Here is a 72,089-nt window from a genome sequence, read left to right as displayed (position 1 = left end):
TTTAAATAACAATAACTTACTAGATAAAATTTTAACTACTAATTAAGGAATTTTAAACCCTTACATAGTCAAGTCCAACAACAAAATAAAATTACAAGTTCACATATAACGTCACAACATTGTTAAATACTAATACAAGAGATAATAGAATTTTATTTGGATTAAATCTTGACTCTAAGTTAGTCCAGGTTCGATATTAGCAGCAGCTCCAAATTCAGCCTCAGTCCCTTCTTCGACATAATCTGGTATGAAACACCAGGGCAACAAAATATATGCCATGAGTTTTGCAACATAGTAAAAAAACATAACCAACCTACCATCTTTTTTAGGGGAAAATAATGAGATTATAAACACGAGATAATAATATAATCGTAAACATAAATTACAACTATTAAAATAATTCAAATAATTTTAATAAATTAGGTGACCCTTGAAACCTCACCAAAGAGGTTTAACTTACCAACCACTAAGTCATGGCCACAGTTAATTTGGAAACCCCCCTTGGTCAAATATTCAAGAACTACCAAAAATGCCCACGCTCGGAGTTATATACCCAAGCCGTGACATCCGTGGTCCGCCCCAAGGGAACGGTCTGCCAAGGGTACGTAACTTCCCTGCGTGCCACCCGCACATCCACCCTTATTCCAAAACCAAATACCGATAAGGGTTCAAATAATCCACGTGCCACTTAGGGTTTCGCGACACAATTTACTTAAAAATTATTAAAAACCAGGGCTCACCCTGAATACCCGGTATTAACCCTCTATCAGTAACTTTATATATACCTTTAATCATTTCGGTTAATTTATATATTAAACACAAATTATTCAAATCTCAATCACCAATAATGTTATACCAACTCAAAAAAAAAAAAAAAAAACTCCCAACATAAAACATTATATATGTCACACAATAATAATTCAATGTATAAAATTTAATAGACAATTAATTTAAACCATGGTATGAACATAATAACTTAGATACAAGAAATAACCCATAATCACACACATGCACAAATTTTTTATTTACAAAATTAGACTAGCACAATATTAAATAAATCACAACACACCCATACATGGATTACTAATTTATAATAGTTGATGGATTAGACCAACACAATATTGAAGTGATGATTTTATCCTGTCTAAAAAATTCCAAATTGTAACTTAGGTATTAAAAATTATAAATAAATTATTTACACAATCCTAAAATTCGTGAAATTGAACAGAATACTCAATAGGGATGTTTAGGTCATTTTTTCAGAAAGAATTTCAAAAAAAGAAGATGTAAATAATCCTGTAAAATTTCCAGCAATTTTTATGACACAGATTTGTCACATTTCCTTACATTAGTTCCATGCTTAAATTTATAGATCAAATCCATAATCTAAAAATTTATCATGAAACCAGAATTCTCAAATTTCATCATTTAGTTAGAAATTACCAGATTTGGCTTAGTATAGAATTTTAAATAAATTTTCAAACACATAGTAAAATCTGTCTCACAGTTTCAGATTTAGTTAAAAATTTGTATAAATTCGTAGAAAGCTCAAAAATTGTTGCCAAAATTCCTGGATGAACTAGACATCATTCTCAACAACTTTGTAGAATAAATCATCTCTAAATTTTGAGTATAAAATTGTCTAAAAATTCATGCAAACATTCTGGCAGATTCAAGGACAAACAGATTATTTTCAATCTTCTCTTTAAAGGTATAAACTACACATGCAAGCTTATTTTTACAATAATAAGATGATTTTAAGACTATCAATATCTTCAAACATTTGCTATACACATCACAAAATTCCTACACATATATATAAAATTTCTATTTAGGAGTAGTCATTTTAATCACAAGAACATAACCTGAAAACTTCATTAATAAAAAGAAATGAGAGGGTTGAGAGGATTTTCTTACTTAATAGTAGGATTGAAATGGGTGATGAAATGATAGAAAATTTTTGCTTCCTAAACCTTGCTCTCTTCTTCTCCTTCTGCTGAATTCTTCTTCCTTATTTCCTTCTAACCTGTCCAAAGAAGCAGGCATGCATGTATACTAAGCTAAGCCTTCTTTTTTCTTTTTTTTTTTGTATATCTCTCAGATTATGCTCAGCCTTCCTTGTATATATATATAAAATCATGCTGAGCATTCCCCTCCCACTCCCTCTCTCTCTCTTTCTCATCATACTCTCCACTACGAATCTCCTCAACCCAAGAACTATGATGAGGAGAAGGTTTCTATCGTTACATGCAAATTAGCAGGTGGCACTACTCTGCCACCGAGAATTTGATTCTTCTTCTTTTTTTTTTCTTTTTTTTCTTTTTACTAAGGTTTTTAGTATGATGTTAAATCCTAATTAAAATAATTTATAAACAATAAAGATTGAACATCCACAAAATTATTATTCTTAATAAGGTTTTTGTTAGTGATTGAATTGGGTTAATTTAAAACTAATTTTTACACTATTATATATTTTAGGTAGATTCTGAATAAAATTAACTAATTTATTTATTTATTTATTTTCTTTTAAGAATAATTAAATATGGGTTTTCACAAATCTTCCTCCTGGTAGGCTCAAAAGTGAATTTTGAGCAACTTGATTTCTGGGCAGATTCGAAAAACATCCTCTATTTTTCTGAAAAGCAACCGACGAGGCTCTGATACCACTTGTTAGGGATCGGGAATCTCTCCCAAGACCTCCTAGAAATTATACCAAGCAGGAAAAACACACGCACACCCAAGGAGACACCATATTTAACGTGGTTTGGCTTTAATGCCTACGTCCACGGAGAGTAATCGAGTTATCACTATAACAATGGAGAGATTACAAAGAGATTACAATAGAGGAGGAGCTCACACTATCTTAACACACCCACTCACCCGTCTCCCTCTCTCACACCAAGAGAGACGGTCTCTCTACCTCGCATCTCTCACTCTCTATTATAATGTATTACACCAAAACATACCAGCCCACAGATTCATAAACCACCACCCACATCCCTTTTCTTATATTCCTTTTTCATTCAAAAAAAAAAAAAACCCAATCACAAAACTACATTCATTCCAATTGATTTTTCTGCTCAGTATTGTGTCATTCATGCCATACGGATTTGCATAACAAGCTCATTTTATTCATGTCGGGGATCAACCCCAATCAACGTTCTACACTAGTGTGACAACCCTCACCACTAATTAGTGCTAATCCATTATTAAGCATGTTAATTGACTGACTGACTGAATTACTAAACTGATTGATTGATTGTGCTAGTTGGAATGCAATTCTATCTGTTGACTGTTAAATTATATGTTCATGTTTTATGCTTTAAACTGCAAATTGAAGGCCTTATCGGCGGCCGAATCTGAAATTGATTGATGTTTTGTGCTAATTAAGATTTATATGATTTTATGGTATATTTAATTGGAATGTGATTTGGCATGATTAAATTAGATTAAATATTGATAAATTACAAGAGTTGGACTTAATTGCCATTTTGCCACTTAGTGGACTTTCATAAGCCTCTTAGTTGATCTCTAATGCTAGCATTACAACACTTCATCAGCCCATTTTTCTTAGACTTAGTCGACTAGAGAGAGAGAGCTAGGAGAAGAACTTGATTTCAACCAAATTGCTTGGAAACTTGGTAGAATTGAAGAGAGAATTAGCAAATTGAGCCTCTAGACTTGTAATTGAGGAACCTAAGTAAGGATTTCAACCTCTCATTGATGTATTTATGTATTGTCTTGCATGGTTCTTGGGAGTTTAGTGATCTAAGTCAAGTTTTGGTCTAAAAATGTTGAATTGAAGCTTGTCTCATGCATGCATGTGCATCTCTTGACGTTTGAGGTTGTTTTCAAAGAAATTCTTGCATGCATGTCCATATTATTGTTATAGTCCATGAATTCAACTTGTTATAGAAAGAATTGGCTCATTTGTTCATGTTTTGGAAGCTTGAAGCTGATTTAATTCATACATGTTATGTTTTACATCATGTTCATGGAATTTGTTTGAATTTGTGTTCAATTGAACTACCTTTGGGCCTTGATTTTACAAATTGAGCTTTGAATCATGTTAAAGTATGAATTTACAAGTGTTTTCCAGAAAATTGGCCCAAGGAGATCGAATTTGATGCATTAAAACTTGATTTTGAGCTTGAGGTTCAAATCTGAAAATTCCAGATTTTGGACTCCCGCTCGAGCGGGGTAAGTGGCGCTCGAGCGGGAAATTCGTGTATCCAGCACTTTTGTTGTGTTTACAGTCCGCTCGAGCGGAGTTTTGCACACTCGAGCGAGGGCTTATGTCACACGCTCGAGCGGGTGTCGAGCGCCCATCTAGCGTGATTTTCACACATCCAGTACTTTTGCAGTCCGCTCGAGCGGGAAAGTTTACGCTCGAGCGGATACTTTTGTCTGCATGTCCGCTCGAGCGTAGAAAGCCACGCTCGAGCGAGACCCCTGTTTTCTGAAAATTCTGAAAATATTTTTAAAGTGCATCTTTACATCCTCATTCCATCATAGGCATTCCTAGGCCTAGTTTAAGGCATCTTAATGAGGATATTGATATAGAACCACACCGAGTCAAGATAGGGATTAAGTTATTATTTCCCAACTGTGTAGTTTAGTGTGTGTTCACTCTGTAACTGTGTAGGGTTGGCATCCGAGGACGCGTACTAGCTTATCTGTAGCCCAGAACTCTGTGAGTAACAATGTTGTAAAGATATGTTCAATAATGATTATCTTCTGAACAATTAAACTGTACTGTTTTCTGAAATGATACTGTTACTGAATGAATGATGTCCTATTTGTGAACTGTACTCGTGGCATCCATAGCAATTTACTGTTACTGAACTGCTACTGCTACTGTTACAGAGATCTCTGTCGGTTCCCACGTTTGGAACCATTACTGATGGCCATCATTGACTGCTCGGTCTGTTAAGACCTACTGTACTGTTTTGCTATTGGGTGTACCACATATGACTATTATAGTTTCTGAATTACTGTGTGGCATGATTTATGAGCCACAAACTGAATGATTGATATACTGTTTAAATGACTGTTTTCAATACTGAAAGGACATTTATTCTTAACCTCTTTACGCATATGTCATTCACTGGGCTTTAGCTCACTGCTCATATATATATGTAGGTGTTCAGGCACCGGACCGTTGCTAGGGGCGTCAAGCTTAACTCCTGTTTTGTCAAGCCAACCTTTGTGCCTCACTTTGAGGTTCCAGAACTATTCAAGCTGAGGCTGCTTGGGGTGTTTTAGTTTTCCCCCTCTTTGTTTATGTTCTGTATAGACTGAATGATGTTGTATTGTACTGTTCTAATAGGGATTAAATCCCTGTCCTAAATGATTGTATATATTGTACATACTGTTTTGGTACTGATTGTATATATATATATGAAAAGTCTTTTTGCATACAGACTGGCACAGCTCATTGGACATCTTTTAATTACTGTTTTGGCTTCCGCCAGCCCCTGTACTCTGTATTACTGTGTTACTGTTAAGCAAGCCTTCGGTAATCTCGGATTACTGGCCGGTTACGGTGCTAAACCCATAGGGGCGGGTTTGGGTCGTGACAACTAGAGAGTTACCAGGAAAAAAAAACACAATCCAACCACAACAACAACAACGGCTACCTGCCGACCTCACTTACTCGACTCTGCCGCCGATCTTTTCCTCTTGCTTTCGTCTTGGGCTACCCCAGACGGCCCTGCCTCAGTGCTTCCAAGACCGCCGAGCGAGTTGACACCCCACTACCCATCAAATATAGAGTACGGCGGAACTCTGAATCGGACCACAACGGTGGCCTTCCATTTCAACTCCTTATTTTCCGTCTTCAGTGCGCTAATCTCTGCTCATGCATCCTTGTACATGCGCTGAAGTAGCGAGAGTTGGGCTGTAACGCCCTCAAAATAACAACAATAAACCCATCAGATAAGACATGCATTTACATATAAACTAACCACACTCTTTTATTCATTAGAGCTCCATTACATAAGTATTACATGTTAATATCATAACAAAATGCCCTACAGGCTTACAGCTTTCCAAGTTAACACTTGGTTACAACAAAAGAGTACTAACTCGTTTACACATTAAGCCCTAGGCTTGAAGTTACATGTAATACATCAAAAGTTAAGCGACAAAAGTATGTCCGCCACTAGCCTCCCAGCTATGTCCTTGGAGGTGGCATGCTTCCTGCACCTGAAAATGATGTTCCCATATAGGGTGAGCCACAGCCCAGTAGAAATACACTAAACCAACCATGGACAATGACTAAAATATTAGCAATTGATAGATGGTCAACACTGATACAATCGCATAAATCACATCTTTATGTCTTACAACTTATGAGTCTAAGTTACCTTTCATTTTCCCTTTTTCAACAGATAAGCATGTTAGCTCTATCATCATTTCCACAGATATGTATAAAAACTATATCTCACATTCAGATAAGCATAAAAGCTATATCCACATTCTCAACAGATATGTATAACAACAATATCCCACATTCACAGATAAGCATATAAGCTGTATCCACACTTCACAAAGATAAGCATATGAGCTCTATCTTCACTTCTCTAGACAAGCATATGAGCTGTGTCTACGGAGTTCATCCCCTATCTCCTCCCAATACCTATCCGGTTTAGAGGTACATCCCCTATCTTCCCCTAAACCGCGGAGTACATCCCCTATCTCCTCCTCTACACATAACGTATATAAACACATTGGTTCTATATACAATCACACAATACATACAATTAATGTATTCTATCAACAGTCAAATTCCATGACACATTTCATTGATTAGTTTTAGTTTACCTAATCATCATGCATTGTCTACAACAATCACGACTATCCTCCACCGATAGCCCAAAGCAGTTACTTCTAAACAGAAAATAAATGCACAAATGGATATTCAATCAACATTTCATTTCCTCATTTCTCACAATTAATTATCCCAATTAATTAAACAATGTAATTAGGCCATTTTCCATAATTACCATTTCAACCCTTAGGTCCCATTTTCATCAATGATTCAACATCAATTCCATTTCTCCATGCCAAACATGCATCTAGGTTTATTATGAATAAAACCCCAACTTTTGTAAAATTACACAAAAGCCCCAAACTTTCACAAAATTACCAAACCAAGCCCAACATCTCAAAATACCAAAATTTAAAGACAAAACCCATAGAGAGGAGTAGGATATCCTTACCTCAAATTCGGAGTCCCAAAGGAGAAGACGACAAAACCCAACGTGCTCCAAAACCCGAGATTTTCAGATTAAAATGAAGCCCTCGACAAATCAACAACTTTTTTGTAAAGGCCAAAGGTGAGTAAATCACTCCTACTAGATCAAAACCTAGAGAGAAGGTAGAGTCTAGAGTGAGAGGCTCAACAATGGTGATTTTGGAAAAGTAAAAGAGAGAAGAGAAAGTGAAAAAGTGATTTGAAAAGTCACAATTTTGGGACTTTAACCTAGGTCTCCGCTCGAGCGTAAAACACCCCGCTCGAGCGTCCACTCACAGACTTCCGCTCGAGCGGCCAACCGCCCGCTCGAGCGCAGAATGCACTCGCCCAGCACTTTTGCAGAACCAGGACTCCGCTCGAGCTCCCAACCATACGCTCGAGCGGCCACTCACACAGATCCGCTCGAGCGGCCAACTCCACGCTCGAGCGTACAACACTGCACAACAAATACTGGATGGGTGTATTACCCGCTCGAGCGCCAACACCTCCGCTCGAGCGTACAGGCCAAAAATCTGGGCAACTAGTTTTGGTTTCTAAACTCAACCAACCTGAAACAAATCCGCCCAACACATCCTATAACTCAAATACGAAGTAAAAGGATGTAAACAAAATAATAAACAACTACCAACATCCACGGACACATGTCCGGATCACGGTATAACAAGGGTAAACCCGGAATCGCTATAACCTCCCCCCCTTAAAGAATTTCGCCCCCGAAATTAAGCACAAGTTTTCAAAACAAGTTTTCCTTCATTTTAGACAATGTTACAATTTAACATTCAACAATTCGACCCATTACCGGTCATCATATCCCTTTAACAAGAGACATATCACAATATGTAAACAACATATGTACTTTCAACATGCATTAACATTATGCACTATCTTTCCAATTTCAACAATATATTCAACACATATAGTGTCACATTCAACTTCCATATGAGGCAAGTTCCAAACCTACTTCCAATAATCAAAACATTTTCAATGTTTCACAACTTAAGACATATATAAAAGTTCTTAAGTTCAACAAAATGTAAAATTTAAATACAAGATTACATATCAACAAACAAGTCCGGATATTTCTCACGGACTCCCAACTCACGTTCCCAAGTGGCTTCCTCCACTCCGTGATGTTTCCACAAGACTTTTACCAAAGGAATGGTCTTGCCACGCAGGATCTGATCCCGCCTATCCAAGACCCGAACCGGTCTCTCCTCATACGAGGTATCCTCATCTACCTCTAAATCGGTCCAATCCAACACATGTGATGGATCTGGCTCATACTTCCGAAGCATACTCACATGAAACACGTCATGCACTCCAGACAACTGCGGTGGTAAGGCTAATCGATAAGCAACCTCACCAATCCTCTCAAGGATCTCAAAAGGACCAATAAACCGAGGGGATAACTTCCCACTCTTCCCAAATCTCATCAAGCCTCGCCTAGGTGATATCTTCAGAAAGACATGATCACCTACCTCAAATGCCAAAGGCCTCCTCTTCCTCCTACGGTCAGCATAAGATTTCTGCCGACTCTGGGCTGTAACAAGCCTCCTACGGATAAGCTCAACTTTCTCCGTCGTCTCCCTAACCAATTCCGGACCCAACAAAGGTGCATCACCCACCTCGGCCCAACACACTGGAGACCTACACGGTCGGCCATACAAGGCCTTAAACGGTGCCATACCGATGCTAGACTGAACCACAACCTAGCAGTAAAACGAGGATCTCTATCCGAGACGATCGTCACTGGGACCCCGTGCAATCTCACTACGTCCCGAATATACAAGTCGGCAAGATGATCTACCGAATCTCTCACGCGTATAGGAATAAAGTGCACCGACTTAGTCAACCGGTCTACAACCACCCAAATAGCATCACTACCCCGCTGAGTCCTCGGAAGACCTACAACGAAGTCCATAGTGACATGCTCCCACTTCCACTCGGCAATAGGCAAGGGTTGCAACAAACCCGCTGGCCTCTGATGCTCGGCCTTCACTTGCTGGCAAGTAAGACATTTCGATACGAAAACAGCCACATCTCTCTTCATACCCCGCCACCAAAATTGGCGACCCAAATCCTGATACATCTTAGTACCTCCTGGATGCACCGCAAGGCGCGAATGGTGAAACTCTCGGAGTACTTCCTCTCGGCAAGACTCCGGTACAAACAAACGGTCTCGGTATCTCACACTCAGGTCGGGATACACCGTCAAACCCTTCTCAACTTTCCCACTGGAGATCTTCTCTCGGAGGGATTCTACCTCAAGGTCACCTCTCTGTGCCTCTAACACTCTAATCACAAGTGTAGGCTGCGCAACAACAGAAAACAAGGCCGCAGCCTCGACAGATTCGCCCAGTAGCAAATCAAACTCGCCAAGTGCTCCCAACATCTCCCATTCCCGGATGGCTATACAAGCTACATCACTAATGGTTTTCCTACTAAGGGCATCGGCCACAACATTGGCCTTTCCCGGATGATAATGCAACTCAAAATCATAATCCTCGATGAACTCCATCCATCTCCTCTGCCTCAAATTCAAGTCTCTCTGTGTAAACAGATACTTCAAACTCTTATGATCCGAGAATACCTCGAACCTCTCACCATAAAGGTAGTGCCTCCAGATTTTCAAGGCAAAGATCACAGCTGCTAACTCTAGGTCGTGTGTGGGGTAATTCTTCTCGTGTATTTTCAACTGACGTGAGCCATAAGCTACCACTTTCCCCTCTTGCATCAACACACAACCCAAACCCTCTCGTGAGGCATCACAATAAACCGCATAACCCAACCCTCTCTCCGGAATAATCAATACCGGAGCGGTGGTCAATCTAACTTTCAGCTCTTGGAACGACTTTTCACAAGTCTCACTCCACACAAACTTGACTCCCTTCCAAGTCAGCCTAGTCAACGGTGACGCTAACCTGGAGAAATCTTTCACAAACCGACGGTAATACCCAGCTAATCCCAGAAAACTGCGGATCTCAAACACACTCTTAGGCTGTGCCCAATCTTGCACTGCCTCAACCTTGGATGTATCAACAAACACCCCTTCCCCAGATACCACGTGGCCTAAGAATTTGACTTCCCTCAGCCAGAACTCACACTTCCCAAACTTGGCATACAGCCTATGGGCTCTAAGTAACTCAAGCACCACTCTCAAGTGTGCCTCGTGCTCCTCCTCAGAAGGCGAATAGATAAGAATGTCGTCCACGAAGACGACCACAAATCGGTCTAAGAACTCCCGGAAAATCCGGTTCATCAAGTCCATAAAGACTGTCGGTGCATTGGTAAGCCCAAATGGCATCACCAGAAACTCATAATGGCCATACCGCGTACGGAATGCCGTTTTCGGAATATCCTCTTCCCTGACCCTCAACTGGTGGTAACCCGATCTCAAGTCTATCTTAGATAAACAACGGGAACCCTTCAATTGGTCAAACAAATCATCTATACGGGGCATAGGATACTTATTCTTAACCGTAGCCCAATTCAACTTCCGATAGTCAATACACAATCTCAAGGCACCATCTTTCTTTTTAACAAAGAGTGTCGGTGCTCCCCACGGTGAAACACTAGGGCGAACAAAGCCCTTATCTAGCAATTCCTGGAGTTGAACTTTGAACTCAACCAACTCTGCTGGAGCAAAACGGTAAGGTGCCATAGAAATCGGCGCCGTGCCAGGCACTAAATCAATAGAGAACTCTATCTCTCGGTGAGGTGGCAAACTAACAAGATCTTCGGGAAAGACATCCGAATACTCACAAACCACCCTCGGCAATACATGTTGGGTCTCACCACTCTCACCACTCTCAAAGCTAGCAAGTAGACTACTAAGTTCACTTCGCCCTCGCGAATCATACCCCGGTGGCAAAACACTACCAACCCGGTCTCCCAAGAAATGGAACCACTCCCCGCTCAAGGTACATAACGTGACCCTCTGGCGGTAGCAATCGATAACAGCCCGGTATGACGATAACCAGTCCATACCCAAAATAACATCAAAACCCTTCATGGGCATGACAACAAACGGAAAAGGAAGCCTATAGTCGGCAACCTCTATATCACATCCTCTAACACCCTGTTTCAGGATCAACTCACCACCCAAAGGCGATACCACACAAATAGGAGATGCTAACTGTGCTAACTCCAATTCCAAAACCGATGCAAATGCAGCAGATACAAAAGAATGAGATGCACCCGTGTCTATCAACACATTAGCAACTGAGTTGCAAAACAGAAAAGTACCTCTCACTACTGATGGAGCCGGTACTAAATCCTGCGCGGTAACAGCATACACGCGCCCCGTAGGCCCCTGGTCTACCTGCTCACCTCTCGGAGCAAAAGACTGCTGCACAGACTGGGATGACGAAACTCCCGGATTGGCCCTCGAGGCCTGCACAGACTGAGCTGGCTGAAAACCCTGCGTCTGCCTAGAACCAGACGCTCCCGAAGTGGCACTCAACTGTGGGCAAAACTTCTTCATGTGCCCAGGTTGTCCACACTGATAACAAGTCAAGAGCTGCCCCCTGCCCAAACTCTGACTCTGCGGTCTAGCTGAAGAAGAAGCAGCTTTCTGACCCCCACCCTTCTGCGGGCAAACCGAAACCTTGTGACCCAGCTGGCCACACTTGTAACAAGTGAATTCCCCCTGACTGCCTCTCCCCGAGCCTATACTCGGCACTGGAAAGGTCGATCTAGAGACTGCACCCTGAGACTGCTGAGGGTTATAACCCTTCTGTCTCCTGCCATCACTCTGACTATCCTGACTCCTCTTGGAGCCCCTCTGTTCTTCCTTCTCCTCTTGCATCATAATCTCCATATGAGCAGCAGCATCAACCAGGTGTCTATACTCTCGGATGTAAGACCCACCAACTCTCAACTTGAGGCCCCGCCTCAACTTCCGCTCAAACTCATAGCAACGGCGTTCCTCAGACGCCACCAGCTCCGGTGCAAACCTGGACAGACTGGTAAAAGTAGCCTCAAACTCGGCCACTGACAAGCCCTGCTGTTTAAGCCGGCTAAACTGATCCCTCAGCTTCTCCATAGCTGCTGCAGACAAAAACCTCTCCTGAAAAGCATTTATAAACGCCTCCCAAGTACTGCCCACACGAGCCTTCTCGTACTTCCACCATTGACCCGCATCTCCCTTCAGCTGGAAGGATGCCAAGGTCACTTTCAGTGCTCCGTCCTCAATGCCAAGCATCTCGAACGTCTTACTCATCTGTTCTAACCACTCATCAGCCTTCAGTGGCTCCTTCGGATCCCCGATAAACTCATCCGGATTAGACCGGAAGAACTCCCTCTTCAAGAAAGAAGGCCCTGTCTCAGCTGGCTGATTCCCAGCTCTAAGAATACCCAAAGCTCCTGCTATCTCTCTGGCCAAGGCACCCATAGCCTGCTGACCTACTGGCTCGGCCACATTGGCCTGACCAACTCCCTCTTGCACTGCCGGGACCTCACCCGGTAACGGTACTTCCTGCCTCGCAGGTCTACCACGCCTAGCTCCTCTTCCTCGTCCTGACATCCTATTAAAGGTAACACAGAACGTTAGCACATTCACAAATGTGCCGGAACTAAACACTCACGTCCTAATGCATGGACAACTGTAATTCACTCCACATAAGCACATAAACACATAAGCACTTATGAATTTCATTTCCGGATAATGATAGTCCCGAGGCGTTACTAGAGTTCCGGTTAGAAACAGCATTGATCAAGTGCTTTTCCAACAAGACTCCCAGAAACCCAAGGATCCAATCAACATCCTAGAAATTAAATCCCATACCCACATAGTCACATAAGCATGTTATCAAATAAGCACATAGCATATGGTACTACATCTAAGTCTCTATCAAGCGAGACAAACCCATTGTGATACTAATCACTTCCCACGTACCCAAAGTATTCGAACCCGGTACGCTCTGATACCAAGTTGTAACGCCCTCAAAATAACAACAATAAACCCATCAGATAAGACATGCATTTACATATAAACTAACCACACTCTTTTATTCATTAGAGCTCCATTACATAAGTATTACATGTTAACATCATAACAAAATGCCCTACAGGCTTACAGCTTTCCAAGTTAACACTTGGTTACAACAAAAGAGTACTAACTCGTTTACACATTAAGCCCTAGGCTTGAAGTTACATGTAATACATCAAAAGTTAAGCGACAAAAGTATGTCCGCCACTAGCCTCCCAGCTATGTCCTTGGAGGTGGCATGCTTCCTGCACCTGAAAATGATGTTCCCATATAGGGTGAGCCACAGCCCAGTAGAAATACACTAAACCAACCATGGACAATGACTAAAATATTAGCAATTGATAGATGGTCAACACTGATACAATCGCATAAATCACATCTTTATGTCTTACAACTTATGAGTCTAAGTTACCTTTCATTTTCCCTTTTTCAACAGATAAGCATGTTAGCTCTATCATCATTTCCACAGATATGTATAAAAACTATATCTCACATTCAGATAAGCATAAAAGCTATATCCACATTCTCAACAGATATGTATAACAACAATATCCCACATTCACAGATAAGCATATAAGCTGTATCCACACTTCACAAAGATAAGCATATGAGCTCTATCTTCACTTCTCTAGACAAGCATATGAGCTGTGTCTACGGAGTTCATCCCCTATCTCCTCCCAATACCTATCCGGTTTAGAGGTACATCCCCTATCTTCCCCTAAACCGCGGAGTACATCCCCTATCTCCTCCTCTACACATAACGTATATAAACACATTGGTTCTATATACAATCACACAATACATACAATTAATGTATTCTATCAACAGTCAAATTCCATGACACATTTCATTGATTAGTTTTAGTTTACCTAATCATCATGCATTGTCTACAACAATCACGACTATCCTCCACCGATAGCCCAAAGCAGTTACTTCTAAACAGAAAATAAATGCACAAATGGATATTCAATCAACATTTCATTTCCTCATTTCTCACAATTAATTATCCCAATTAATTAAACAATGTAATTAGGCCATTTTCCATAATTACCATTTCAACCCTTAGGTCCCATTTTCATCAATGATTCAACATCAATTCCATTTCTCCATGCCAAACATGCATCTAGGTTTATTATGAATAAAACCCCAACTTTTGTAAAATTACACAAAAGCCCCAAACTTTCACAAAATTACCAAACCAAGCCCAACATCTCAAAATACCAAAATTTAAAGACAAAACCCATAGAGAGGAGTAGGATATCCCTACCTCAAATTCGGAGTCCCAAAGGAGAAGACGACAAAACCCAACGTGCTCCAAAACTCGAGATTTTCAGATTAAAATGAAGCCCTCGACGATCAACAACTTTTTTGTAAAGGCCAAAGGTGAGTAAATCACTCCTACTAGATCAAAACCTAGAGAGAAGGTAGAGTCTAGAGTGAGAGGCTCAACAATGGTGATTTTGGAAAAGTAAAAGAGAGAAGAGAAAGTGAAAAAGTGATTTGAAAAGTCACAATTTTGGGACTTTAACCCAGGTCTCCGCTCGAGCGTAAAACACCCCGCTCGAGCGTCCACTCACAGACTTCCGCTCGAGCGGCCAACCGCCCGCTCGAGCGCAGAATGCACTCGCCCAGCACTTTTGCAGAACCAGGACTCCGCTCGAGCTCCCAACCATACGCTCGAGCGGCCACTCACACAGATCCGCTCGAGCGGCCAACTCCACGCTCGAGCGTACAACACTGCACAACAAATATTGGATGGGTGTATTACCCGCTCGAGCGCCAACACCTCCGCTCGAGCGTACAGGCCAAAAATCTGGGCAACTAGTTTTGGTTTCTAAACTCAACCAACCTGAAACAAATCCGCCCAACACATCCTATAACTCAAATACGAAGTAAAAGGATGTAAACAAAATAATAAACAACTACCAACATCCACGGACACATGTCCGGATCACGGTATAACAAGGGTAAACCCGGAATCACTATATGGGCATTTAACTAGTGTACCTTACTAGTTCTATTCTGCTATCGGTGCGACAACTTGGAGGCCGCAGTCACTGTCTCCATACAAGACTTCAGCGTATAGTGGTTTGCTTTAATGTCAGTTTGAGCTACCATTATTTGCTCAACTGACAATGTTGGAAAGTTTAATGGAGCAGGGGCACGGGCACTTTGTCCCGGGGCGTTTATAGGATCATTGAGGTCTGGAAAATATGGGTGTAATAATGGCCCGGCCTGGGCCCGGGCCGGCCCATTTAGGCTTTGTGGGCTCGCATTTTTTTAGCGGGTCAGGCCGGCCCATGGGCCAAAAGGTGGGGCCCATGCCCAAACCCAAGCCCACTCATAATAGGGCCTAGGGCCTGGGCTCGGGCCTTGGCCCGCAGGCCGGGCCTAGTCGGGCTTTTTTTTTTAATATTAGAAATAAAAAATTTTAAAAAAAATTATACTAGAGTATTTTAATTACGGTTAATGAGATATTTTGTTTGGTTATGTAATGTTTTATGGTGATATTTAAATTTAATTATATATGACTTATGTTTTTTTAATTGTGAACTTATAACTAAAAAAGTATGTAATTATGTAATTTTTTTTCTTTCGAAATGAATAATTTTATATATATGAAATTGAAACTTTCAATATTACAATATTAAATTATTTATATAACATTTATTGAATGAATAATTTTTATTTCAAAATGAAATAAAATATTACAAAATTGATATTATTAAATAAATTAGGTGTAGATTGCTGATGATGGTATAACAATTGCATCACTATAGGTCAAGTACATCCCAATCATTTGCATTATACTCCACCTCAATAATCTAATACAAAAAAAAAAAACAAAAATCAAGAAAAAAATGAAATGAAATGAAATAGTAAAAAATAAATTGTTGATCAATCATCGGAGGAGACAAACATTTCAGTCGCATTGCCCGATGATATATCATCCAAATCATATTGAATTCGCTCATTTTCACTAAAATTTTGTCTTCTTGTAAGTGCGTGCATATGATCTCTGGATATCATCAGTGCCTCAACCATTTCGAGTGAAAGCCTGCTCATGCAGTCACTCAGCACCCGTCCACCTGCACTAAAAGTTGTTTCCGAAGCAACTGTAAAAATAGGAACAATTAGTATATCACGGGTCATCTGTGAAAGCATAGGCTACATAGATTTATTTTGTTTCCACCATTCCAAAATGTCAAAATTATCGGAATCATCCGTTGACGGACTTTCCAAATAACGTTGTAGTTCAAAACTACTTACACTTGTATGTTGAGATTTTCATCTACTTTTTATTGCTGTGAAAATACTTAATTTCCCACCTCGAGATTGAACTGCTAGTGTAGTGTGTGTAGGTGTATTTACAGATGCAGATGCAGATGCAGCTGCAGCTGCAGCTGCCCTGTATTCTTAAAATAATTTGTTGCATGTTTGCATAATAGGGGCAAACTGTATTTGATCAGTGAAAATACGCTCTAAATTTTTTTATAAACCAACTTCTTTACACCTAGGATCGATTATTATAGCTAAACCTAATAGATGAGGCAAATGATGAAAATATTTATTAAATTTTTCTTTCATTGAAGTAATAATGGTTACATAAAGTTTATTACCCATATATTTTATGAAAACTTTAATTATTTCTGCTAGCATATGTAAAACAAATGGTGAAGTAGGAATATATATATATAACAAAATAATTTTGTTAAAGTATCAAAAATTTTAAAAAATCTTTATACAAGGCTACTTGGCGACAATTAAGTTCAGTGGGTGTCATTACTCCTCCTATTGATGTTGTTGCAAAAAATAAATCTATTGCTCTTCCTTGTTTACAAGCTATTTTTAACATATTATATGTTAAATTCCACCTACTATCTACATCTAAAATTAATTTTTTAAATGACATATTTTCTCGTTGAAATTTTTTTCGATATTCTGAAATTTGATTACCAGAAGACATAATAGTAACAACTACATTTTTTATTACAAGTACAGAAGTTTCGTACACATGCATAGCTTCTTTAACATTCAAATTTAAAATATGGGCACAACAACGAACATGAAATAAATCACCATCAACAAGTAATTGTAAAGTTGATTTTAAATGGGCTACAGTTTGATTATAATATGATGCATTATCTAAACTAATCGTAAATATTTTATTTTGTAAAGTCCACTCATATAATACAATTCTTATTTGTACACCAAGCGAATGACCAGTGTATGGAAGTTCAACTAATTTAAATGAAATAATTCTTTTATTTAATTTTCAATCATTATCAATAAAATGTGTAGTGATACATTGATATTCAAAACCATTATTTGACCGCATATCAGATGTTAAACAAATTCTTCCATTCAAAATTTTAAAGATATCAAATAATTCACTTTTAATATCCTCAAATTTCTTTAAAATCTTGTTTCTAGTAGTATTTATTGAAAAACTTTGATATTGCGGTGCAAAACTTTCGTGTATCATTTCGGTAAAATCAAGACATTCACTAGTACTAAAAGGTTGTTCTTTTTTAATAATATAATCAACTACAGAATTTTGTACACGTATAGGATCATATAAAAATGTTTGCAAATTACTAGTTGATGCAGCCCCTAATTGCATTTGACTTCAAATATCAAGTTGTTTACTTTGTAAATGTTTGTCAGAAGGCCTTTTTAAATGACTAGTACCCCCTGCAGATGCAGCACTAAGTAAATGTGCACAATATTTACATTTTTCTTTAAATGTAATTGTGCCATCAGAATTATTTATACATATTTTTTCAAAATATTCCCAAACACTACTACTTCTGCTCCTAGATGATGATCCAACTGTTGGAAGAGGGATATTAGAAGGAGAATCAACAATTCATGTGGTGTAGTATATGTATCAACATCGACATAAACATTAGGCATATTAGGATCCATAGTAATGCAAGTAAAACAATATATAAGAATTAACAATTAATTTAAATAATGTGTAAATACAATTAGTAAAAAATAATAATTAATATATGTGCGTAAATAATTAATGGAAAAAATGAGTAGCTAATAAATTTAATTAAACTAATTAATATTATCGACTGGTGAATGCGATACAGAAATTTGTTTCTTCTGATAATTGAGAGTTGAGAGAGATTGAGAGAGTTTAAGAGAGAGAGAAAGAGAATTATTTGTTGTGAGATTTTATTTTGAAAAATGAAAGATATTTATAGTAATTTTAATTATGACCATTTGTATATTACCGTTTCAAACTTGAATTGAGTGATTGATGAGGCTAGGCTAGGTAAAAGCTAGGCTAGTACCAGCCACTTACCCGTTGTGTGTCAGTGACACAATGTCACATTAGTCCATTTCTTTCTTTTTATCTCTTTAAGACTATTTCCTTCTTCTACGGATTCCTATCAAAATGGTGTATGTTGATAACTTAACATATATCATATGAATATAGGATGAGGCTTCATAGATATTGTTGGGCCTTTGGAGGCCCACTACGGGTCCCGTTTTGATAATCGAAACCGTTGAATGTGTAGAATTCATCTAGTATTATATGTCTGTAAAAAATCACATTGATCAAATATCGATAGCTATCTAATTGGATTAGTTTTTTGTCAACTATTAATTTGTTCACTGCCCATTTTTTTGATACAAAACTGATATGATCATATAGTTGTCGATATCCAATCAACATGATTTTTACAGTCATATAATATACGACGGGTTCTACACATTGAACGGTTCGAATTATTAGAACAGGACCCGTGATAGGCCTCCACAAACCCAACAGCATTGTCCTAAATGTCATGCACATCCACCGGATTATTTGTACCATGCACATGGTCCATCATCACTACTGCAGTGCAGTTAGCGGATTTGATTGAGAATGCATATATATATATATATATATATCAAACTAAGAGCATGTATATATATATATATCACTCCATACTAACTAAACAAGTATACATTTTTTTTTTTAAAAAAATCTGTGTTTAAAAAATCATAACCCAACACAGTTTAGTTTTGATTTTATTTTAATAAATTATTATTATTTTTTGTTTTTATTTTTAAATTATTAATGTTATTTATTTAATTATATAATTTTTTTACTTTTACAAGATTACTATTTTTTCTATAAGATCAATCTTTTTATTTATTTTATTTATTAATTATTTAACCATTACAAGTTTTTTATTTTTTAAAATTTGATCATTGAATATTGATATAAAGAGGGCCGGCTGGGTGGGCCGGGTCGGGCGCCCGAAATTTTTTTTGGCCAGGCCCCAAAGTGGACAGCCCAAGCCCAGGCCCAATATACTGGGCTGGGCTCAGGCCCGAGCCTAACCTGGCCGTAACGGGCTAGACCCACCACGGGCTTTGGGCCGCCCATGGGCCTCGGGCTATTTTTACACCCCTATGGAAAGAGGGTAAGAGAACTACGGGAAGAGGCCATATCAGAGGTGTAAACAGAAAGGGGTTGTAGTGTGGTTTAGAGGATACAAAGAAAAGGGTTACAGTAGGGGTGGGCAACGGTTTATCCGATCCGCAAAAATCGCCCAACCCGCATAAAAATAGGCGGTTTGGCAAATACAATGCGGGCGGATGCGGTTTGAAATCTGACATCTTTGCGGGTTGCGGGTTTAACCCGCACCTGCAAAAAATCGCCCGCACTTTATTTATTTATTTATTTATTTTTAATCTTAACTATTGATTTCATTTCTATATCCCACCTAGATATTTTTGTCCAAAACAAAACACCCTCTATTTTTTTAACTTACTCTAGCATTATATTTGCTAATAGTATTATATTAACTGAAACTGAATAAATACTGATCATATTATTATTCTTACATAACTGACTTGTCCCAGATGAAGTGTGATTTGGAATTTTAAATTCTTTAATTAATATGGAGATATAGTTTAGGATTTTGAAATATATGCTTATGTTAGTTTATGATTTGATTTAAGATTATGAATGATTTATTTATGTTACGAATTGATTTTATTGTATTTTTAATTTTATAAGTTTTAATTTATTAATTATTAATGTTGGAGCATTTTAGAAAATGGGGAGAAAAGGGCCCAAAATAAATATTTACAAAATGGGAAAAAAATAAGGCTCAAAAATAATTTTTTGAAGAAAAAAGTCCAATCCGCAAACCGCCCGCACATCTGCAAACCCTATCCGCACAAACCACAAACCGCACTGCAGGCGGTTCAAGTTGTCTTTTCCCCAAACCGCATAGATGTAGGCGGGTCCAAACCGATCCGCAAACCATCCAAATCCAAACCGCGAACACCCCTAGGTTGCAGAGTGGTTTGTAGTCTTCGTGCTATGCCTCTCTCAACGGCCTCGGTTTAAAAAGAGAGCGAAGAGATAAAGACGACAAAGAGGGAGCGTCTATCTCTGTCAGTTACGACGCTCAAACCATAGTGTCAAGCGTGACTTTCGAAGGCAAGGCGCGACTTTGGAAGGCAAGATACATATATATATATATATATATATATGTATATCTTTGTATGTATATATACACGACCACACAGTGTCTTCTACAATGGTCCGACACCACCATACAGTTTCTGCTACACCGATCTACAACGATCTGACACGACCATACAGTGTCTTCTACACCGATCTCCACAACCATACAGTATTTTCTACAATGGTCCCACACGACCGTACATTGTCTTCTACAAACGGTCCAATACAACCACACAGTGTCTTCTACAACAGTCCGACACGACCACACAGTGTCTTCTACAACGGTTCGCCACAACCACACAGTGTCTTCTCCAACAATCCGACACGACCACACAGAGTTTTCTACAACAGTCCGACACGACCACACAATGTCTTCTAAAACTGTTCGACACGACCATACAGTGTCTTCTACAACGGTCCGACACGACCATACAATATCTTCCACAACGGCCTGCCACAACCATATAGTGTATTCTACAACGGCCTGCCACAACCATACAGTGTCTTCTATAATGGTCTGACACGGCCATACAGTGTCTCCTATTTTATTTTATTTTCAATTTATTTTCCCGTTTTGTTACTCTCTCCAAACTCAAGTTGGTTTGTACCTATCCTCCTTGAGTTTGAGGGGGGATGTTAATGTGATAGTGTTGTAAAGATGAGTGTTAGTGTGGGTTAGTGTTGTAAAGTAGTGTGTTAGTGTGTTAGTGTGCTGGAAATATTCCTCTTACTCTCCTATATATAGGAGAGCCATTGTACACATTGAGATATAACATACAATACATACATACATATTTCTTTCATATTTCTCTCTCAACCATTAATGCTAACGTGGCAGATGACGTAGCGCCGACCGATCTGCCACGTGTCGACGACGTGGCACCGAGGATGCCACGTGGCGCAAAGCTGGCGGTGACGTGGCGATGATGTCATGGGCACACACGCGTCACTCGCCTTCTTCTTTCCGCCGCGCGTCCAACGCGTGTTCGTGACTGGGATAACGTGTCGGAGCCTTCAATGGCGCGTGCCTGAGAGTGAGCCTCACGCTCTTTCTTCAAGATGCGCGTGTGGACTTCTTTGGGGCTCTGCTTTGCAGTTTTGGACTCCTCTCATCGAGATCTTCCTCCTGGTATGCTCAAAAGTGAATTTCGAGCAACTTGATTTTTGGGCAAATTCGAAAAACACCCTCTGTTTTTTCGCAAAACAACCGACGAGGCTCTGATACCACTTGTTAGGGATCGAGGATCTCACCCAAGACCTTCCAAAAATTATATCAAGGAGGAAAAACACACACACCCAAGGAAACACCATATTTAACATGGTTCGGCCTTCATGCCTATGTCCACGGGAGAGTAGCTAAGTTATCACTATAACAATGGAGAGATTACAAAAAGATTACAATAGATGAGGAGGTCACGTTATTTTCACTCACCCACTCACCCATCTCCCTCTCTCACATCGAGAGAAACGGTCTCTCTACCTCACATCTCTCACTCTCTATTATAATATATTACACCAAAACATACCAGTCCACAGATTCGGAGACCACCACCCACATCCCCTTTCTTATATTCCTTTTCCCATTCAAAAAAAAAAAAAAACCCAATCACAGAACTACATTCATTCCCATTGATTTTTCTGCTCAGTATTGTGCCATTCAAGCCATACAAATTTGCCTAACAAACTCATTTTATTCATGTCTAGGATCAACCTTTATCAATGTTTTAGCCCAGAGATTTACCCAAAAATAAAAACACACAATCCAACCACAACAACAACAACGGCCACCCGCCGATCTCACTTACTTAACTCCGTCGCTGATCTTGTGATGACCCAGATTTTTTTTTTTTAAATAGACAATGCATAATTTAATTTAGCAAATTTTCAGATTTGACCGCTGTGTAAATTCTGTACGAAAACAGTTCGGTTTTGTATTTTTTTAAAATAGTTTCCGATCTCAGAAAATTATGAAATTTTTATATGTTGTTCACATACAAGTCTAGCACGTTGGGTAAAAATTTCAGAATTTATTGATGAATATTTGTTTTATAAAAATTCACAGATTGATTGGTGTTCAGTTTAATTTATAGCAGAATTTTGTTATTTAATTTTGAATGTTTAGATCATGATTTTGATAAATTTGTTAGGTCTGTTTTGGTATATAATTAGACCGTGTTTGGGTTATGGGTGGGACCCATGGCTTAGATTTAACTTAATTTGAGTTTGTTTAGTGACTTATGTTTAATTGTTTAGTCATTTTTAATTATGTGATTTGTAGTAACTACCTTAGGAGTTGATATTATTTATTATATAAGAGTTATAATAAATATTAAATAGTTCATTTTATGATGTGTACCATATAGTGAAAAATTATGTATTTTATAAAGAATGAAAATGTTTATATTTCGTAGTGAAAAAATATTATATTTTATGGTATACAAAAATATTATATTTTGTAGTGAGAAAAATTATGTCATTTTATAATTTATATTATAAAATTTTGAGGTATGATTACAAAAATTATATTTTTGGGGAATTTAAACTTTGGGAAGCAAACTCATGTGGGTTGCCTCCCCACTTTTTCCTTCCATCTTTTCATTTCCTTTTTTTATGCATTTCATTTGGTGTGTGGAGCAGAGAACTCCTGCTCTCTCTCTCTCTCTTGGTCTCTCTCTCTCTATCTCTCTCTTTTCTTCCTCCATTGTTGGCTTAAACTTTAAGCTTAGAGTGGGAGTCTTTAGAGTGAGATTTTCCAAAAGTGTTGTAAATGAAAGTCGGAGAGCTCGTCATGATTTTCGCAATGGTAGTCTCGGATTCATGATTGAGCAAGATTTGCCTTCCAAATCTACTCTTCTTCATTATTTGAGGTAGGAACTTTTTTCATATTTTTACATTAAAGTTACGTTAGGGTTATTTTGAGAAAATATGTCATTTTAAGAAGTATTGCATATATATATAATTTTCAGATTTTTGTTTGATAATTTTTGGAAGAAAAATTATGTTGAAATGTTAAGAATGTTAGCATTTTGATATTGATTTTGGAAAAATCATTTTGTGTTGTTAATTTTGTAAAAAAAATCTGAAAATAAAATTTAAAGGTTGTATGGTTGTATTTACATCATATTATAATTAGATGATTTATTTTGAGAAATATAAAGTTGAATTATTTTTTTATCTTTGATTTTGAAATTTATTTTTGAGAAAAATAAATTGATATTGAGGAATATTGTGTAAATTGTTAAGTTGAGATTATAGAGTTGTTTTAGGATTAAAAACTCTAAAAGTGTTATATTTATGATATTTTATGAAAGGTGATATATGTTGATGATAAAGTTGTGTTTATTTTTGTGAAAATAAAAAAAAATATGAAATGTGGACTTTTGAACTCACTACCTTGAAAATGTTACTCTTGAGCATACTTCATAATTTTTTATATAAAGATCATGTGATTAATTAATTTTAGAAAAGTTGTGAAAATTGTTATTGGTAGAGAATTTGGGAAAAATATTATCCCTTTAAGTAGCTTGGTACAAAAAAATGGTTATTTTGAAATATGGTTATATTTGAGGGATAAGGCATGTGAAGTTAGGTTTGGTATTATAAATTTGAAAATTCTTTAATATAATAAACTTACTAATTTAGTGGATTAAATTAGTTTTGATTAAAAGGTTATATCTGTTATGGTTAAAAGTATGTTATTGGCATTACACTATAATTTTTGATATAGTAGGATGGAAATGGTAATATTTAATAAGTATGAGATTTGGTGAAAATCGTATTAGTTATCTTGGTTGAGGTGAAACAAAAATTGATTGAAGGTTTTGTGTGAGTCAAAACAATTGGGAAATTAATAAATAGTTTTAATATTTGGTGTATGCTAATAGGTTATAGATTTGTCTTGAAATGACTAAGTTAAAAGTTTGTTAGTTTACATGCATAAACATTTACATTATTATACTATCTCTTGTGATTGTATCATGGTATTGTATTGATAGAGATATGGAATTTGATCACAATAGAGCATTGTGTAGTGGAATTAAAATTTGAACTATTCTAATGCATTGTTACATATTGCATTGCCATTTCATTTCATTTCATTGTTATCATGGATTTCGAATTCAATTGAAACTATTGTTTTGAGAAATGAATTGTTTTTGGTAAAACAAGATCATTTTGAATTGTTTTGGGTAAATATGTTGGTAAGTCCGACTAGGGGGTGTAGTTTGATATTGGTTAAGTTGGCTTGAGTGTCCATAGTGAAAGACCAAAAACCGCGTGGATAGGTGTCGAGCCTTCTAGTTAACACTGGTAAAAAATAACAGATTACAGGTGTCGAGCCTTCCAGTTAATACTGGTAAAAATGACAAATTGGTAGTACTTGTATAATCTACTTGCAGACACCAACCTAGGAATTACCTGAGTTATATTTACCATCTTGAAATTTTATTGAAATTGTTGGATCAATGTGTTTTCAAATTGGCATTGTGTATAAGATTTTCAAAAGATGATAAAAATATTGAGCATGACATGGCATATGCATTCATTTCATAAGACTGTATAAAATAGATTTGATGAATTGTTTAATTATTTGATTTAATTGATAATGAGATAATTGAATGAATTGAAAATGATGTCCTGTTGCTATCAAAACATATTTATTTATTTAAGTTAACTTGTTGTGATTAATTAAATAAATTGGATTTAAGAGATTATGTAACAAAATCATATGGTTTTGATATGATATGATTTTACGTATACGTATGAGTATTTTGGTACCTGCATTATCTTCTAATGTTTTAATATGAGATTGTTTGGTGAGCTAGTAGTTGGTCACCCCCTGCCTGTACATGTGTACAGGGAATGTTTTTCGAATTTGAAGATCAAACAATAGGTTTTACCATTTCATAAGTGTAATGTAGTGATGGATTGTACTACTTCATTTATTGTTTGGCTAAGTGCTATTTTTTTTATAAAAAGTAGTGTTCTCTCTTTTATTGTAAGTCTCAAGGCATTTCTTTTATTTGTATGTAAATGTCATTGTTGTATAACGAGAGGGAATAAGTATATTTAATTATTCATCATTTCAACCAATGATGAAATGTTATTTGTAAACGGACTTGATTAATGAATATTGGTAATGTTATCCAAGTAATAAAATATGGGGCGTGACAGATCTCTTCCTTTTGCTTTCGTCTTGGGCGACCCTCGACGGCCCTACCTTAGTGCTTCCAAGACCGCCGAACGAGTTGACACCCCGCTGCTCATCAAAAATAGAGTATGACAGAACTTTGAATTGGACCATGACGGTGACCTTCCGTTTCAACTTTTTATTTTCCGTCTTCAGTGCGCGAATCTCTACTCGCGCATCCTTGTACATGCTCTGGAGTAGCGAGAGTTGGACATTTAACTGGTGTACCTTACTACTTCTATTCTGTAGCCGGTGCGACAACTTGGAGACCGAAGTCATTGTCTCCACACAAGACTTCAGTGTATAGTGGTTGGCTTCAATGTCAATTTGAGCTGCCATTATTTGCTCAACTAACAATGTTGGAAAGTTTAACAAAACAGGGGCAGGGGCAGGGGCACTCTGTCCCGGGGAGCTTCTGGAAATAGGGTAAGAGAACCATGGGAAGAGGCCATATCAGAGGTGTAAACAGAAAGGGGTTGTAGAGTGGTTCAAAGGATACAAAGAAAAGGGTTGCAGAGTGGTTTGTAGTCTTTGTGCTCTACCTCTCTCAACGGCCTCGGTTTAGAAAGAGAACGAAGAGACGAAGACGACAAAGATGGAGCGTCTAGCTCTATCGGTCACGTGAATCGCGCGCCGACACAACGCTCGAAGCCATGGTATCAAGCGCGACTTTCGAAAGTGAGGCGCGACTTTTGAAGGCAAGATACATATATATATATGTATATCTTTGTATGTATGTATACACGATCACAAAGTGTCTTCTACAACGGTCCGACACCACCGTATAGTTTCTGCTACACCGGTCTACAACGGTCTGACACGATCATACAGTGTCTTCTATATCGATCCACCACAACCATACAGTGTCTTCTACAATGGTCCGACATGACTATACAGTATCTTCTACAAACGGCCCAACACGACCACACAATGTCTTCTACAATGGTCTGACACAACCACACGGTGTTTTCTACAGTGGTCCAACACGACCACACAGTGTCTTCTCCAACAGTCCGACACGAACACACAGTGTTTTCTACAACGGTCCGACACGACCACACAATGTCTTTTACAACGGTTCGACACAACCATATAGTATTCTTCTATAATGGTTCGACACGACCATACAGTGTCTTCCATAACGGTCCGACACGACCATACAGTGTCTTCTACAACGGCCTGCCACAACCATACAGTGTCTTTTACAACGGCATGCCACAACCATACAGTGTCTTCCACAATGGTCTGACACGACCATATAGTGTCTCCTATTTTATTTTATTTTTAGTTTATTTTTCCGTTTAGTTGCTCTCTCCAAACTCAAGTTGGTTTGTACCTATCCTCCTTGAGTTTGAGGGGAGATATTAGTGTGATAGTGCTGTAAAGATGAGTGTTAGTGTTGTAAAGTAGTGTGTTAGTGTGTTGTGAGTGTGTTAGTGTGCTGAAAATATTCCTCTTACTCTCGTATGTATAGGAGAGTCATTGTACACATTGAGATATAACATCTAATACATACATACATATTTCTTTTATATTTCTCTCTCAACCATTAGTGCTGACGTGGCAGATGATGTAGCGCCGACCTATCTGCCACGTGGCGCCAAAGATGCCACGTGGTGCTGAGCTGGTGGTGACGTGGTGATGGCGTCATGGACACGCGCACGCCACTCGCCTTCTTCTTTCTGCCACGCGTCTGGCACGTGTGCATGACTGGGATGACACGCCGAAGCCTTCAATGGCGCGTGTGGCACGTGCTTGAGAGTGGGCCTCACGCGCTTTCTTTAGGAGGCGTGTGAGGGCGCGTGTGGGCTTCTCTGCAGCTTTACTTTGCAGTTCTGGACTCCTCTCGTTGAGATCTTCCTCCTGGAATTCTCAAAAGTGAATTTCGAGCAACTTGATTTCTGGGTAGATTCGAAAAACACTCTCTGTTTTTCCGAAAAGCAACTGACGAGGCTTTGATACCACTTGTTGGAGATCGGGGATCTCGCCCAAGACCTCCTAGAAATTATACCAAGCAGGAAAAACACACACACACCCAAGGAGACACCATATTTAACGTGGTTCGGCCTTAATGCCTACGTCCACAAGAGAGTAGCCGGGTTATCACTATAACAATTAAAAGATTACAAAGAGATTACAATAGAGGAAGAGCTCACACTATCCACACTTACCCACTCACCCATCTCCCTCTCTTGCACCGAGAGAGACACTCTCTCTACTTCACATCTCTCACTCTCTATTATAATATATTACACCAAAACATACCAGCCCACAGATTCATAAACCACCACCCACATCCCCTTTCTTATCTTCCTTTTTCCATTCAAAAAAAAGAACCCAAACACAAAACTACATTCATTACAATTGATTATTTTGCTCAGTATTGTGCCATTCATGCCATATGGATTTGCACAACAAGCTCATTTTATTCAAGTCAGGGATCAACCTCGATCAATGTTCTACACCAGAGAGTTACCAGGAAAAAAAAAACGCAATCCAACCACAACAACCACAACGGCCACCTGTCGACCTCACTTACTCAACTCTGCCACCGATCTCTTCCTCTTGCTTTCGCCTTGGGCGACCCTGCCTTAGTGCTTCTAAGACTGCCAAGCGAGTAAACACCCCGCTGCTCATTAAAAGCAGAGTACGGCGGAACTTCGAATCAGACCATGACGGTGGCCTTCTGTTTCAACTCTTTATTTTCCGCCTTCAGTGCGCTAATCTCTACTCGCGCATCCTTGTACATGCGCTGGAGTAGCGAGAGTTGGGCATTTAACTGGTGTACCTTACTAGTTCTATTTTTCGGCCGGGGCGATAACTTGGAGACCGCAGTCACTGTCTCCATACCAGACTTCAGCGTATAGTGGTTGGCTTCAATGTCAGTTTGAGCTGCCATTATTTCCTCAACTAACAGTGTTGGAATGTTTAATAGAGCAGTGTCGGGGGCACTCTGTCCCGGGGCACTTATATGATCATTGAGGTTTGGAAAGAGTGTAAGAGAACCAAGGGAAGAGGCTACATCAGAGGTGTAAACAAAAAGGGGTTGCAGAGTGGTTCAGAGGATGCAGAGAAAAGGGTTGTAGAGTGGTTTGTAGTCTTCGTGCTCTGCCTCTCTCAACGGCCTCAATTTAAAAAGAGAGCGAAGAGACAAAGACGACAAAGAGAGAGCATCTATCTCTGTCAATCACGTAAATAGCGCGCCAAACACAACGCTCGAAGCCATAGTGTCAAGCGCGGCTTTCGAAGGCGAGATACATATATATATATATATATATGTATGTATATATACACGACCACACAGTGTCTTTTACAACGGTCCAACACCACCATACAGTTTTTGTTGCACCAGTCTACAACGGTCTGACACGACCATACAGTGTCTTCTACACCGGTCTGCCACAACCATACAGTGTCTTCTACAATGATCCGACACGACCATACAATGTTTTCTACAAATGATCCGATACAACCACACAGTGTCTTCTACAACGGTCCAACACGACCACGCATTGTCTTCTCTAACGGTTCGACACGATCATACAGTGTCTTCTACAACGGTCCGACACAACCATACAGTGTCTTCTACAACGGCTTACCACAACCATACAGTGTCTTCTACAACGGCCTGCCACAACCATCCATTATCTTCTACAACGGTCTGACACGATCATACAGTGTCTCTTATTTTATTTTATTTTTAGTTTATTTTTTCATTTTGTTACTCTCTCCAAACTCAAGTTGGTTTGTACCCATCCTCATTGAGTTTGAGGGGGGATGTTAGTGTGATAGTATTGTAAAGATGAGTGTTAGTGTGGGTTAGTGTTGTAAAGTAGTGTGTTAGTGTGTTGTGAGTGTGTTAGTGTGCTGGAAATATTCCTCTTACTCTCCTATATATAGGAGAGTCATTGTACACATTGAGATATAACATATAATACTTACATACATATTTCTTTCATATTTCTCTCTCAACCATTAGTGTTGACGTGGCAGATGACGTAGCGCCGACCTGTTTGCCACGTGTCGATGACGTAGCGTCGAGGATGCCACGTGGCGATGACGTCATGGACACGTGTACGCCACTCGCCTTCTTATTTCCGCCGCGCGTCCGGCGTGTGTACGTGACTAGGATGACATGCCGGAGCCTTCAATGGCGCATGCCTGAGAGTGGGTCTCACGCACTTTCTTTAGGAGAGGCGTGTGGGCTTCTTTGGGGCTCTGCTTTGCAGTTCTGGACTCCTCTCGTCGAAATCTTCCTCGTAGTATGCTCAAAAGTGAATTTCGAGTAACTTGATTTCTGGGTAGATTCGAAAAACACCCTCTGTTTTTCTGAAAAACAACCGACGAGGCTCTGATACCATTTGTTAGGGATCGGGGATCTCGCCCAAGACCTCCCAGAAATTATACCAAACAGGAAAAACATACACACACCCAAGGAGACACCATATTTAATGTGGTTCAGCCTCAATGCCTAAGTCCACGGGAGAGTAGCCGGGTTATCACTATAACAATTGAGAGATTACAAAGAGATTACAATAGAGGAGGAGCTCACACTATCCTCACTCACCCACTCACTCGTCTCCCTCTCTCACACCGAGAAAGACGGTCTCTCTGCCTCACAACTGCCACTCTCTCTTGGTTTGCTCCATTTTTCTCTTTGTTTGCTCTCTCTCTCTCTCTCTCTCTCTCTTAACTCTCCTCTCAGCCTCTCCATTTATACACCAAGATAGAGGAAGCTGGAGAGCACAGTTGGCACAACACATGGCCAGCTGTGTACTTACCTTTCGATGGCCATCTACCTTTGAGAGTTGGCACATCACATGGCCAGCTTAGGATTTACATAGAGGAAATAATCACCCATCACATGGGGTGATAGATATCCAACATATAATAGTATATCAAAACCATTAAAACTAGTACGAAGACATAGATCTACGAATATATAAACATATAAACATGGCATAAATTTTGACAGAGTTGATTTATGAAGGTGATTGTTAAACAAACAAGCAAATACATCAAATCGAGTAAAATCAAATACATACAACCATGGAAGCAAGAATCGTGAAGCATGGATTTGTGGAAACAGCAAAAACCCTCATTGATTCTCGAAACTAAACAAATTGCAAAAATGAAAAAAATAAATGGTGAAGGTGATGATGATCTCATCGGTAATAGGAGGTCTTCGGTGCCGGCGGTGAAGTTTTCCGATGAACGGAGGTTGAAATCGGCGTGCAGAGGTGAAAAGTTGTTTTTTTTTTTTTTCAACTTACTCACCAAAACGACGTCGTTTTGGTGAGTTTTAATTTCAGTCATTGGATTATGTACTCTAGGAGATCACTCTAGACTTTTTTGTAACAACCCGAGAATTTAAGTTGTCCCTTAAATTTTATATTAGTATTATGATTATATGTGATAATATATTATTAAAAATAAATAAATATAACAATGGTAATAATAATAATAAGAAATAAATAAATATATGAAATAAGAATAATAATGATAATTAATAATAAGCATACCAAAGTGATAAGGCCAACAGCAAGTGATAAGGCTAACATTAATTAACCAACAATTAATTAAGGGATTTGTAAATCTCTCCAGGGAAAAGAGGTTACGCCACCTGTGTTATCTAGGCCTTAGGGGAGGTAAGTCACCATGGCTAAGCATCTTGTGCTTGTGTATATATAAGAGGATGGGAGGCTACCAATTGAGTGAAAGGAATGAGGGAAAAGGAAGCGAAGAAAAGGGAAAGAAAATAATGAAAGTCGAAAGAGTCTTTGGTAGTGGAAAGAAAGAGTAAGGTACTACTTTTAAGGTGAGTTATATTATACCTTGAGTCACCATAATATATTTTACGTATGTTTTGACTTACCATATTTATTTTATACAAGTTATGTTTTATAAATTATTATAAATTGTATTAATATTTCAATTACGTTGATTAATTTCTGAACTTTATTTGTTAAAATGAAACCCATGGATATTTTTGTTTATATTTTAAAGAATATTTGACAATGACCTTATAAACAATTATGTTTTGTAAGTACCACCACGGGAGTCCCACGCCTTGGGGGACTTAAATAACCATTGGCCTCTGTTTGGTCACTTTGCGGCCCTCTATTGTCATGGATCTATTGACCTCTGTTCTATGCGGAACAAAGTGTTGTGCGGAGATAAGTGCTACACTATTGTGGGAGCCATCTTTATAATCCGTACGAGCCACCTCTTGAATTCGTACCTCTGTTCTGACTGTCACTCATGTGACCTCTGTTCTGTTCAGTTCGGTGCCATGGTTATGGTTATTTATTTACATAATCTCAGTTTTGCTATTTAAATGATTATTTGTTCAGACTAAGTTATTTTAAATATTTTAGTTATATAACTATCCATGGTTATTTTGTGTCCCTTAAACTCTTGGCATAATATTTTTCATTCTACCATGTGTTTATAGCTGTTTACCAATTTTCAGGAAACAATGCAATTCAGAAATAGGTTTTGCAAAAGTCCTAAACGCGGGGCTGCGGAATAGACACACACAGCACTTTTATGATAATTTTATATGTAAATATCGGCCTTTTTGGTCAATAAATTTTGTAATAAAAATAGAAACTCCAATGATTAATTTGGTACCCTCACTTAAATATTATTTCCGCTCGCGTTTATTAATTTGTTCAAGAATTGACCGGAGGTAACTTCAGTTACTGGCCATCACGATGCTTAACCCTTGGGTACGGGAAGCGGATTGTGACACTTTTTACTCTAGAGGATCCTGACGCATGTAGTTTAACTCTTAAAATTTGGATCTGAAGCGGGAATTTGAAATTTTACTGAAAGCTGAAGTGATCTTTCAACAGTAACATTAACGTTGTTAACATTGAGGGGTCATTTGGTAATGACATTTTTAATTGGTTTTTTGGTTTTTTTGGTTTTTTTAACCTGGGACTTTTTTGTTTGTTTGGTATTCTTGTTTGGCTTTTTTGACTTTTTGGTATTGGAAAGACAAAATTGCCCTCCACTTGAAAATGATGCTTTTTTGATTTTTTGTTTGTATATGAGTCAGTTTGGTAATTTTGTAACTTTTTTTTGTCTTTTTGTGATTATTTAGCCCAAATGATTTGCCAAACTAAGGCTCATTCAAGATTGCTTTTGTGGCATTTTATGAATGGCGTGGAGCACCACATGGGATGGATGACGTGGTGTTTCGAAAATATTGAATAATTTTTTCATCGGAACACTCTCACCTCACGGGAAATTATTCAATAATTCCGGAACATCACATGACCATACTCTAAGCCAATCATTAATTACTTAACCCTATGTTGTTCCCCCATTCTCCAACATAAATCGTAGGCCCCTACCTCTCTGTACTAATCAAAATCTTATGGAGCACTACGTGTCCATATTCCCAGAATACTAAATAATCACCTCTCATCTCACATGTCATTTTTATAGTAAAAAAGTTCATATTTCACTTTCATGTCCTATTAAAAAAATCCTTTTACTAAAATTAAAAAGATATGAATTCCAAAATCAAGTAATTCTGAAACTAACATTCACAGATACAAAAAGATTTGACTATCACAATCGAATACTTGATTTGTTTTGCAAGTACTTCAAGGTGAAATTCGGTACAGAAAATGTTACTTGGACAGTGAATGTTCAAACTATATGACTAGATTCACCACATATTCTCACATGGACAATAAGTATGCAATATTTGGTAACTACGATAAAAATTGGTATAAGTTTCGATAAAAATTTGTTTATAAATCTGAAAATATTTTATTTGATGATATCATTATTGTTCTCATACTTACTTGCAATCATCATTCTCTTGGATATATGAATATATTATTGTTATATATATATATATATATATGTTTGCCATACCATGCTTACATGATATTACTTAGGCAACGTGAATGATATGGATAATAAAAGATAAAAATAAAAAAACATGATTAAATCTTGATTATCTACATTGAATCACCTTATTAAAGAGTTGATTTTGATGATACAACATGTGCTAAATTTGCTTGATTGAATTGTTAGGGAAAATATATGATTCCCCACAAGTAAATCAATCAATGGGAATAAAAACTAATGCGAAAAAATTAAATCAAAAGCAACACAAGAATTTTACGTGGTTCCCTCAATGTGAGGTACGTCCACGGGATCGAAGTCCGATTCCACTATCAACCAAATAGTTTCTAAACGATTACAAACGAGACACGAATGGTCTCACAAAACTACCCTTAGGTGAATTTCAAATAAACAAGAGGAAAGACCTCACTAAATAGATGAACAAAAATCTTCAGAACCAGAATTGTAGAAGACCACCAAACTGTATCAAATCTGCGATCCAAACAATCCTTTGAAACACACTCCACGTGAGACAAAAAACACTCACCCAAGCAAAAGACCACCTCACAAATTAATTGAGCAATCAATCTTCTAAACAGTGCACCAGGTTTTCTTTTACTCCATGTTGCACCCACCGAATTGATGTATGTAATCTATTACTCTCTTTCACCGAGAAAAGTTTCGCTGCTGCCCACTTTCTCAAGGCAAACAAAAACAATATATATATATATATATATTATTAAATCTTGAGTTTTGTAATCAAACCCTAATTGTTACTAAACTGAATTAGGTCTCTAAAAATTAGATATAATATATTAAAATATATTATACCTAAACCAAACCAAATTAAAATTCTTTTTCCAAAACCAATTGGGTCTCACACTCCAATAAAGAGGTATATCCCAACAATTCTCCCCCTACCGACTTAGGTGGAGACATCAACCATACCCGCCAAAGTTCAACACTTTAAATGTTTGTCCCTCGACAAAGTCTTAGTCAACATATCTGAAATATTATCATCTGTGTGAACCTTTTCGAGTTGCAATAATTTCAAATCTAACACATCACGAATCCAATGGTATCTCACATCAATGTGTTTCGATCTCGAATGAAAAGTAAAATTTTTACTCAAGTGAATGGCACTTTGACTATCACAATAAAGCACATACCTTTCTTGCTTTAAACCCAACTCTTGCAAAAATTTCTTCAACCATAACTCTTCTTTGCAAGCTTCCGTAATGGCAATAAATTCAGCTTCGGTAGTTGAGAGAGCAACACATTTTTGTAATTTAGATTGTCATGCCACAGCTCCCCCTGCAAAAGTCATCAAATACCCCGAAGTAGATTTCCTAGAATCAATATCACCGACCATGTCAGAATCTGTGAACCCATCAAGCATCGGCTTACCATCCCCAAAACACAAAAACACCTTCGAAGTCTCTCGAAAATACCTTAGAATCCATTTTACCGCTGCCCAATGTTCTTTACCCGGATTAGAGAGAAACTGACTCACCACACCAACGGCGTGAGCAATATCCGGCCTTGTACAAACCATGGCGTACATCAAAGAACCAACTGCTAAAGCATAAGGAACTTTTAACATCTCTTCCTTGTCTTTCTCACTTGTAGGACATTGATTCGAACTAAGCTTGAAGTGACCTATAAGTGGACAACCAACCGACTTTGCTTTATTCATGTTGAACCTCTCAAGAACCTTCTCAATGTAGCTTTCTTGAGACAACCAAATCAATCCCTCTTTGCGATCACGAACAATTTTCATACCAAGTATTTGCTTTTTTGGTCCCAAATCTTTCATAGCAAAAGATTTACTCAACTCTAACTTCAACTTGTTAATCATGGTAGAATCTTGACCCACAATTAACATGTCATCAACATAAAGCAAAAGAATAATAAATTTACCATCTGGGAAATTTTTCACAAACACATAATGGTCCGAAGTGGTTTTAGAAAAATCATTATTCATCATGAAAGAGTCAAATTTTTTGTACCATTGCCGCGGAGCTTGCTTGAGACCATACAAACTTTTCTTCAATTTGCAAACAAATTTCTCTTTCCCTTTTTCCACAAAACCTTCTGGTTGCTCCATGTAAATTTCTTCTTCAAGGTCACCATGAAGAAATGCGGTCTTCACATCAAGTTGCTCAACTTCAAGGTTCATGCTTGCAGCCGTGCCAAGTAAAACCCGAATAGAAGACATCTTCACAACCGGCGAGAAAATCTCATCAAAGCCAATACCTTTATTTTGCCCAAAGCCTTTCACAACAAGACGTGCTTTGTACCTTAGATTCTTACTATCATTCTTCAATTTGAAAACCCACTTATTTTTCAAAATTTTCCTCCTTTTAGGCAACCTCACTAAATCATAAGTGTGATTTTCAATTAAGGAATTCATCTCCTCTTCCATTGCCTTTTTCCAATCATCTTTCTTTGCATGCTCAATTGCCTCTTGGTAGCTCTCAGGCTCCCCATGATCAGAAATCAACACAAATTCATTGGGAGGATACTTTCTTGAAGGTTGTCGGTCCCTTATAGATTTCCTCAACTCAAGTTGTGGTGGCGGTTCTTGAGTTGGATGTTCTTCTTCAATTTCTGGCTCAACTTCATTTGGATTAGCATCATCCTCTACATCTTCAATAGGTGGCTGCATATCTCCCCCATTTTCATCATCAACTGAAGATGAAGGAGATGGATCTATGTCAATGAGATCACTAGTTTTTGGCTCCGGTTTATCACCTTTGCCAAAGTCTTCAATTGTTTGGTCTTCAACAAACACAACATCGCGGCTTCGAATAACTTTCTTGTCGACCGGATCCCACAATCTATAACCAAACTCATCATGACCATAGCCAAGAAAAATGCATTGTCTTGACTTGCTATCAAGTTTGGACTTCTCATCCTTTGGAATGTGAACAAAAGCTCGGCAACCAAACACTCTCAAGTGCTCATAAGACACATCTTTGCATGTCCATCACCATTCAAAGGATAGCAAGGAGACAAATTGATCACGTCAACCACTGTCCTCAATGCCTCACCCCAAAAGGATCTTGGCAATTTAGCTTGTGAAAGCAAACACCTTGTTCTTTCCACAATGGTGCGGTTCATCCTCTTGGCAACGCCATTTTGTTGAGAAGTCTTCTTAACTGTCTTTTGGTGCTGAATACCTTGGCTGCGACAATACTCATCAAATGACCTAATGTATTCACCACCATTGTCTGATCGGATGCACTTCAATTTCTGCCCTGTTTCTTTTTCAACCATGGCCTGAAAATGCTTAAATACTTCTAGAACTTGATCTTTAGTTTTTAGTAGAAAAGCCCAAACTTTCCTTGAATAATCATCAATGAAAGTAACAAAATAAAGTGTACCACTATGTGTTCTAACTTTCAAAGGACCACAAACATCCGAATGAATCAACTCCAATACATTTTCTTTTCTAGAAGCAACATTTTTATGAAAAGAAACTCTATGTTGTTTACCCGCCAAACAATAAATACAAGTTTTAAGATGTGTACATTTCAAACCGAGTAGAAGCTCTTTCTTGAACAAAACTTGTAGCCCCTTTTCACTCATATGGCCAAGCCGCTTATGCCACAATTTGGTAGAAGTATCATCTTGAAGGGCATTGACAACACCTTTACAAATTTTTCCATACATCGAATAAAGTGTATGAGTCTTCTTACACTTAGCCACCACCAAAAAACCCTTTGTGAGCTTCCATATTCCATCACCAAATTTGTTGTTAAAGCCTTCATCATCTAGCTTCCCAGTAGAGATCAAATTGAGGCAAATGTCAGGAACATGCCTCACATCTTTAAGCAATAACTTGTAGCCCAAATTTGTTTCCAAGCAAACATCACCCATGCCAATAATCCTGGACAAACCTTCATTACCCATTCGAACAGAACCATAATCTCCTTTGGTGTAGGTAGTGAAGAAATCAACTCGAGAAGTCACATGAAAAGAAGCACCGGAATCAATCACCCAATTGCTCTCTTGGCCCACAAAATTGATACAATCATCTTCACAAACGACCATGAGATCATCGGTAGTAACTGCCGTTGTGTCTTCTTGCTTCTTATCCACACTTTTGTCACGCATTTTCTCCTTATTCTTGAGTTTTCGGCATTCTCGCTTCATATGCCCTTTCTCATGGCAATAATAGCACTCAATGTCTTTCTTTGAAAAAGAACCATCTTTTGATTTGTCACGGCTTTGATCACGACCATGAGGAGTCTTGCTCCTCCCCCTTGTTTTGCTTCGGCCTCTCACAACGAATGCTTCCGAATGAGAGGAACCCGCCGATTTCTTCTAGTTTCTTCATTCAACAAGCTACTAGTGACTTGGCCCATTGTGACAACGCCATCAGGTGCTGAATTACTAACTGTCACAACCAAAGACTCCCAACTTTCGGACAAAGAACTAAGTAGCATCAAATCCTGCAACTCATCATCAAAAATAATTTTCATAGAAGCAAGTTGGTTAACAATACTCGTTATTTTATTCAAATGTTCTGGAATGGGCTGCCTTCTTTATATTTTAAATTAACCAACTTACGAAACAGAAAGGCTTTATTTGTAGCTGATTTTCTATCATAAAGACTCTCTAATTTTTTCCATAAATCATGTGCCGAAGTTTCAGTAGCAACATGATGAAACACACTGTCATCAATCCATTGACGGATAACACCAACGGCTTTTCGATTAAGCCTCTTCCATTCATCATCTTTCATACCCTCGGGTTTGCCACTATCACCCTCAATAAGCCCATACAAATCTTTACAAAATAATAGGTCCTCCATTTTAGTTTTCCAAGTTACCCAATTGCTTCCATTGAAGCTAGGCATACGACCCACATTCCCCTCCATTGATTTACGCAAATAAATAGACTCAAATAAACCGTAAGCTCTGATACCAGTTGTTAGGAAAAATATATGATTCCCCACAAGTAAATCAATCAATGGGAATAAAAACTAATGCGAAAAAATTAAATCAAAAGCAACACAAGAATTTTACGTGGTTCCCTCAATGTGAGGTACGTCTACGGGATCGAAATCCGATTCCACTATCAACCAAATAGTTTCTAAACGATTACAAACGAGACACGAATGATCTCACAAAACTACCCTTAGGTGAATTCCAAATAAACAAGAGAAAAGACCTCACTAAATAGATGAACAAAAATCTTCAGAGCCAGAATTGTAGAAGACCACCAAACTGTATCAAATCTGCGATCCAAACAATCCTTTGAAACACACTCCACGTGAGACAAAAAATACTCACCCAAGCAAAAGACCACCTCACAAATTAATTGAGCAATCAATCTTCTAAACAGTGCACCAGGTTTTCTTTTACTCCATGTTGCACCCACCGAATTGATGTATGTAATCTATTACTCTCTTTCACCGAGAAAAGTTTCGCTGCTGCCCACTTTCTCAAGGCAAACAAAAACACAATATATATATATATATATATATATATATATATATATATATATATATATATATTATTAAATCTTGAGTTTTGTAATCAAAACCTAATTGTTACTAAACTGAATTAGGTCTCTAAAAATTAGATATAATATATTAAAATATATTATACCTAAACCAAACCAAATTAAAATTCTTTTTCCAAAACTAATTGGGTCCCACACTCCAATAAGGAGGTATATCCCAACATGAATTTGTATATTTACATGTGAATCATTGAGCATAAGTGTAAATAATCAAATATTAGAATATTCATTTGAGTCTCACATATATATGATGATATTTGCTACATTTTGAAAGATTTGAAAATTTGATTATGTACTCATTGACAAATGCATGTCTTGATATGATTACATCTTATAAAATGTATTTTTCATGTTAACTTGTATTATGATTGGATAATTTTTTTCGTAGTCACAATAGAAATGGAGTAGTAGTAATCATAAACTCCAACATTTTTATGCAATCTGTTTCTTTATAAATTCTCTCTCTCTCTCTCTCTCTCTCTCTCTCTCTCTCTCTCTCTCTCTCTCTCTCTCTCTCTCTCTCTCTCTCGCCTACTTTCATTTTTTCTCTTTCTCATCTGCTCTCATTCCTTCTCATCCTCTAACACCATTTTTATCACCACCGTCATCCAGCAACTCTATCACCACCATCATCTATCTAAATCTATCTCCGATCTACACAAATCCATTTCCAATCTACACAAAATCCATCCCTAATCTTCGCCATTATTTTCGATTCTCACTATCATCTCTTATCCTCACCATCGTCTCCGATCTTCATCATCGTCATCGATCCTCACATCTACCAACATCATTTCCCCATCAGAATACTAAAATTATTTTTGTAATATGTAATAATTCTTTTAAGGTTATGTGCTACAAATGCTTTTTTCACTTATACTAATTGCTTCTACTTGGAGTAAAGTAATTGGTTTCATTTTTATTTTCTTTTTTTATGCTAATGCTCTCGTTGTAATTGTGTTTGGCCGGATCTTAATGGCCTTTGGCATTATAAATTGATAATCTGTGATCCAATTATATCATATGTATAAAAAAAAAAATTGTGCATTACTTCAGGAAGAGATTTCAATTATATGATATTTTGAGATTGAAACATATTAGGAAGCACACTCTTGAGGAGAGTTTTTATTATGATTATTTGCATAATTTTGGGGGGAGATTTTAAAATTGTTAATGATTTTTTTTTTTACTCCTTATTCACGCCAAAAAAAATTTATGTCAGAGGAGAAATTTTTTCTTTTAAAGATAAACTGATTTTTCTCACTCGCAATTAACTATTTATTTTGATGATTTCAAAAGGGAAGAAGAAATTTATAAATCATATTTGACAAAGAATTTGCTACAAAAGGAAGGGTTAAAATATAATGAAAATAAGTGCATATATTATGATGGTAAATATTTTATGTTGCATTTATTCCTATGAAATTTTGTATCAAATTCATGCATGTATTGTCATTATCAAAAAGGAGGAAATTGTTAATTATGTTGTTTGATTTTGATGATATCTAAAATATTATTTGATAAATTATAATTTTTTAATATACACGCTTCACAATCATTTGACACAAAATATGAAAATAGATTTCGGTTGCATCATATATTTTTTACTGTGCTTAAATAGTAAATTTTACTATTCACGTTTGGAAAAAAAAATCAATTGATTACTATTCATTATTTGACAAATTTGATATACCCATGTGGTGATGGGTTATCTTCATTAGAGTATATCTAAAAATCTCTACAACAGTTTAAAGAGATTTTACTATATATTTAAATATTTTAATAAAAAAATCACTATACATTCAAATAGTTTAAATGCATAATTTGTTTTACAATAATGATTGACATTCTTTCTTTTTTTTAAATTCCTACCACCCTTTTTGAATCTCAATCATTGATGGTGTGAACTCTACGAATACATATTATATATTAAACAATGTTTTTACTATTTATTGAAAACTGAAATATTCTATGTGCTCTTTTGGCAACGTAGTAAAAAACTACATTTGTAGCTTGTTTGTTAAAAAAGTTAGGTTGACTTTTTTAGTAAGGAATCATTTGGCAAGTCCAAAAAAATCACATATAAAATTACAATTATATCTTTTATTTTTTTTTATATTTACGTGAGTGAAAATATAAATTTTTTATATTAGGTTGGGATAATTAAGTTATTTTATTGTTATGAAATATCATAAACAAATATTAATTAAAAAAGTCAAAAGTAACTTTTTATCAAGTTCTTAAATCACTTTTCTAAAAAAATTAAAAACTTAATTAAAAATCAAAAATTAATTTTTAACCATCTTTCTAAAATACTCATACGTGAGTCAAGTCTCTTGTCTTGTTCAGCAATTTCCTTCCATTGTGATAAGGGAGAGTTTGTCTCCAACGAGCGTGATTTTCTGCGTGAGTGGAGTGGCACAAAGTTAGAAAACGAAGGAGGACCATGCACCAAAATCTCTACTACGGCTATTTTTCCTTGGCTATAAAAAGAAAGCATTGTGAAAAAAGAAATCAAGAAGATTGAGTGAAGTAAAATATTGAAGATAAAATTCTATTATATTGAGAAAATATTTTCTTGTTTTTTTTTTTATTGAGTCATATAAATTTGAGTAAAAATTGGAAAAAAAATTTCACATCCTTTTTATAATTCTTGTAACAGAGAGAGTTTTTGTGAGTGATTTTTTTGGATAAAATTACTTGAGTTATGTGAGATTAGGTACCAGATTCAAAATTAGTCGGATTATTTTTGTGAGTAGTTTTTGTGAGTGATTGGTTTTGATTACTTATTGTAAAGGTTCACTAATATTCGTGAAATTAATGGTGTAATTAATATTTGAAGAATAGTGGAGAAATTCTAGAAGAGGATACTTACGGAGTGGACGTAAGCTCAGCGAGCCAAACCACTATAAATTGCTGAGTTTGCTTTCTCTTTCCTTTACTCATTTTATTTCATTTTTCTATTGTATATTGTTGAACATATTTATTTATTTATTATTTGCGTTAATATTTTTAATTTGACAATTTATTTAGAAACCCAATTTACCCCCTCTTGAGTTGCTTGGCTACTCTAGAGCGAAATCACATGGGATAAAATGAAATTTATCCTTTTTAATTTAATTTTCTATACAGAGATTTTCTCATACATAAAATTGATACAAATGTCATTACAACATATAAGAGTTTTAAAGATCAAATTTTTTAGTCTCTAAAAGTAAAAAAATTTGTTGCAAAAGACATTTAGGGATCAATTTCTATCGTCGTAAGGATAGTCGCTAAAAGATCGTCCTGGAAAGTCAAAAACAAGACTTTTAGTGATAAAATTTTGAAAATGTCACTAATAAATAGACTTTTAAGGACAAAATAATTTAGTCTCAACATAGTTTATTTTTTGAGACCAAAAATTTGGTCTCAAAAGGATAATAATTCATCACTAATGTTCAATTTTCGTAGATAAAAATATAATAACAACACTTTTTACAGCAAAAATATTTGATCTCTAAAAAATAATTTCATCCCTAAATTTTAGTTTCAAAAATCTTAATTTTTTATACTGTGTGCACACATCAACTGTTAATTAATTAGCTAACCATGTACAAATGATTACAAATCACACTTCAAAGCACAAAACAATATATTGATCTCCACCCAATTTTACACTTGAAGAATAACAAACAAACAAATAAAATAAAACAAAACAACATCAATCAAGCAAAATGTATCATCCCAATTCAAAAAACTTTCATGGTCGAAAATTGTTACTAAAACCAGTCTGCCTCGACCCATTTGCAGTGGAAGGTGGTGATGCTAGCACAGAAGAGCCTCTGTTCAATTCCAGAGCAGACCGGTGGGGGTGGTGGTGGTGGTGGTGGTGGTCCAGGGAATCAACGGTAGTGGGCGGTGGTGTCTGAAACTCTAAGCGAGTTCTACGGTGAGATGAGCCATCAAACGAGTCTGGAGCTCCCATTAGCAGGTGGTAGCTCCGGTTAGAGCTGTCGGAGAGGCACCGGAAGCTCTGTTGGGACGGTCTCTGTTTCTTGAGGGATTGGAGGATCAATGGGATCAAGCCTTCCATGGCTGCTCTCTTTTCCTTTTTTTGCTCTGTGAATATTTTTTTAAAGTTTGGTGATTGTAATGTGCGTGCCAACAAAGTCATAGCTCAACGTTTATTTATATACTAGCGAAGCAAAGGTGCAATTGAAATGAAAAATGGGAAATGAGGAAAGTTCCCAAGGTTGACAAAATGAGGTTTAAAATGAATGGGCAATAATTTAAATAATTATAGAATTGATCACAAAAAGTAAATTAAAGTAACATGAGTAGAGTAATTTCTTGGGAAACCAGGCACACCTTGTATGACTACCATTATTTTTTGTGTGATTGTGTCTGCATATTATTGGTAAATGAGTAATAAGAAGTGTGCTTATATTTGGGTATTGAATAACCATAAAATATGGTGTCTTATATGACACAAACAATGGGTCATCAAATGATATAATTAGTATCATAACACATGAACTATGATTAAATGTGATACTTAAATATAATCACTTTAATAAAAAAAATGAAATAAGAGTGTTAGCATTGTTAGGAACATCAAGTATTTTTCAAGTACTAGTAAATCATATTTATCAATTTCATTTAAAAATACATTATATTTCATTGAAATTATCACAAAAATTACAGCACTTTAAATTATTTACTTTTTTTTACAATTATTATTCATAATCTTATGTGACAGCAGCGTGTTGTCAATTTATGTGAAATTCATATCAAACTTATACAAATAAATAATCTAAATTTATTTATAATAGTAATTGTTGCCACTCAATAAGAATAATTTAGGATAGTTTACTGATCATTCTTTACTTTAGGCTGAAGGAATGAATGACTTTGTCTATTCTACATGAAGAAGAGAGACATGTAAATTTGGTGATGGAGTCGAGTCTAGAATGCAAAAATGTCCGCAAAATTGACTTTGATTTGTTTGGTAAATGGCGTGGCGGCTTTACGCGCCAGAGAATGATATCATACATACCATGGATAGGATAGGATAGGATAGGATAGAGAGTAGGATAGGATAATTCCTAGTCAAGTGCGTATTCTTGGACTAACTTGGCATAGGGAACCCAAGGGTGTGGTTTTGAGATTTCATGTTTTATGTTTTTGGAAGTTAGTCATTCCGACCACAACCCATATAATTGACAGGATAAATTTTTTAAGGTCGGATAAATTATACCTAGTGTTGGAAGTGTGGGTTTAAATTCTTATCTTTGTGTAAGTTTGTGACTTACCGTTATATGATTGAGTGGCTCTGCTACGTTACAACCATCTAAAGGTGACCGTTAGAGTCTCGGTTCCTTGTAGAGTTTAGCTCCAGAGACTATCCTTATGTGATTAGGCCTTTTTTTTCTTTAACTTAGCATAGGTTAGAAAAAAATTATATTGCGCAATGATAGAGACTTTAAAAATTTTATCAAATTTTTTATTAAATGTTTCATATGAGTGTGGAATCTATATGAGACTTAGATGGTATAAATTTCACACCTATGTGAGACATTAGATAGAAATTTTAATAAAATCTTTAATATTTTTCAATTATATTTTAATACTAGACAAATTTATGTAGTGTTCTAATTAATTTTTTATTAGCTAAAATAACATTATAATTAAATATTATATAAATAATAGATGTAGATAATGTAAAGTATTACTTATATAAATAATGTAAAGTATTACTTTAAAATTATCAAATAACTACTACGTAAATCGTCCAAATGACAAGTAAATATGTAGATCATCTAGATCCAGTGCGTCCCTTTCTTAGTGGATGTAGATCATCTAGATCCGGTGCATCCTTTTCTTAGTGGCTTGTTTAGACTAGTCAAGGCCTAACCAATCCCAAATAATAATGAGTGGTTTTGGTTAATGAAAAATGGGTCTTTTAGCTTTTTAAAATGCTCATTAATAAAATTATTTTATTTAATTCTTATAGGAGTAATAATTTTATAGAAATGACAGCTCTCTTGTTGAAAAGAAATTCAATTATGTTTTTATTTTTGATATGACCTATAAGATAATTTCTTTACTTATTATGAAAAAATGTGTGAAAAATATAAAGGTAATGTGAATTAAATTAGTCAATAAATAATTTATTTATATTGTTGTCAAAAGAGCTCTTAATTGGGTCTATAGACTTTATTAGAACAGTCATTTTAATAATTTGAATTGTTCATCCTATAATTAAAATTACAATCACAAGTAACACTTTTCTATATCTCATCTCTCTATAATTTTTTTCATACATCTCTTGTGGACTTAAATTCAGACACACATAAATGATCCAATCCGCCTTAAAAGCATTTGTATGTGCGCAAATTAAAACTCATTGGAGAGATATGAAAGGGTATGAAAATAAGATGTATGGAGGGAAGTTGTTCCCAACCACACCATAATGTGTTATAATCAAAGGATCATAACCAAAAGTCACGAGGTATAATTAAAAATCTCTTTAGTCATAACTAAAATAACAATCATAAAATATTATAATTAAATCTTAATCAATATCATAATAAATTATAATCAAATCATAACTAACACTAGATTAGATGATAATCAAACATCACAAAAATTCAATTAGTCATAATTGGAACCTAGAATTCTCCAAAAACAATGGGTGGGGTTGTTTATGCTTGAAAGTCTTATTTTGCACAGAGTTCAAAGGCTATTTTACTCATTCTTCACTCAGTACAATTTTTGTCTTTTTTACTTATTTTAAATTCTGGCTCTGACGGATTGCCTCATCATTGTTGATTTCCCAAATATATCAATGCCTTCCATTATTCAATAAGATAGCAGAAATCTATGGAACTACGTATCAAAATATTTTATTTATATAATATTCCACCGAAATTACAACATCAAAGCTGGAATAGCTCAGATGGCTAGAGCGTGTGGCTGTTAACCACAAGGTCGAAGGTTCGAGCCCTTCTTCTAGCGTGAATTATTTTTTTTCCCTCTCTTCTTTCCTTTGATTAAGTCTTTCTAAATTTAGCATTCCTCTATTTGTTTATTTGATTCTGTTTCTCTAAATTTTTGTTGTTTTCTTGTTTTGTTTCTTTTTCTTTTAAGTTAGGAATTCATCTTTTTGTTTCTTTGATTATGTTTCTCTAACTTGGGCATTCATCTGTTTGTTTTTCTGATTCTGTTTCTTTTTCTTCTAAATTTTGCATTCCCCTGTTCACAAAACAGGGCAGCCATCAGGGAAAAATGAAAATAACAGTTGCATAAGGATTCTATTATATGATAACAAAAATACATTCACATGCACCGTCACTTTCAGCCACTCACATAAATGCGCACTCCTCATTTCACATTCAATGGTAGGTATCATGGAAAACTTTTCATGAAAATAATTATGAATACTTTGTGACCCTTAGATTACACTTAGAATAAAACACCACATACTAATCAAGGTAATTTAAGGATCATAAATCTTTCATGATCATTTTCATGAAAAAATTTTCATGATCCCTAACTTTTCTCTTTCACATTTACTCTAGCAGCAATACTATGTACTTAGAAAATTACACCGAATTATAAATGTACGAATTAAAATTATTTTAAATGTGATACACGTTACATACGAAGTTTAAATTTAATTTATCACAACACAACATTTCTGTCAATGTAGCTGAGTACTATTACTTGCTAACGAATATCCATAGTAACAAGATTTTAAATATTAACCGATAAATACCATGAAATTTTAAACTTTCGATACTAATATATCGATCAATATTATTTGATATCAGGTGATATATAATTGTATCATAAATATCGATATAAATTGGGATAATGTTATTTAAAACCATGCTCAATAGTGATTGTGATGGTGCTGCTATTACATGGGAAATGAACCTCCTTGGTCTCCACTTTGCACAAGCCTAATGTAGAAATGGTGTCTCACTTGCCTTTCACTAGAAGAACCAACCAAAAGGGTATGCTGTCCAGTAACCACCTTCCTCTTCCCATCTCCATCCACAACACTCAAATCCTTACACACATCCAACTCCACCGCCACAGTATTCGTCTTCCCTCTCTTCACCGCCACTCTCTCAAACCCCACCAGCTGCAAATTAGGCACCCCAACCACCACCCCATCTGAGCTCGCTGGCTTCCAAAACACCAGCACGACATGGGTCCCATCCATCGGACCAGCATTCTTCACTCCGATAACCACTTGAAAGTTTAGATTCTGGCAGTTGATCGTAGAAATGTCGATGTCTTTGATTATTTGGGTGGTGGAGTTGGATTTTATGAGTATAGTTGAAGGTGCAGATGTGATGAACTTGGAAAATGTCGAGTAGCTGAGTCCCCGGCCGAATTCGTATATAAATTTTCCGGTGTAGAACCGGTAGGTTCTTCCTGGGAAGTTTGTGGTGGTGTTGGGTCTCATGTTCATGTCAGTCATGGCCACCTGATCTGCAAACTCTTGCGGGTACCAAGTAAATGGGGACCTTCCACCTGAGATGTGAGAGCACATTGAATTATCATCGTAGTCATTGTGCACTATAAAGAGGTTTTATAAAGAAGTGATGATTCATTTTGAGTTTAAACACAAACCAATCACAAATCCGGATATAGAATAATCATAGCGTTGTCGGGTTAGATTCGTGACCGGTTTCTCTATTCTAGCATTAATTAGATGCAAATTATACCCTTATATACTTTCTAAGGATTAGCTACTTTCATGTCACAGTATGAAATGGAGAGGTCTAGTCCAATCGTGGGGTCCTTCTGAGTGTCATTTTGATGATTAACTCGGCTCATCTTATAGGGCCTTATGCGTAGATTATTAAAAAAATTAAATTTATATAGTAATTGTAGTTACATGATGTCAATATATTTGACTTTATAAAATAAATGAAAAGTATGACTTTAAGAATATATATCTATTTTTTATGACAAACATGATAAAATCATGTGACTTTAGTAATTTTATATTTTTATGAATGATTTACATACAGTCTTACAAAATGAATATAGGCCCCACTAGATAGATTGGATCTTTTCTGCCTATAGCGAGCAATGTTAGGGACCTAAAAAACACTAAAAATTCAAAAAGTTCAAATTTAAATTTTTGAAAATTTTTGGCGGTACCCTACCATTTTTAGTCCATAGGTGAACTAGAGAGAACAATATGCGGATACGATTTCCATCCGATTAATATTCGGAATATAGAAACAACCACTAATCTAGATACATAACACTCCCAGGTTAGAGCATCTCCAACGGTAGTAGGCATTTTACCTATCTGAATATTACTATAAAGTATATATTTTATTTTGCCTATCAACTGTTTTATGTTTTTACTCCAACCATGCTCTTTATTTTAGCTATTTATCTAAATACTAGTAATTTTATAAAATTCCACGTCAACAACAAAGATGGAGGGAAATGATCCTAATGATTGAATACATTTTGCCTAGCGTTGAAGGCTAGCTACATGTAGCTAGTGAAAATGAGTTGAGCCAAAATGCCTAATCATATGCCTAGTGCATTGGAATTGAAAAAAGTGAATCATACTAGGTATTTTAACTAACAAGTATTATATGCCTAGTGCATTGGAGATTCTCTTATAGATCCTCGCAGCCATGTGAGTGTTCTGTATCCAAATTTGTGACCTATTTTAGTGTTGGTAACTTGCATCCACAAATATGTACATGTGATAGAGAGAGAACCTGGATTATAGTCCCCAAATATGATTTGAGCAATGGCATCCCCACCACCCTGACCAGGATACCCCACCCACAAAATGGCCCCAATCTTGCTATTATTTTTGGCAAATGAAACATCAATTGGACCAGCTGACATTATAACCAAAATTACAGACCCATTTGTTGCATTAGCCACTTCCATCACAAGCTTCTCTTGAAACCCTGGCAATGTCAAGTTCACTCTATCTAGCTCTTCTCTCTCAACAGACTGATCAAGCCCCACCACCACCACCACCTCATCCGCCACTGCTGCAGCCTTAATTGCCGCCTCAATCTGGCTCTCATCAACGCAACCAACATTCGCGCAGCCAGGCTCATATGTCACCGCCTCGACATACTTTTGTAGCCCCTGGAGAGGGCTAGTGTAGCGACACGGTACACCGGCATAGTTGCTTATCATAACTTGTGTGGCATTGGCATTAGGTCCTATGATTGCTACATTTTTGGTGGTGTTGGTGGACAGAGGAAGAGCTCCATTATTGTCTAGCAAAACTATCCCCTGCTTTGCAGCTTCAACAGCCAGTGCTTGATGATCATCGGTACATACATCGGATGGACCGAGTTGCCCGAATGGGAGGGTGGTGGGGTCCCCATCAAAGAAGCCAAGCCTCATTAGGACTATGTAGTTGTATATCAAGGCTTGGTCTACAATCGACTCTTCTACTTTGTTTGATTTCACTGCATTCTCTGTGTACTTTCCCAAATAATCTCCACAGTTCATGTTTAAACCTGTATGATTGTGTAGGAATGGTATGTTTATGACTCATTTATAACCATCTGATTTGTGAAATGAATGATTGATTACCTGCTTTTAGGGCAAGGGCTACTGCATCCTCAGGTGTAGCGGTGTAATGTATGGAGTTGTAGTATACCTCCACGGAGTCACAGTCAGAAACAATGTATCTGCACCAAAGCATATACTTGACGCATCAATGGCACCAAGATAATTTGGCAGGTTTTTGAGCGATTGGACATCTCAACAAATAAATTGATGTGTGAATGTGCAATATTCAAAGTTGTTAGATGTGCAGTCTTGTCCAACAGCCGACCTCGCATGTTTGTTCTTTCTAGGAGTGTCTTGTGCCATTTTGTAAGTCCATTTTGGACATTGTTTGCATCCCATGTTAGATGCCAATATATCCTCACCTTAATGCAGGCACACGACCCAAACTCTCATGCCATGTTACACGTGCACAATTCAATCTCTACTTGAAAGTATTGCCCGTTATGACCTAGCTTAACAATTGGCCTCACAACAATATCCGTGTAGAAAAAAAAAAGGTACTTCCAAAATAGAGGTATTTTGCATTATTTTAGAAGTTCATTCTAGACATAATCCAGTGAGAACAACTTTTACTCTGATTCTATGTTAATTAGTAACAAAATTAGATACAATTTTTTACGTGGATATGAGACCCACTTTATATAACAAAATTGTGTATAGTTGTATGTTCAATTTCCGTGTTACTAGACTCTTTCATAAACATAGAAGCTTGAAGAGTATTGGAGAGGGAACAAACCCATCTAGATTCCATTGATCTCTGACTATCCCTTTGAGGAGGTTGGGGTCAGCACAAGTGGGGATACCATTTACTCTGTTATATGAACACATCACACTACTCACATGTCCTTCCTCCACACAACTCTTGAACGGTGGCTGATAAGTATCTTCTAAGTCCTGTAAAGTTACCTGCATTGCAACAACGACTTGTTTGGGTGCCTGCAGTAGATATTGATTTTTCTTTTTCAAATACATTGAAGTATTTAGAGATGTTTATTAACACAACTCAACATTAGGAAACAATACATACACATAAATTAAGTATAGAAAAGTACACAGAAAGATTGTGGGTTTGGGAGTGTTATGAACACGATATTAATAAAAAATAAAAAAATTAATTCAATACTTGTAACTATATGATTTCATAATGTTTAATTTTTTTTTAAAAAAAAATGAATGATATTTATGATTTTAAATATAGACAATTTATTTTTTATAATGAAATCATGTGAACAGTTAAACTAATTGTATATATATATATTTCGATACATCATCCATTCACCCAAAATCCTACAAAAACGAACCACTCAAATCATCGAAAAAAGATCTGCGATGGATCTCATGGCTGGACTACACCTCTCCAGTCCATACCTATAGTGAGCAAAAATTATTCAGTGTCATGTGACAATATATAGCAAAGGCACATTCTCACCTTTGATTTCTGGGAAACCAATGTGTACATAGCATTTCTGTTTTACAAATTTAAATTACTTCATATACCATACTAAAATTTGGTACACCCTGCGATCATAAAATTCTCTACATAAACATACCTTAGCATCAAAGTGAAAGCGATCAACCCCTTTCCAATTATCAACATCATAAGCAGTATAATGTTTACAACAACTCGAAACCTTAAGCTTCTCATCATCTCCCTCCACCTCCTGCAAACCTCGTACATACCTCACGGCATACTCGGCCACCACCATCGGGTCCTCTCCGGGCGTCTCCTGCCCTCTCCCCCACCTCGGGTCCCTAAAAACATTCACATTCGGGCTCCAATACGTCAACCCTGCCAACCCAACATTATACATGGCTCTAGCCTCGGTCGACACCACCCTACCCATTTCATACCACAGCGAAGCATTAAAACTCGCCGCCGTCAGAATCACCGCCGGGAAGCTGGTGGCGCCGGGGACGGTGGCGTTGAAGCGGACCCCAGGGCCCGCGTTGGAGACGCCGTGGAGAGCCTCCGACCACCACTGGTAAGGCGGCACGGAGAGACGGGGAATGCCGGGGGATGTGTTGATGAGTTGTTGGGTTTTTTCAGGGAGGGTGAGGAGAGAGAGGAGGTGGTTGGCTCGGGATGAGTAGGATAGAGAGGTGTTGCAGAATTGGTAAGTGGGTGTGTTTGGGTCGTTTTTGTTGCATGGGTATTGCAGAGTTGTCGGTGGGGTTGAGAGAAGGAGGAGGAGTGAGAGGAAGAGATGATGGGTTTTCATGGGTTTCTTTCTTCTTAATTTTATTTTGTCTATTGATTTAGATTTTTTGGGTTTTAATTAGCTCTGATCGGCTAGAACACTGGTACTTATTTATATTGAGAAGATGAGCCAAACTTTTGTTTCTAGTTTTGTCTTGCACAGTTGTTTTGAGAATTAATTTTATTTTGTTAAAGCGTACAGTAGAGGAAAGGATTAGACTTTTTAATGATTTTTTTTTTTTTTGAGTAAATTATATTTTACCAGTTTTATATTTGATTATTTTTTCAGTTTGGTTTTTCAAATTTTTTTTTTTTTACTTTACCTTTTATATTTTAAGTTTTTTTTTCACTTTATTCCTAAAATTAATTTCTGTTAAAAATAGACAAAAAAATGACACATTAATAAGTACGTGACACAAATATTTTATTATATATGGCTCATGCCTCTAACATAAACTTATATTGTAATAAAATAACATATTTTTTATGTTATGTAGTAGTTATTGTGAATTTTTTTTTTTTTGTTTAATTTTAAACATAAATTAGTTTGAAGAGTAAAATGGAAAAAAAATGAAAATATGAAGGGTCAAATAGAAAATTGCCAAACATAAAGGAAAAGTATAATTTATCCTTCTTTTTAAAAAATAAAATAATAATAAATTTTTTTCGCTATTCTAGCAGCTTGTCAAAATAGTGGAATTGAAAAGTGATTTTTTAGTAGTTTTTTGGGTTAAAATATGATATAAATAAATTAATATGCTTTGTGAATGATTTTTTATTTCTTATCAAAAAAAAAAGTATGAAAATTTGAGTGAGTGGGAATTTTTTTTTTTTAAAGCTAAACTAGTCATTTGCCAAATGATCTCTAAATTGAATTTATGAGCCCACCACAAGCCTTAAAAGCAATCACTTAAATTTTTTTAAAAATAAATGTAATTAAATCAAGTTGTTATAATTATCAGATCATTTTAATTTTTGGTATTATTGATTTACACATGAGATGCTAAAAAATTATCAATTATTGATTTACACATGAGATGCTAAAAAATTATCAATTCAAATTATGAAAATAGGACACATAAAAGCTTAATTTATCTACTTATATATTGTTGTTTCTACAATGAACACATTTTTATGCTATATTTGATTTATCATGCAAGTTGTCCCTATTTCATTAGTTTAAGGGTCTTACTTTTGTTTCCAGTATGCTAAATATAATATAAAATGAAATCATTAGTATTGCACTATTAAATTCAATGACCTCTCATATTAGAAACCATAAATCATGTGGACATTTTTATTAACACCAGCAAGTGGCATACGTGATGCGTGTAATTCAGATAATTAATAATAAAAATAAATAATAAATAATTTAACATCATAATATGTATGTGGCTTAAATGATAAATATGTTCTTAATAAAATTCAAGGTCTTAGGTTCAAAATTTACATACGTTGTGTATAATAAAAAAAAAATTAAAATATATAAAATTGTCATGTGACATCAGGAGAAGAATGTTTTACTAAATCAGTTTAAACCTTCCCTTAATAATAGTATAGATATAGATGCCCTAAACTTCATTGTGTGCTCAAGGGAAAAGTTTCAACAATTATTTTTATTAGCTTTTGTATTATTGTAGCCACTGTGCTCACATAGGATGCTAATCAATCTGAACATGTGATTCATGTAATCTAGTGCTATGTGATGTATAAACCTATTCATATTATAAAATTAACAACAACAACAAAAAACACGTTCTTTCCTACAGCCAACAGAGAAAATGTCAACCAGTTTGATAATAAAAGCCAATCCAAATTTTTTTTTTTTTTGGGTGAATATAAAAAGCCAACCAGTTATATAAACAATTCAGAGAAATTACACCAAATAGTCCTATTATTTCATATTAGTGTGATACTTTAATAATTGGTCTTTCATAGACTTGTAAAACCATACTTGAAAGGAAAATGATATGTACCATGAAATTATATTCCAAATTTTACTTTGAAAATGAGTTTAGTAGTATAAATTTAAAATGGATAGAATGTGAGTCACATATAAAATGATTGTGATCTAAAGATATACTTTTCTGAATAATTTTGAGTTGAATTATTGTTTTGTCGATCGGGCTTGTAAGTGTGCCCTAATTCCCACTTACTAAATTGACAAGGTTAAAGTTGCAAAGTAAAAGGAATTCATGTCAAGCAAGCTAAGGGAGAAAAGATAGTTGCAGGCAAGGGTGTCTTCGAAGAAATTTCAAAGATAGAGCACGCCAGGCAAGGTTGCTTCTAAAGGCAAGCAACTACTCTCTCATGAAGACATATCTCTTTCGAGAGCTATTTATTGTGTTTGATTTGAATTTTTTAGATTAAATTTTTAAAAGTTAAGTTTTTTGATTTTCATATTTTTTTTGTTTTTAGTGAATATTTTTAAAATTTTAAATTTTTTTTTTACTTTTTTAGATGCACCTTACTTAGATGCATCTAAAAAGTAAAAAAATTGTGAAAAAATATTTCAAAAAATTAAAGAATACATAAAAATACAAAAAATGTACTGAATTCTTGATTTTTTTTTTTTTTTTTGTATTTTTGGTACTTAGTGAATTTTGAAAAAGTTTTTTTCATAATTTTTTTACTTTTTAGGTATATTTATATTAGCTATGTCTAAAAAGTTAAAAAAATTGCTTAAAATATTTAAAAAATTCAGTAAAAACAAAAAAATACAAAAAATAAGAAAATAGAATTTTTTGAAAAGTGTTTTTTGAAAAACCTAATCAAGAAAGCTGATTTGTTTTGAGAGCAATCCCTTGCTTTATATGTTTTTATTTTTTTATTTTTTTATTATTATAAGTGAAAACCAGTTGTTAGATTTGTTAGAATAATCTTTTGTATAAAAAGTAAAACAAAAACAAAGTAAATAAATTACTTACAGGAAAGAACAGCAAAATACGATCAAGTCAAATATGTGACGCTCTGTTCTTAAGATACATTTGCCACTGCCCAAGTACTCACGAATTATCGGCGTTAACCTCCCAAGATACAATGATCACTCACACAGATTGTAACAATCTGTTATGGCGAACCAAAACTTGAGTTTTGAAACTCTTCGAAACCTCTAAAAACTAGTATAAAGAATAATGCAACACAAAAGGAAAATGTGAAAGAAAAAAATGGAATGAATTGAATCTACTGGAGGATCGTATATTTATAGGCCAAGAGGTGTCTATTTGAAAGGGCAGAAAACTCTTCAAACAAGTGTGAAACTTGGAACCGTCGGAAATTAAAGAGAGGGAACCGGAGAGGCATTGTTCCGAAAAGCAAAAATTCAAATTTGAATTCGAATTTTGTTGCAAAAGTTTGAATTAATCCGTTAGGATTTCAAATTTTCCCACAAGAATTTGAAAAAATTCAAATGGATTTTGAATTTTTAAAAAATTAAGATAAGACCCAACCAGGCTGGACGGATGGCGCATGTAATGGATTTGGATCAAACCCACTTTGTCTGTAATTCCCTTCCTTACAAAACTTGGGGTATCCCTTGGAGCCCATCCCAAGTATGTCAACCTAAAACTTATATACTCATATAAGCTCTCTTATTATTTCTATGTGGGACATTGAAAATAAAGTAATTCACATTTAACTCTTCAACTTCTCATTTCACGAAATCAAAAACGACATCAAATTTTCATTCATTCATAAACGGTTTTGACGATCCGTTTTCACCATGTAACTTGCCATGCAACAAGAAACATGTCACCACTTGAACCCACCTCAAACAATGTGTAAGCTCTACTTAAATTTGGGTTAAAAAATGACCCAAAATAAACTAATAAAACAAAAATTTCCAACAAGATAGGCCTCGTTTGGCAAGTAACTGTTTTAGCTTGAAAGTCAAAAAGTTACTAAAAAAGCCAAAAAGCCTATAACCTATACCAAAAAGTCAAAGATTCATTTTTTTTCTACTTTTTGCACATCTTTTCGTAAAAAGTCAAAAAGTCACCTCAAACATACTAGTTTTTTTTTACCTCATATTTCAGTTAAAAAGTCAAAAAGTTACTAAGATAGCTTGTTCCCAAACGAAGCCTAATTCTTGAAAAGAGTTGAATTCTCACCCTCTTCCTTACAAACACCACTGAAGTACTGCCTCCATAACACTAGACTATGAGGTCATAGTCAAATATATTTTGTTCTTTTATCACTATGATGATGAGATTTTTTTTAAAGCAATTTTTTAATTTTTTTAGTGTATTCAATTACATACCCAACTCAATGGGTATGCTCCTGGAGTACTCAATGCTGGAACCAGATTTTGTTGTGACTTGCCAAAACTTTAAAAATAAAATTTTACTTTGTGCTATAATTACTATGTTATTAAGCTTTCTTTACACATATTTTAAGTTAAAGAAGAGAAATATAGTAGGATGCAAAACTAAATACAAATAATAATAATAATTTTTATTAAGTAGACTTGTATGAGTGATTTTTCGATCACACTGCCAACTCAGTAATCAGCTGGAGAGAACTGGCAGAATAGATGACACCTGGCTGACCTGCAACAGAAAGAGAAGATTCTGGCGGTGGTTCGTCCACCTGTGGGCACTCCGACGATCAAGTCAGTATATCTCTCAAAGATAATTAATAGTGCTAATCTCACTGTTCAGAATATAAATTGCGTACCTTCGACCCATCGGGGGTGCCTCTCTTTTATAGTTAACTCAATCATTGTCCCACTAGAAGCCTAGCTTCAATGGACTCTTGCTCTGTGCTTATCCTGGACTTTCCAAGAGATAAAGATAAACTCCCTAAGAGTGTTATCCTTATCCATGCTAAAGTCTTTCCTTATTCTTGGACTCTCGTCCCTTATCTGCTTATCTCGGATTCCGATATCTTCGGAGATAACCTCGGCCTTGCCGAGATCTCCTCGGCGTCATGACCTGGACACGTGGCACCTTGGCTGATACGTCGACGTCACCTTGGCCACGTATTGGGACTCAGAAAATATTTCCCCACAACTATCCCCTAGATTCTATTACCTCGACATTCTGAGGTGATGGAACCTATATCGATGCTTCCTGCCAGTACATCGGTTTAAGTCGAGCTCATCACTATAGGCCGACATGTCTTCCTAAAGATCAAGATTTCCAAGAATTTCTTCACACGCATGAGCTGTCATGCATAACAACTCAATCGTTTTTAGCCACGCGTCTTTTTCTTACTGGAACGTACCTGATACGGGTCTGTAAATCGAATCATTCTCACATGCGCCGTCTGGCGCATACGTTCTTCTAGGCACATTTATGACCCTTTTGCCGCCGTTTCTGTTTTATCAAAACTTCTTTCTTTCCCCCGTCTTTTCACTTTTCATTGTTTCTGAAGTTCTCTCTCTCTCTAGCTTTCCATCTCCTCCATTGTTCTAAGCTTTCAAGCTCTGCTACCACTGTTGTTCTCCTCTTCCGATGAGACGCTTGTTATTCTTCTTCGTTACTACCGTTCTTCTGACTTCGGCAAACTCTACACCGGCCTTCCTCTTTCTGGTAAGCCATTGTTTCTCCTAGTTTCAGTTTCTTGTTACCTTACTGAACTTTACCGTTTTACCTGCTGTCTTTGCAATCTTGTTCATACTTTTGATATTTCATCTTGTATTTTGTATTCCACCATATATTTGAAGTTGTTTACTTCATGATTCTGTTTTTACCCAAATCATCTTCTTGAATATACATTGTTCACACACCAGTTGATTTCTACCACTGTTCTTGGCCTGATACCCTTTGTTCTTTCAATGTTCTTGACAATCCATCTTTGTTCTTGATTCTGAAGCGCATCCTTGTTTTTCTGTTTTCCAGATCTGTGCATCCAATCTTCATTTCCATAGTTCTAGGTTTGGGATTTGCTTGTAGAACCCTCGATTATTAGGAAAAACTGAAACTATTTCCACAAATTCTTACCCAGCACATAATTTTGGTTTTTGCCGAGGTCCCAATAACCCTTTTAAAACACCTTCATTCCAAAATCCAGTTCCTCCTAGCTAGGCTGATATCATGGGTATGTGGAAGCATAGGGTAGACACCCTGACAAAACTAGAATACTTTAGGCGAGAGTTTTCCATCCCCGCCGACGTCCATCTGAGGTTGGCTGGGGATGACGACTCTATCATGCCCACAACTGACTCCATGCCCTTCCCTGTCGTAGCCTTTATTGAGTGCGGACTTCGGCTTCCACTCAACATCCTTTTCCGCGAGATAATCCACTACTATAAGTTGAACCCAATGCAACTTGCCATCAACTCCTACCGAGTCATTAATGGCATAATAACCTTAGCCAAACAAGAAAACGCTGGGATCACCTTAGTCGATATCCAATACTACTATACCATGTGTGGCCTCAAAAGAGATACGGGCTATGTTTACTACCTCAAGCCAAAATCTACAGAGTACAAAATCATAGCCGACCTTCTTGACTCCAACAAGGAAGCTGGAGACGACTACTTTATTACCTCGGGGAACTGGGAGTTCGCTCCAGATAAAGACCTCCATCTTTACCCTCTTCCTCGAACCGTTTTTGTAGAGGGCAATGGTAAGAGCCCTGCGTCCATACTTGTTTGTTTTTTCAAAATTTTTCAAAGTCTTTAATATTTTATCTGCTTCTAACGTCTGTTTTGTTTGCAACTCTTCCTCAGCCACCAAAGGGTTTCCATCAATCTTTTTTTCCCAGCAAAGACTTGACGAGACTTTTGGATCTGCCAGTTCTCAAACGGAAGGCCCCTCTGCTTCTCAACTTCATCCCCACTTATAAGCCGGCTCTTCCCGACGTCCCAAAAAAGAAGAAGAAAAGCCTTTCTCCACCTTCTGCCACAACTCCATAAGTCACGTCCACATCTCGGACAGACCAAGGATCAACCTCTAATCCAGCTGAGCAACCGTCAACCTCGGCTTTATACCTGATCCCACCATCTCAACGACAATGTCGGCGACGAACTGTTTTTTCTTCCGAGATGGGCCGCCAGAGAGCTGTTGCAAAAGACTTCTTAGTCAGCATCCCTTTTGACGTTGATGTTCAGCTAACGCAAACCTAGCCTCCACCAAAGCAAAAAAGAATCAAAAAGGCTCAGCCGAAGGCAAAGGTGACTCAGGTTGAAACTGAGGACACCTTGCCGATCTCTAAATTAGCTGAGAGCGACAAGCCTCAGTCTGCTGCTGGGAAGAGGCATACTGAGGCCCAACCATCTGAATCTCCAAAATCAAAGAAGCCGAGGTCATCCGCAGCAACTACCTCGGGGTCTCGAAAACATGATGCCCCCTAGGCCCCCAAAATTACTCTGGAAGATAAGCCAGTTATGGCCAATGATAACGCTGATGACATTAACGTCGGCGTAGCCCTCAGTACCGCTCTGCTTCTTCCCGGCGATCTCGACTGAAACGCCGAGTTGAGCGAGTATGAAACTACGCCCTGATGCTTCAACGCTCCATTCAAGTAAGTGTTTTTATCTGGCAACTTTTTCTTTCTTTCTGTTCATTCCATACTTGTAATTTTTTCTAACAACTTCTGTTCTGTTTTACTTTCAGGCCATCCAGCATGCCCATTCTTTCTCAGTACAATCTTTTGAGAATCGGAAGAAACTGGCCGAAATGAAGAGGGAGGTCTCTAGTCTTCAAAAGACCAACAAAAGTTTGCAATCAAAAATGAAAAAGTTGGAAGACCAGGCCGAGGCAGCCATCAAAGCCCAAAACGACGCCGAAGAAAAGGCGGACTCTGCAGAGGCCATCAAAAAAGTGCTTGAGGCCGAAAAGAAGTATGCCGAGGAGAAAACGGCCCAGGCCCAAAAAGAACTGCAAGACGCTCTGGCCACCAAAGAGGCCGAAGTCAAGGCAGCCGATGAAAAGGGCTACAACGAGGAGGTGGCCGACGTCACGTCGAACTATGAAAAGCAGGTGAAGCTGGCATGCAATAGGGGTTTCACCCTTGGCTGGATGACCTTGCTGAAAAGGCTTGATGTCCCTGAGGACTCCCCCCTTAGGAATGCCGATATCCTTCCTCTATCGTTCCCCCCAACTCCAAGCCAACCCGCCGACGACGATTCTGAGTCCGAGGAGGAGGTTTTGGTGAGGAGGCCCAAGGAAGCTGCTGGGGTCAAGTCACCTACTCAAAATGAGCAAGTCCTGGACTTGACTCGGGATGAGGAGGTTGAGGAGTTTCCTAAAGATACTGTGCCTCAAAAGGCGATATCAGACGTGCCCATTACCGACAAGAGCCTTGATCAAACTTTGCAAGAAATTGATGCTGAGCTTGCGGCTGAGAAGGCCGCCGAGATGCCCTCCCAACAGTCTTCCGAGATCCAGCCCCAGCCTGCTATTGATGCTAAAGAATCTTAGCCTTATGTTTTTCTTTTCCTTTTTTTGTACTTTGTTTCTCCTTTCAAAGTAATGTAAACTTTTTAAGTTGCCGATGTGCCTTTTGATTAATACAACTTCATTTTTTCTTGAATGTTTGCATTGTTTGTCTTCCCTTTATTGCTTCTTGTATGACTTTCATACTTAGAATAATTTTGTGTCTTCAAGATACGCCATAGTCTTGTGCAACCTTCTCGGGGTGAAACACTTTAGTTTACATCGGCAAGTGCATAAGTATTTAACTCAATACTCCCTTGTAAATTTTTCTCAAATTTCAACAAGTGTTTTATCATTATCTCAGTTTTAACTTTAACTTGTAAAGTTTTCTTAAGTTTCAACAAGTGTAAAACATCATTTCAGTTTAACTTCAATTTGTAAACTTTTCTCAAGTTTCAACAAGTGTTAAACACCATTTCGGTTTAACTTCAACTTGTAAACTTTTCTCAAGTTTCAACAAGTGTTAAACATCATTTCTTCACTCTGCCCCTAATGTGAACCTAAGTTCCACTTGGGGTCTCATTATGCATGTATTCTAGAAACAACGTTATGTATCTTCATCAGTCACAAGTATAGAAGAATTCTGCTAGAATTTTATTCATTACGTCGGCAAATAACAAGGAAAATCTAATGATAGAAAAACTTCAGATTACAAGTATTCTAGGGTCTTGGCAACTCTTTGCCCTCACTATCTTCAAGCCGATATGCCCCATTGCCCAATATCGAAGTGATTATGTAGGGTCCTTCGCAGTTTGGGCCAAGCTTGCCCTTTTTGGGATCCTTCTTGTTGCCGACGACTTTTGTAGCACGCGCCCGCGAGGGACCCCCGCTACAGTTCGAACTTGATTTGTGTCACGGTTCTTAATCTGAACCAAAGAGTCCAAATCCGGCAAATCGTTTTGAGAAAACAGATTTTTAGAAAAGAAGTGCCAAACATGGACTGCTTTGCCAGATACAGAGTCGCCACCTAAATATTTTCTATGGGGGAATTTAGGAAACCCTGACTCGATGCCAAAGGCCACGTGTCCGTCATCACCAAAGTTGCCTCGGCTCGGGAACTTGGGTACGGTTGGGGAAGGTCAGCTATGAGCATCCCCTCTCGTCCGATCCGAAGATCGGCCTCTACTAACCATGATATCCGTTTTTGAAAACGTTATGTGTTCTTATTCCGGTTATTAGCCTAGAATTACTATGTTATGCGCACAGCAAACCAGTATAGACTAGATTGCCTAATTTGGGAATAAGCATTGCATATCCGATTTGTTTTGGAAAAAGGTTTTGGAATTTGCTACTCGCAAGTAGGCTAAAACACGGATTTCAATGAGCTATTCCAACTCAGACAATCCAACCTTCACCCACAGGCATTCAAGCAGTTATATCACATAAGCAGCTAGCTTCATGGTAATCATGCTATCATGGCAACACTCACACGCATGCGAGAATGCTAAAGCGTAAATACTTACATCGTACTCCGTGCCAAAACAAAGAACTCGTTAGCAATCAATGTATGATCCAAGTCCATGTTCAAATGCCTAATGCAACGCATACGGAATGTCACTAGAGTAGGCTCGGCTAGTCTATGAATGACATGTGAAAATGCACAATTAGCATGTATTCAAATTGGATTTGAAATGCTAATGCAGTTAGCATGATGCGCCGAGCCCGATGCATGCAATACTGATGAATGATGCACGCATGCATAGCATAAGGTATGCTAAATTAAACATGACCTATTACTAACCATCAAAGCAGGTAAGTAAAAAGGAGAAAGAAATGGGGGTTGGAAGACATGCACACACTCACCCACACTTATTACAAATTCACCCTCGCTCGGAGGGACCAAAAGAATAATACAAATTAACTAACTCGCAAGCTAATTAAATATTACAAATTACTTAATTAGTTAACAAATTAACTAAGCTTAGAAAAGCAAGGAAAAGGGCCTCGGGAAGAGGGCTTGTCACGACCCAAACCCGGCCCTATGGGTTTAGCACCGTAACCGGCCAGTAATCCGAGATTACCGAAGGCCTGCTTAACAGTAATACAGTAAAACAGAGTACAGGGCCTGGCGGAAGCCAATACAGTAATTAAATAATGTCCAATGAGCTGTGACAGTCTGTATGCCAAAAAGATTTTTCATGCATTCATACATATACAAACAGTACAGTCTAGACAAAATTTACAGTCACACAGTACAGGGACCTAATCCCTTGATAACAGTACGGTAAACATTCAGTCTATACAGTAATCCAAACAGTAAAACAATACAGAAGGGGGAATTGTAAAAAGACCCCTAAGCCTTAACAGGTAGGCTCGGAACCTCGCAGTGAGGCACATAGGCTGGCTTGACAAAACTGGAGTCTAACCCACGCTCCTAGCTCCGATCTGGTGGCTGAGCACCTACATATATATATAAACAGTGAGCTAAAGCCCAGTGAATAACATAAAGCGTAAAGGGGTTTAGAATGAATGTCCTTACGGTAATGAAAACAGTTCAATTCAATCAGTATTTCAGTTGTTCAGTACAGTAAACAGTCATATGTGGTACATCCATTAGCATAACAGTAACAGTAGGTCTTAAAAGACCGAACAGTAATGATGGCCATCAGTCAGTAAACAGTAGTGGCTCCACGAGGGAACCGACAGAGATCTCTGTAACAGTAACAGTAACAGTAAACAGTAGGTACTAAGGATGCCACAGTACAGTTCAGAAATAAAGGACATACATTCATTCAGTAATACCAGTTCAGTAAACAGTTCAGTTCAGTATTCAAAAGATATCAGTTGAACATATCTTTACACAATTGTTACTCACAGAGTTCTGGGTTACAGTATGCTAGAGCGTGTCTCCCCAGTTGCCAACCCTACACAGTTCACAGGTTGAACACACACTAAGCTACACAGTTGGGAAATATCATAACTTAATCCCTAATTTGTCTTGGTGTGTTCTACAACGATATCCTCATCTAAATGTCTTAAACTAGGCCTAAGAATGCCTAGGATGGGATGAGGATGCAAAAATACACTTAGAAAACATTTCGCAAACTTTGCTGAAAATAGGAGCCTCGCTCGAGCGAGACTTTCTCCGCTCGAGCGTAAGTCCAAAATCAAAGGCTTCGCTCGAGCGAGGAATCCTTCGCTCGAGCGGTCTGCAAAACAGTAAAAATACTGGATGCTGAGATTTTACGCGCGATGGTCGCTTGATGGTCGCTCGAGCGGAGCCCTGGACAAAGGTGCTCGCTCGAGCGGGGAACCCTTCGCTCGAGCGAGGAAGCAAAATCTGGAATTTCCAGATTTGCCTCCCAAGCTCAAACCAAGCATTCTACCACTCCAAACTCGACCTCTTGGGCCCAAATTCTGGAAAACATAACTAAATTCAATGTATATCAAGTTTCAAAGCTCAATTTATGAATTCAAGCCCCAAAGGTGAGTCAATTAAAGCCATATTCAAACCCATTTTCAAGAATATGAAGAACATGCAAACATGCATGGATTCAAACCAAATTCAACCTTCAAAGCTTGTTCAAATGGACTCATTCCTTCAAGAACATGATGAATTCATGGAGTATGACCAAAAGATGGACATGCATGTGAGGAAACATGGACTTACAACCTCAAAACTTCAATATATGTACATGCATGCAACAATTAAGCCACAATTCAACATCTAAACCATGTTTGGCTCTACACTCCTTCAATATGACATGAATCATGCAAGAATCAACTCAAAACATGAACAAGAAGACAATGGAGCTACCTTTAGGCCTGTAGTTCAAGAAGGGAGCTCAAATATGCAATCACTTCAACAATTTCTTCAATTACCAAGCAATTTACAAGCAAAATTGATATGAACTCCACTCCTCTAGTTTTTCTCTCTCTATGGTCGGCAATGAGAGGGGAAATGGCTGAGGAAATGTTGTCTTTGGCTCAAGTATAATGAGCTCAAGGTATAGAGGTAGTGGCCCACTCAAGGGCAAAATGGTAATTAAGTCCAACTCTTTAATTGGCTTATTTTAATCTAATTTAATCATACCTAATCAGTTTTCAAATAATTATATCATAAAATCACATTAATTATGTTGATCATTAAACATCAATCAATTTTGGATTCGGCCGCCGATAAGGCCTTCAATTAGCAGTTTAAACATATGAACATGAACAGATCAAACAAACAGTCAACAGATAAAATGCAATTCAAACAGATGTACTCATTCAATCCAATTCCAGTTTTCAGTCAGTTATCAGTCATTATCAGTTCCGTTTAGCAGTAATCGGTGATTATCGGTAATCAATCAGTCATTAATCAGTAAACAGTATGAGGGTTGTTACAGGGCTCAATGAACGCGTGCTCGGGTCTTGCTCGGAAGTCCATTGCCATGCGCAAGCTACCTCTGTTTTCCCTGCTCTGCCACTCTGAAAACTTCCAAAGTCTCCGAATTGCTTCCCTGGACATTAGGAGACACCACCGGCTGGAGGGAATTATCATCGGCTGTGATTTGGTGGTCATCGACCACAAATGAAGCTATCGGCCACTTATGGATTGCCGGTCGGCACTCTGTGCAGTCGGTCAGCAAAAATTTCCTGCAGAATCTGTTTGACAGCAGCAGAGGACAGGGCTTTGCATAGCAATGTAATTCAAGCAATGTATGCACCAATCCTATCCCTTATCACGTGTATGACCCAAAGCGACATGGTCCTTGGTTCTCGGACCATCAATCGCGCATTTCAATGCGTGATGGCCCAAGAGACCAAGTTGTGCATTTTCATGTCAAATGAAATGCAAAACAAATAAGCACATAAAGGCCCAACCTCTATCACTTGACTTCAAGAGGCAAGGCATGCATGTTCAATGCAATGCAACCTATGCATGTTAGCTAATATGCAACATGGCATAAAAGAGAGCATACAAACATGCAATGCACATTAGGTACACAAACTAAGCAACAAAGCAAACAAGCATGCCACAATTATGCAAACCATTAGAGCATGCAAGATGTAATCCGATCACGCAACATGCTAGCAACTTGACCAATGGAATGCAAGGCGAATATAAGTGATTTCAAGCATGTAACATGTGCAACCAAAGCATGCAAACATGGGATGATGTAACAACTCTTGAATGGCATGCAAGGGATGGACTTACACTAATTGGACAGCTCTAAGTTAGGTCCAAAATAGTGGCCAAAAGCTTAAAAAAAATGGGACCAAACACACATACACACATACACACATGCACATGTTAAGGCCTAACGCTTAAGCATCAAAGGACAACTTTTAAGCACACTTAAAAGGGAATAATCATGGACATATGGCATGCATTATAAGCCTTGAAAATCATGCTATAAGAGGTGCCAAGCCAACTTAAACAAGACAAACATTAGCATACAAATGGTCCAAGCATTTAAAGCAAGTCAAAGGGGACTTGAACCATGGCTAAGCCAACCATGCCTCACAAGGCCAAGAAGGCTTAAAACAGGTCCAAGGCAGGCCTAGACCATGCAAAGGGACCCCCTAGATGGCATCTAAGTGGCTCAAATTCAAAAGCATGCACAAAGGCCAAAACATGGAGCATACAACATAAGCTTTTAAAGCATTAAAGAGGTGTCCAAGGCAAGCATACAAGCATATCAAAGGGACCAAAATAACATGGAAAATGATCCCAACCCACTAAATCGAAGCAAGTGATGCATGCAACACACTCATACACTTAAGGCCAACAAACCAAAAATGCAAATGGGCTATATAATGCATGCCATGGTCCACCAAAATGGCTAAGGACAGGCCTTAAACATGGTGAAATAAGCATGAAAGCTTCACAAAGCTAAGCCTAAAGCATGCTAGAACGATGGTTTACAACCTAAGGCATGTTAAGGCAACAAAATGGCATTACAGGGCATGTATGCTAATCAAGCATGATGTACCAAAACCAACTAAAAACAGAGGCATATTATGACATAATAAGCACAAAAATCAGCTAAGGCATTGTCAACATGAGCCTAAACATGGTGCTCCCTCAAGAGGCCAAAAATGGTCCTTTTCAAGGACAACAAGGAGAGGGGGTGGCCCTCTCCTTATTGGGACCTCAAGGCACCATCCTGTCACGACCCAAACCCGGCCCTATGGGTTTAGCACCGTAACCGGCCAGTAATCCGAGATTACCGAAGGCCTGCAGAATAGTAACACAGTAAAACAGAGTACAGGGCCTGGCGGAAGCCAATACAGTAAATAAATAATGTCCATTGAGCTGTGACTGTCTGTATGCCAAAAAGATTTTTCATGCATTCACATATACAAGCAGTACAGTCTATACAAAATTTACAGTTACACAGTACAGGGACCTAATCCCTTGGTAACAGTACAGTTAGCAGCTAACAGTCTATACAGTAGTCCAACAGTGTGGGGACAGACGGGAAAAAAACAAAACACCCCCAAGCCATAGCATGGCAACTCGGAACCTCGCAGTGAGGCACAAAGGCTGGCTTGACAAAACTGGAGTCGAACCCGCACTCCTGGCTCCGATCTGGTGGCTGAGCACCTACATATATGTATAAATAGTGAGCTAAAGCCCAGTGAATAACATAATGCGTAAAGAGGTTAAGAATGAAATGTCCTTACAGTAATGAAAACAGTTCATTAAACAATACTTCAGTCTTTCAGTCAGAATAGTTATTCAGTCATATGTGGTACATCCATTAGCATAGCAGTAAACAGTAGGTCTTAAAGACCGAACAGTAATGATGGCCATCAGTCAGTAAACAGTAGTGGTTCCGCGAGGGAACCGACAGAGATCTCTGTAACAGTAGCAGTAACAGTATACAACAGTTGCTAAGGATGCCACAATACATTTCAGAATATAGGACATGCATTCAACAATTAACAATAAGTACTTCAGAAAGCAGTTTCGTTAAACGGTCAGAAAACATTCTCAGTTGAACATATCTTTATACAATTGTTACTCACAGTGTTCGGGCTACAGTGTGCTAGAGCGTGTCTCCCCAGTCGCCAACCCTACATAGTTCACAGGTTGAACACACACTAAGCTACACAGTTGGGAAATATCATAATTTAATCCCTAATGCCTCGGTGTGTTCTACATCTATCTCCTCAACAATATGCCTTAAACTAGGCCTAAGAATGCCTAGAATGGGATGAGGATGCAAAGATGTACTTTTAAAAGCATTTTCGAATTTTTCAGAAAACAGGGGTCACGCTCGAGCGTAGGTCACTCCGCTCGAGCGTATATGCAGACAAAGGTACCCGCTCGAGCGTAGAATTACCCGCTCGAGCGTTCTGCAAAAACAGTCAAAAGTGCTGGATGGGTGGAATCTCCGCTCGACGGACGTTCGACGCCTGCTCGAGCTTGAGACACATGATTCCGCTCGAGCGGACTGTAAAACAGTGCAGAGATACTAGATGCTCGGATTCCACGCTCGAGCGTCATTTCCCCCGCTCGAGCGGAAGTGCAGAATCTGGAAATTCCAGATTGCACCTCCAAGCTCAAAACCAAGTTCAAATGCATCAAAACCAATCCTCTTGGGCCCATTTTTCTGGAAAACCTTTATAAACACATAGAATAACATGGTTCAAAGCTCAATTTTGAGAAATCAAAGCCCAAGGGTGTTTAATTCAAACTCAATTTCAAACCAATTTCATGAACAATATGAACATGCAAACATGCAAGAATTCAAATCATTTTGAAGCTCCAATTTGATGTTCTAAGGAGCCACTTGATCCCAAAACAAGTTGAAAACATGGACCATTACAAAATTATGAACATGCATGTACCATTTTACCATGAATCCAACTCAAAACTCAACAATTCAGTCATGCAAGCATGAAATGAGCTCTATATCAACATGTATGAACTAAAACAAGACTTAACTCTATAATTGAAGCATGAATCATGCAAGAATCAATTCTATGACAACAACAAGAAGATGAATGTCCTACCTTAGTCTTGTGTTCAAGGTTTGGGAGCTCAAAGTAGCAATCTACACTTCAATTACCAAGCAATTCACAAGCAAATTTGAGATGAAATCAACTCCTCAAGTCTCTCTCTCTCTAAGGTCGGTTGTAGGCTCAAATGTGGCTGAAGAAGTGTTTTGATTCAAGTATGCAAAGGCCCTAATATGTTATAATAAGAGGCCCACTAACAATGGCAATATGGTGAATAAATCAACTCATGCACTCTAACTCATTTTAATCTAATTTAATCATACATAATCAGTTTTCAGATAATTATACCATAAAATCCTGTAAACTCTAATGAACACAGAACATTAATCAATTCCAGGTCCGGCCGCCGACAAGGCCTTCGATTAGCAGTTTAACATAAAACATGAACAGATCAAGTAAACAATCAAACAGATAGAATACAAATTAACACACATACTCAGTCAATTCAGTTCCAGTTTTCGGTCAGTCAGTTCAGTACTTTAATCAGTTCGATTTAACGGTAAGCAGTGTTTATCGGTAATCTATCAGTCATTAATCGGTAAACAGTATGAGGGTTGTTACACATCCTCACCTCTGAAATCCCTCAAGATTTCAGTGGTGAGGAGGCCCAAACACCAAGGTCTCGGAGCTCACCCAAAATGGCACAAAATAGAGCCTTACAAGGCTTAAGAGGGGTTAAACAACCTCAAATCACAAAACACTCTAAACAAACTATTTAGAGGGCCTAAAAACAGAACTTTTTTATGTTATACACTAAACACAAAAACAGTTGTAAGGTAGGCAAAAATATGATGCAAGAAAGGGGTAAAAAGGAGCAAGCTTCTTACCCTTGAAGACCCTCTTCAACAATGGAGCTCCAGCAGCTTCTTTAGGTTGAAACCAGCTTCAAAACCTCCAAAACAACCCTCAAGAGGCCTCAGCTCCAAGGGATGGTGTGATGGCGGGTGCTTGTGAGCAAAAGTAAGACAAAACACACACACTAAGCTCAAGAGAGGGAAATATAGAGATGGAATAGATACAAATTCCTAACCCTAATATCAAAGCTCTCTAAAAATGTTGTCTAACCTAAAACCAAGAGAGGAGACTCTCTTATAGAAATATCTACCAAAATTAGATGAACAGTGATCGGCCATTCAAAATTGCCATTTTGGCAAAATAAATGGCCGACCGGCAACAAAGAGTGCCGACCGGCAATATACATTGCCGATGGCATAAAATCACTGGCCGGTGGCCTCAAGCCATGGCCGGTGATGTGTGGGGATGCCTCACAAGGCATTCCCTGCCCCTCCAAGGCAAAACACAAGTGTTTGGTGCAAAACCAGACACAACACGGTCGAGTCGAGAGATCCTGAGGCAAGGCGCGCAACCGAAACCTCCGGGAACTCACGACGAACACAAACAAGGGTAATCACCAAGTGTTCCAATGGTGACGTCCAAGTCTTGAGGACGGTCAAAAATGGGGTGTCTACAACTTTTCTCAAGACTAGGTCGCCAACTTGAAACTCCTTTGGGTTGACTCTTTTATTATAAGTGTTGGCAAGCTGTTGCTGGTAGGCTGCGAGCTGAATTGCAGCTCTTTTCCTTCTTTCCTCTAGTAGGTCCAAATCTCGGGCTAAGAGTACATCATTAGTCCCGTTCTCTACTCCCTGGATTCTGATCCCGGGGATGCCGACTTCAAGCAGAATGACAGCTTCTGTGCCATAGGTCATAGCAAAGGGGGATTCCCTCGTTGATCTTCTCGGCGTAGTCCGATATGCCCAGAGCACACTTGATAGTTCATCCACCCACTTTCCTTTTGCTGCCTGCAGCCTCTTCTTTATCTCATTTAGGATAACTTTGTTGGATGCTCTTGCTTGTCCATTGCTTTTAGGAAAGCTTGGGGTTGAAAAGTAATTCTTGATCTTGAACTTTGCACAGAAGTTCTTGATCAGCTTGCTGTCAAATTGTGTTCCATTATCAGCAACTATTGCTCTCGGAATTCCAAATCTGGTGATGATGTTCTTCCATAAGAAGTTCTTCACGTCTACATCTCGGATCTTGGCTAGGGGCTCAGCTTCTATCCACTTGGTGAAGTAACCTGTTGCTACCAGTAGGTACTTCCTTTGTCCAGTTGCTTGGGGCAGTTGCCCAATGAGATCCATGCCCCATTGGGCAAATGGCCAAGGACTGGATACTGGGTTAAGGTCTGCTGCTGGCTGGTGTATTAGTGGTGCAAACCTTTGGCATTTTTCACACTTCTTGACATAGGCTTCTGCGTCCTTTTGCATGTAGGGCCATCAATACCCCTGGGTAATAGCCCTATGGTCTAATGATCTGTCCCCCGGTGTGGCTTCCACAGATTCCTTCATGTATTTCATATAAAAAATCTTCAACTTGTGATAGGTGTACACACCTTAAAAAGGGTTCAGCGAAAGATCTTCTGTAGAGATGTCCTTCTGCTGTTAGACTGAATCTTGCCGATTTCAATCTGATTTTATGTGCCTCCTTGTGGTCATCTGGCAGCTTTCCTTCTTTCAGGAATATAACAATTGCATCCATCCAGCTTAGTCCCATGTCCACACATATTGTTTCACACTCTGTGGTCAATGGTTCGATGCTCAGGCCCGACAAGTATTCGACCATTATCGTCCTTGCTTTTCCAGGTTGTATTGCACTGGCCAGATTGGCTAGTGCATCGGCATGACTGTTATTATCTCGATTGACCTGATGTAGTCGGCAATTCTGAAACAAAGCTACTAACCTATTGACTTCTTTTGCGTAGGCTGACATCCTTTCATCTCGAGCTGTAAATTCGCCCGTTGTCTGGTTGACTATGAGCTGGGAGTCACAGAAGACTATTACTTCATCTGCTTCTGCTGCTACCGCCAACTTTAGTCCTGCAATTAATACTTCATATTCTGCTTCATTGTTTGAGGCCTTGAACCCCAATCAAATGGACTGTTCCAATACTTCTCCATCTGGAGATACCAGTACTACTCTTGCCCCCGCTCCTTGCCGGTTTGAGCTCCCATCGACAAACAGTCAAAAGGAGTCGCCGATGTAAATGCTGTAGGGTCTGAGTTTTTCCTTTTTCCTTTATTCTGTTGCATTTGGCTGGGCTTCTCCTTGCTTGCTTGGACATCATTCACCTCGGCTCAACGAAGCCCGATATGTGATGGATTCTGGTGTGAACTCAGCCACAAAGTTGGCCAAAACTTGGCCTTTGATTATTATTCTGGGTCTGTACTCCAAGTCATACTGTCCCAAGGCCACTGCCCATTTGGCTATTCTTCCTGTCAGGTCTCCTTGTTGTAGCAAAGACTTCAAGGGATGTTCTGTTAGCACCACAATTTTATGGGCCTAGAAGTAATGGTTCAGTTTCTTTGAAGCCATTACTAAAGTCAGTGCCAATTTTTCTAAGTGTAGATACCTTGTTTCTGAATCGGCTAGGGTTTTGCTTACATAGTCTTACATAGTAAACAGCCCTTTGTTCCCTTTTTTCTTCTCGGATTACCACTGCGCTTACTGCGTGTTCTGAGACTGCTAAGTACAAAAACAACTCCTCCCTAGGTTCTGGATTTGAAAGAACTGGAGTTGTGGTCAAATACTTCTTCAGGTCGGCCACGGCGGCCTCGCATTCTTCTGTCCATAAAAAATCTGTGGCTTTCTTCACTAAGTTGAAGAAAGGTTTACACTT

General features: G+C 37.6%; 1 protein-coding gene across 2 annotated transcripts; it reads right to left on the bottom strand.

Moving 5' to 3' along the window:
• Positions 1 to 47,082: 47,082 nt before the first annotated feature.
• On the bottom strand, positions 47,083 to 52,228 carry LOC114320915 (Glycosyl hydrolase family protein). 2 transcript variants are annotated; one of them, XM_028268018.2, is made up of 5 exons: positions 51,430 to 52,228; positions 50,616 to 50,785; positions 49,901 to 49,998; positions 49,060 to 49,824; positions 47,083 to 47,842 (listed from the first exon to the last, which is right to left on the bottom strand). In XM_028268018.2, exons 1-5 carry the CDS (start codon positions 52,096 to 52,098, stop codon positions 47,220 to 47,222), a joined length of 2,325 nt encoding a protein of 774 aa, XP_028123819.2. In that variant the 5' UTR covers positions 52,099 to 52,228; the 3' UTR covers positions 47,083 to 47,219. The 2 variants fall into 2 exon arrangements, with proteins under 2 accessions (XP_028123819.2, XP_028123807.2); XM_028268006.2 differs by having other exon boundaries at positions 50,616 to 50,815; positions 51,430 to 52,216.
• Between the last annotated feature and the right edge of the window lie 19,861 nt (positions 52,229 to 72,089).

The sequence above is a fragment of the Camellia sinensis genome, chromosome 12 (genome assembly GCF_055761805.1).
Source record: "Camellia sinensis isolate YWXY chromosome 12, ASM5576180v1, whole genome shotgun sequence".
Taxonomy (NCBI): domain Eukaryota; kingdom Viridiplantae; phylum Streptophyta; class Magnoliopsida; order Ericales; family Theaceae; genus Camellia; species Camellia sinensis.
Note: the sequence above shows the minus strand (reverse complement) of the source record. Positions and strands in the feature narration are given on the sequence as shown.

Coding starts and splice junctions, on each gene's coding strand:
- LOC114320915 (XM_028268006.2), bottom strand. CDS start 52,098: ATGAAAACCCATCATCTCTTCCTCTCACTCCTCCTCCTTCTCTCAACC. Junction 49,999..50,615: donor GATCAATGGAATCTAGATGG/GTTTGTTCCCTC, acceptor GCTTTGGTGCAG/ATACATTGTTTCTGACTGTG. Junction 47,843..49,059: donor ATTTGGGGACTATAATCCAG/GTTCTCTCTCTA, acceptor CTCACATCTCAG/GTGGAAGGTCCCCATTTACT.